Source organism: Tubulanus polymorphus, chromosome 3, assembly GCF_964204645.1.
Source record: "Tubulanus polymorphus chromosome 3, tnTubPoly1.2, whole genome shotgun sequence".
NCBI classification, from domain to species: Eukaryota; Metazoa; Nemertea; class Palaeonemertea; order Tubulaniformes; family Tubulanidae; genus Tubulanus; species Tubulanus polymorphus.
In genome coordinates, this window is record NC_134027.1 from 20,311,815 (window position 1) to 20,383,903 (window position 72,089).

At 37.1% G+C, this 72,089-nt stretch overlaps 5 protein-coding genes across 7 annotated transcripts in view; 2 read left to right on the forward strand and 3 right to left on the reverse strand.

The window, feature by feature from the left end:
- Positions 1-1,977: 1,977 nt before the first annotated feature.
- Positions 1,978-4,535, reverse strand: LOC141902153 (glutathione S-transferase theta-3-like). Its single transcript, XM_074789793.1, has 4 exons — positions 4,383-4,535; positions 4,032-4,162; positions 2,748-2,867; positions 1,978-2,335 (listed from the first exon to the last, which is right to left on the reverse strand). The coding sequence occupies exons 1-4, from the start codon at positions 4,533-4,535 to the stop codon at positions 1,978-1,980; spliced, it is 762 nt and encodes a 253-aa protein (XP_074645894.1).
- A 10,960-nt stretch (positions 4,536-15,495) lies between these two features.
- On the reverse strand, positions 15,496-24,005 carry LOC141902381 (acid phosphatase type 7-like). Of its 2 annotated transcripts, XM_074790081.1 has the most exons (10): positions 23,759-24,005; positions 23,034-23,245; positions 22,338-22,433; positions 21,589-21,738; positions 20,908-20,983; positions 20,622-20,739; positions 19,706-19,906; positions 18,751-18,944; positions 17,043-17,395; positions 15,496-15,651 (listed from the first exon to the last, which is right to left on the reverse strand). In XM_074790081.1, the coding sequence occupies exons 1-10, from the start codon at positions 23,835-23,837 to the stop codon at positions 15,646-15,648; spliced, it is 1,485 nt and encodes a 494-aa protein (XP_074646182.1). In that variant the 5' UTR covers positions 23,838-24,005; the 3' UTR covers positions 15,496-15,645. The 2 variants fall into 2 exon arrangements, with proteins under 2 accessions (XP_074646182.1, XP_074646181.1); XM_074790080.1 differs by lacking the exon at positions 15,496-15,651 and having other exon boundaries at positions 16,824-17,395.
- A 10,503-nt stretch (positions 24,006-34,508) lies between these two features.
- LOC141902154 (uncharacterized) lies at positions 34,509-37,741 on the reverse strand. The gene is made up of 2 exons (XM_074789794.1): positions 35,401-37,741; positions 34,509-35,329 (listed from the first exon to the last, which is right to left on the reverse strand). Exons 1-2 carry the CDS (start codon positions 37,739-37,741, stop codon positions 34,509-34,511), a joined length of 3,162 nt encoding a protein of 1,053 aa, XP_074645895.1.
- Positions 37,742-48,211: 10,470 nt separating this feature from the next.
- LOC141902156 (glycerophosphocholine cholinephosphodiesterase ENPP6-like) lies at positions 48,212-55,249 on the forward strand. Its single transcript, XM_074789796.1, has 7 exons — positions 48,212-48,491; positions 49,394-49,542; positions 50,766-50,934; positions 52,779-53,083; positions 53,358-53,507; positions 53,590-53,843; positions 54,892-55,249. The coding sequence occupies exons 1-7, from the start codon at positions 48,251-48,253 to the stop codon at positions 55,247-55,249; spliced, it is 1,626 nt and encodes a 541-aa protein (XP_074645897.1). The 5' UTR covers positions 48,212-48,250.
- A 12,916-nt stretch (positions 55,250-68,165) lies between these two features.
- The window catches only part of LOC141902538 (glycerophosphocholine cholinephosphodiesterase ENPP6-like), a 5,433-nt gene continuing 1,509 nt past the window's right edge, over positions 68,166-72,089 (forward strand). For both annotated transcript variants that reach the window (XM_074790314.1, XM_074790315.1), the window contains exons 1-4: positions 68,166-68,504; positions 70,098-70,234; positions 70,436-70,604; positions 71,498-71,802. In XM_074790314.1, the coding sequence (XP_074646415.1) occupies positions 68,264-68,504; positions 70,098-70,234; positions 70,436-70,604; positions 71,498-71,802 (852 nt within the window). In that variant the 5' untranslated portion in view covers positions 68,166-68,263. The remainder of the gene's footprint in view (positions 68,505-70,097; positions 70,235-70,435; positions 70,605-71,497; positions 71,803-72,089) is intronic.

The window sequence follows — 72,089 nt, forward strand, 5'->3', positions numbered from 1 at the left end:
ATTCCACCTCATAAAAAAGCGAGATTTTGCAAGAATTTCTCGTCCCCATCGAATATAGATGTAGAGATTAAGCGAGTAATAGCTCAATTGAAACAGAGAAAACATCGTTCAGTTCCACCACAGAGATAGGTATAAGCGGTAATTAATGGATTGACGTGTAAGCTGAAACTATTACGAGCATTATTTTTGTAGGTTTTGCTTTCGTTGTACGTTTTGCTTTCCGCAGTTTTCTTATCAGATGAAACCATTTTTGAGCTCTCAATGATTGAACTCTTACTTACTTACTTAAATTCGATGTTAATGAGGCGATAGAATAATATGTTGATAGGCCAGAGTTCAAGTTTCAAGTTTCAAGTTTGTTTATTCATTATAATCACATGACATGATCCTCAATGAACAGCGGATTAGAAGAAAACAATATAATACATATATACAATACTAGGATTACAAAAATATTTACAGGAAAGAGTGCATAGGACATAGCGTACTGTACAATATAAGTCAAGCATAAAATTAAACATAATATTCAAATCCCGATTGGATATACTTTCCCAAATTTACCAATTCTGATTGACTACCTATATCATTAAAAATTCTATTTATATCATTTACATCACCAATTTCCAAATCAAATTTCGTCCTGAGACAGTCGAATTTGCTACACGATAAGATGAAGTGCTGCTCAGTAACACGCGAAATATTGGTTGGAAAAATGCAACGATAAATTATTGTTGCAAATCATGCGAATCCTGGTGCGCATATATATCAAACAGGAAGGTGTGGCGGCTGATTCGTAAGACACATAGTAAATACTTAGATTCGACAACTGACTTCACCAACCAAGCGTACGTAGTTCTATCTCTAACGTGCAAGGGACCAAACAATCACCAATGATACGTTTGGGGTGGCGGGAGGAAGCTTCCAGACGTACCATGAGTGTAGGTATAACTGCAGTATAGGCACGATCAATTTGCACCCGAGTCGAGTTAATTGAGAATATTTACGTCACGATTATCTCAATAATGTCGAGGGTATATTCTATGATGGCCGATTTTAACACCTTGTTAAAACGAACGTTTTGTTTTAATATAGCATTAAAATAAAAAGTGTGTTTCAACATTAAAGGTTGTTTTAACAAGTCATTGAAATGGAAATAAGTTTCAACATGTCACTAGTACAAAACGGTTGCGCTAATTTATTTATTTGTCTCAATGTAATATTTATTTCAACAATAGTCCTACTTCCAGAAGATGTAATCTAAATTCAACTTATGTATGAAGTCATACAATAAATTCGTAGAAAATATGCCAAGCTAGATTTTATTAATGTACAATCACTTAAGAACATTTTTAATTTCATATTCAACATTATGAAGTAATCCTTGAGGTGTTAAACTTTTAAAATTTGTAATGTATCAATACCGTGATACGTCAATGTACTCCCCATCAAATAACAGGATTTTCGCTAAACGACTTAATATCACAGCCCAATCGCTCGGTGATACAGCTCAAGTTTCAGCCTTAACCTCCTAAAAAGAGGAAAACCAAAGTGTCATTCAACTGAGAGACCAAACCTCCTTCACATGGCAGCCTAAACTTCTTATAACTGGCAGCCCGAATCTCCTTCGAGTGAGAGCTAGGGAATCCTTCAACTGACAGCCCACACCTTCCACTAACAGTCCAAACCTCGTTCAACTGAGAACCCACACTTCCTTCAGTTAACAGCCGAAAATTCAACTGAGAGTGATAATCCCTTTCAAGATAAACAGCCAAAATCTCCTCAAACTGACAGCCCAAATATCCTTCGACTGGGAGCGCACAACTCCCTGAACTATTAACCAAAGTCTCTCTCCACTAACAGTTTAAACCCCCTTCGCTTCGAAACCCCCTTCGAATTTTTTTCGGGATAATTGGTACATATGAATTTACATCCGACCCATTTATTTTCCAAAACGCCAAAATGTTCCTTTTTTCGTTATCAATCGAATGCCGCAGACGTTTCCAGTTCTTTGACGAATTCTTTGTGAGCTTTGTGAACCTCGTCCCAGAAATCCTGCATTCTTACTCTCGCCAACCACTCTTCCACTTTCGGCCACATTCTGAACTTGAACGTCGTCCATTTTAACTGAATTAATATAGTAGCTACGTAACTGTCAGCGACGGTTAGTTCGCTACAACATAGATACTTTCTTTTCTCAAGGTATCGATTTTCGAGGACCTCTAGTAAACGAGAGAGTTCCCGGATGCCGGACTCGACCAGAGCCTCGTTTGCGGCATCCGACGGCAGACGATATCGGTCCAGGAATTGTGGGTAAGTATACCGGAAGCCAACGATTCTATTAATAAGAATGAGGAGATAATTGATTATCATTGTATCATGAAAAATACCAGGTAATTGTGTTTCACAGAAACTTTTAACATAATTATCATTAAACTTCCAACGGCTTAGTTATTACGGTGACAAACGAAACATCGGGTCTTCAAATCTTGAGATAAACGGAATCAAAAACACTCTAGCTATAAATCACTATACCTTAAGTGACTGTGAAGTTACATATTCATGCCTAACTCAAATATCTAATTCACATTTTACGACAGTGCACAACAAAGATTGTTATTTTCTCTATCCTATGATCCCAAAATATATTGAAACCCTATCTGACATTTAAGCGAATCATTTGGTCATGTAGTCGATCTAAAGATCGTCCCTTTCTGTATCAAAAGCAGTTGGGTACCATTGGTACAGACCTGTGCAGTTCTGAACATGCCCAACTGATTAACGATTCACATTTGTATCGTGTGACTTTATCCGGTCCGTAGCCATTGTAATTCGTGTACTCACATGCCAAATACCTCAAAATCGCCTGCCTGCAAAGGAATATGGGTATGCTCAAACAGGAATAACCGTTTCGAAAGTCCTAAATGCTTCGCGCATTATCCTATCTTTCTCAGCAACATCGAGTCTTCACATTGTTAATGTTTCAAAGCCAAAATCTACGGTTTTGTTTAAAAAAAAAAACAAAATTCCGCCCAACTATTATTTCAAATATCTAAATAAGAAAATGATATCCATTCATTTTACATTTTTCACTGTGAATACTGATATTCTTATGAACGAATATTCGTCTTAGTGGACAAATACATTTACGAAGGGATACGGGCTCAAGTATGAAATATGGAAAAGTAGTGGCCTTTTTACCTGACGTATCAATACGCACAATGCTGACCAAATATCTGCTAATCTTAACATTCCCGACATACCGACAATCCGACATACCGGCACTCCCGACATACCGGCACACCCGACATACCGGCACACCCGACATACCGACATTCCCGACATGCCGGCAATCCGACATACCGGCAATCCGACATTCCGACACTCCCGACAAACCGGCACTCCGGCAATGCAGCAAACCTACATACAGACATTCTAGGCATTATTTAACCAGGCCAGTTGTTTTGGGAATATATATTTGTAAGACTGGGGCATTAGGTTCCTAATAATCCCCTGTAGAGAAATACCGGGATCGTGGGGCGTTTGTATCCTAATATTCCCCTGTACAGAGTTGCTGGAATCGTGGGGCGTTCGGTTCCTAATATTCCCCTGTACAGAGGTGGTGGGATCGTGAGGCGTTTGATTCCTAATATTCCCCTGTACAGAGGTGCTGGGATCGTGGGGTGTTTGGTTCCTGATATTCCCCTGTACAGAGGTGCTGGGACCGTGGGGTGTTTGGTTCCTACTATTCCCCTTGGATCGGTGGGCGTTCGGTTCTTGATATTTCCCTGTATAGAGGTGCCGGGATCGTGGGGCGTTCGGTTCCTAATAATCCCCTGTAGAGAGGTGCTGGGATCGTGGTATGTCAAAAGTCGGGTCGGATTGTCGGTATGTCGGGAGTGTCGGAATGTCGGGATTGCCGATGTTATAATTCAAATACAGAATTATGTACCGAATCACTCATTCATTTTGTCTTAAGCTTCCGCAATGAGGGACTATATTACCATATCTTATACTTGATCCGGGATACGAACCCTTCAAACACGACTATATCGCCGTCAACCAAAAGCGGTACTTCTCTGTGTGGGTACTGGTTAATGAATTCCAGTGTGGTGCCTTCTTTTTCAGAAAAATCCACATCGACTATTTTATGCGGGATGTTGTGCTGAAATAAAAACGTTAGGCTATATAAATCCAACTGTGGAAAATGATTACACAAGAAGCACCCTGCTATATAAGTAACAAAAAAGGTTGAATGCTGGTATCGATTTATAATGCACTCAAATCTATTTCATTTCTTCATTAATTCAATTGATGTTGCATCGCTATTCACGGACATTAATTTCTTTCAAAATTTGGACCCTTAAGCAGGAAGGTTTTCTTACCTGTAGTAAATACAGCCAAACAGCTCTGCACGGTGGGTAAATCCGTACCACGTACAGAGTAACCGTCTCCTTCTCATTTTGCTCGCTTTCCTCCTCCTTAGTTCTCGTCTCTTCGGTACTGTTGGGGCGACATTTCGTGACAGCGTTTGCCATTTCGTGTGAAATGCATCCAAGTTTTCTGTTTCAGTATGTTATATCTGCGTTAATCCGTTAAGGAAATAAAAACCAGTTTTTGCAATTGAAACTCGTAAAAAGAAAATTCGCTCAAAGCTTTCTATGTAGAATATATGGCAAATCTATTGTCTCATTGTATAGTGGTAGTGTTAAGTTATGGATCCTGAAAATATTTCTGACAAAATGTCGATTCTCTAACAAAAGAAATATATATCAACTAAAGAGTAACTAACTTAAAGTACCAAAATGATAAAAAATGAAAAAGGCTTTTTACACAAAACAATGACAGCCGTTTTTGCTGATAATTCAAATTTCATATATATCTTTTCATATATATCTATCAACCCTTTTCAGCCACCACATTTAGTCAACGAAATGATGTCAACGAATCCAATTAGTGTATGCCAACCATTAGCCGGTATAATCCTATCCCGAACGAATTGAAAATGACCTGCCAGTCGCCATCGAAGTGAATGTAGGCGCATACGTACATACGTACCAATTGAAATATTCCACTCAATGTATACTTATATCCATTTTTGAATGGAACAGCACGCGCCAAATACGGTTATATTCTGAATGGGTTATTTACAGATAATTTCAGTATTCATTTCTCCACGGGGAAGTCAATATTTAGTGCGTGCCGGTGAGGTCTAATAGGCATGAAATATTCCAGCACAGCCCACTTATAGAATTTACAGTGCCAGTGGCCGGTCAAAGTTAATCAAAACCTGGTGTTTTACTTGTAGTTATGATTACGAATCAGAATTCTGATGAAGGGTCTACTTAATCGAATTTCGTGTTGGTAATTTGTATAACGTTTGCCAACGGGTCGCACATTTCGGAGGTTTTGTTAACGTACATATAACAAACCTCAGGAAAGATTTTTAAAATTAAAAATGATCCATTGGAGTATTTTTCTAGTTGGCAACTAGAAAAATACTCGAATCGATTATGTATCAGTGGAATGTCGAAACTTAATTCGATTAATGATACAAATTTGGTTTAAATTGAATATTTATCAGGCCTAAATCATATTTAGAAAATGCATTGCCCTAGTCTATAATAATATTTCGACTTAAATTTATTCGAAGCATTCGTAATACATAAATCACATTGATCAAAAATCTATGCACAAATCTACATCGACTTATTAAACGATTCGATTTTGAATTTTACCTGATTCCTTTTCTGCAATGATAAATGCTCAGCTCTTCACGGATTTCTTATAATGAAGGGTCGGTTCTAAGCCTCGCCGTCGGACCTTTTTTTTCTGCAGATTTTAACGACATTAAAAGTTTTTTTCAAGCGTTGATTGGCCGCCAGCAAACTGTGGCATTGTTTGGCATTGGCATTGTTGTGAACTGGTACATCAACCGAGTCATCACCCTAATATGTAAGGTGTCGCGTGTAATCAGCTGTAGAATATGAGTAATAGGGATAATAGGCTTTCATACCAAAGGTCGAACGGTCGAGCTCATAAAAAATGAAAAACATGAAAATAATAACAATTTCTACTTGAATTAGTCGCGAAACTCATAAAAAATGAAAAATAATTCTCACACACTCGAATTTATTTTTCATTTTTACTCGCTAGAAAAAAGTGTGAGTAAAGTGTGAGTGAAATAAATTCGAGTGTGTGAGAATTATTTTTCATTTTTTATGAGTTTCACTCCTAATTCAAGTAGAAATTGTTATTATTTTCATGTTTTTCATTTTTAATGAACTCGCCCCTTCAACCTTTGATATGAAAGCCTATTATCCCTATTACTCTTAAAATATTCATATACATGAATAAAATATATATGAATAACATATAAATTGATAGATTATTCAATATAAAAGTGTGAGTGAAATAATTCATATTTAAAACATTGAATATTTATATTTGAATGAGTTTTAATACAAATTTTGTTATAAAATGAAGAAAGAAGAAGAAGAACCCAACTTTAAAATCGAAATCAATGAAACCAATAAATAATTTTCACAGTTTTACATTAAAAATTATATTTCAGCAACAAATTTAGTGTCCGCAAGACATTATAAAATCGATAACATAACTATGATTAATCAAGTATTATCAAATGAAACTTATTTAATTACTGAACTAGTAGATACTTTTGATAATGGTGTTAAAAATCCTAAAGTATTCAATACAGTTTTAAATTTTAAAGGAACTTTAGATGAAAACATAATTAATATTCTTAAAACTCCTTTCAATGAAAGAAATAATGATATAATACTTTCAAAAGATTACAATGATTTGATTAACTTAAGAATTGAAAAAAGACAATTATATTATTTCAATTTTGATAATAAACAAATTATCTATAACGAAAATTCATCAAATATTGGAATTCAATGTGAATTAGATAATGAAAAATCATTTAAAGATATAGCAGTTCAATGTAATTTAGATGATGAATTTAGAAAATTCAATCCTAATGAAAAAATTCATTGTTATTGCGGAGGTAAATATTCAAAATCACATAAATCAAAGCATTATGAAACAATTAAACATAAAAACTTGCGTAAAGAGTAACAATTCTACATTATAATTATTGAATTGAGTTAAATGATTTAAATATCTAATAGACTGTTAAAATGATAAATTGTTTGACAGTTGAAATGATAAATTGTTTGACAGTTGAAATGATAAATTGTTTGACAATTGAAATGATAAATTGTTTGACAGTTGAAATGATAAATTGTTTGACAGTTGAAATGATAAATTGTTTGACTGTTGAAATGTTAAATTGTTTGACTGTTGAAATGATAAATTGTTTGACAGTTAAAATGATAAATTGTTTGACAGTTGAAATGATAAATTGCTTGACAGTTGAAATGATAAATTGTTTGCAAGTTGAAATGATATATTGTTTGACAGATGAAATGTTAAATTGTTTGACAGTTGAAATGATAAATTGTTTGACAGTTGAAATGATAAATTGTTTGACAGTTGAAATGATAAATTGTTTGACAGTTGAAATGATAAATTGTTTGACAGTTGAAATGATAAATTGTTTGACAGTTGAAATGATAAATTGTTTGACAGTTGAAATGATAAATTGTTTGACAGTTGAAATGATAAATTGTTTGACAGTTGAAATGATAAATTGTTTGCAAGTTGAAATGATATATTGTTTGACAGATGAAATGTTAAATTGTTTGACAGTTGAAATGATAAATTGTTTGACAGTTGAAATGATAAATTGTTTGACAGTTGAAATGATAAATTGTTTGACAGTTGAAATGATAAATTGTTTGACAGTTGAAATGATAAATTGTTTGACTGTTGAAATGTTAAATTGTTTGACTGTTGAAATGATAAATTGTTTGACAGTTGAAATGATAAATTGTTTGACAGCTGAAATGATAAATTGTTTGATAGTTGAAATGATAAATTGTTTGACAGTTGAAATGATAAATTGTTCGACTGTTGAAATGATAAGACAGTTGAAATGATAAATTGTTTGACAGTTGAAATGATAAATTGTTTGACAGTTGAAATGATAAATTGTTTGACAGTTGAAATGATAAATTGTTTGACAGTTGAAATGATAAATTGTTTGACAATTGAAATGATAAATTGTTCGACTGTTGAAATGATAAGACAGTTGAAATGATAAATTGTTTGACAGTTGAAATGATAAATTGTTTGACAGTTGAAATGATAAATTGTTTGACAGTTGAAATGATAAATTGTTTGACAGTTGAAATGATAAATTGTTTGACAATTGAAATGATAAATTGTTTGATAGTTGAAATGATAAATTGTTTGACAGTTGAAATGATAAATTGTTCGACTGTTGAAATGATAAGACAGTTGAAATGATAAATTGTTTGACAGTTGAAATGATAAATTGCTTGACAGTTGAAATGATAAATTGTTTGACAGTTGAAATGATAAATTGTTTGGCAGTTGAAATGATAAATTGTTTGACAGTTGAAATGATAAATTGTTTGGCAGTTGAAATGATAAATTGTTTTACAGTTGAAATGTTAAATTGTTTGGCTGTAAATTTAATTGTTATTTGATTTAATCATTTAAAAGTTTAATATTTAACAATGATGATAAAATATTTAATTAAAAACTAGCAAATATTTTATAAACTGTTTAATTTTTCTCTTAAATAAATGGATGGTTTCATCCAAACTGGGAAAAGTGATTTGAAACATTATTTAGTAGCAGGTGGATTAATATTGGCCGCGCTTTTCTTTTATTATGAAAATATCAGTAAGGATTTGATTAATGAAAATATAAAATTGAGCAAGAAATTAAAGAAGTTAAATGGAAACAATCACAGGAAGTATAACAATAAAAAATTTAACGATTTAAATGATTTGGAGGATTAAAACAGCATCTTTTAATTTAATTTATTCTATATATTTTGACTATAAAATGAGTGAAAATAAGGTATTAGAAATATTACATCTAATATATAAAAATCAACAGAATATTAAATCAATTATTATGCTTACAGGTTTATTTTCATTCTCAGTTTATACTATAAAACAGTTGTTAGAATTCTATGATTGCTGTAAAATTAGATACACTGAATTAATAGAAAATATGAATTATATTTCAGATAGATTGAATAATATTAAATGCTGTGAAATATGTAATAAAAGATATACAAATTTAAAGAGTTTAAAAACTCATAAATATGTTCATGAACTTGATGAAAAATTATATGATTCAAAATAAGAAATCGACTGTTAAATTAGCTGAAAATATAAAATATATTAGTTGAAATGTATGAAAATGAGTAAATTATATTTACGTTAAAAAAGGAGGGTTGAGGTGTCAATGTATTAAATACGTATTAAATACGTATCAAATACGTATTAATGGTATTAAATACGTATCAAATACGTATTAATGGTATTAAATACGTATTGATGGTATTAAATACATATTATGCTTTATTTCCGAAAATGAAGTAACAGAAGTAATTTATGTTTTAATTCATTCAAGTATGATATTGTAAATTCTTTACATTTGACTAGGATAATACAAGAGTGATATTAGTTAGTTGGCTTATTCAATAAGAGAAACAATGAAATAATACAAGAGTGATACTAACAGTTAAAGTTATTGAATTTCTTGTTAAATCTATTTGAATTCTAGTAAATTCTTGTTAACCAATAGCGCGACAACTGTCAAACAATTTATCATTTCAACTGTCAAACAATTTATCATTTCAACTGTCAAACAATTTATCATTTCAACTGTCAAACAATTTATCATTTCAACAGTCGAACGATTTATCATTTCAACTGTCAAACAATTTATCATTTCAACTGTCAAACAATTTATCATTTCAACTGTCAAACAATTTATCATTTCAACTGTCAAACAATTTATCATTTCAACTGTCTTATCATTTCAACTGTCAAACAATTTATCATTTCAACAGTTGAACAATTTATCATTTCAACTGTCAAACAATTTATCATTTCAACAGTCGACAATTTATCATTTCAACTGTCAAACAATTTATCATTTCAACAGTCGAACGATTTATCATTTCAACTGTCAAACAATTTATCATTTCAACTGTCAAACAATTTATCATTTCAACTGTCAAACAATTTATCATTTCAACTGTCAAACAATTTATCATTTCAACTGTCTTATCATTTCAACTGTCAAACAATTTATCATTTCAACAGTTGAACAATTTATCATTTCAACTGTCAAACAATTTATCATTTCAACAGTCGACAATTTATCATTTCAACTGTCAAACAATTTATCATTTCAACTGTCAAACAATTTATCATTTCAACTCTCAAACAATTTATCATTTCAACAGTCGAACAATTTATCATTTCAACTGTCAAACAATTTATCATTTCAACTGTCAAACAATTTATCATTTCAACTGTCAAACAATTTATCATTTCAACTGTCTTATCATTTCAACTGTCAAACAATTTATCATTTCAACAGTCGAACAATTTATCATTTCAACTGTCAAACAATTTATCATTTCAACAGTCGACAATTTATCATTTCAACTGTCAAACAATTTATCATTTCAACTGTCAAACAATTTATCATTTCAACTCTCAAACAATTTATCATTTCAACAGTCGAACAATTTATCATTTCAACTGTCAAACAATTTATCATTTCAACTGTCAAACAATTTATCATTTCAACTGTCAAACAATTTATCATTTCAACTGTCTTATCATTTCAACCGTCAAACAATTTATCATTTCAACAGTCGAACAATTTATCATTTCAACTGTCGAACAATTTATCATTTCAACAGTCGAACAATTTATCATTTCAACTGTCAAACAATTTATCATTTCAACTGTCAAACAATTTATCATTTCAACTGTCAAACAATTTATCATTTCAACAGTCGAACAATTTATCATTTCAACCGTCAAACAATTTATCATTTCAACAGTCGAACAATTTATCATTTCAACTGTCGAACAATTTATCATTTCAACAGTCGAACAATTTATCATTTCAACTGTCAAACAATTTATCATTTCAACTGTCAAACAATTTATCATTTCAACTGTCAAACAATTTATCATTTCAACAGTCGAACAATTTATCATTTCAACTGTCAAACAATTTATCATTTCAACTGTCAAACAATTTATCATTTTAACTGTCAAACAATTTATCATTTCAACAGTCAAACAATTTAACATTTCAACAGTCAAACAATTTATCATTTCAGCTGTCTTATCATTTCAACTGTCAAACAATTTAACATTTCAACTGTCAAACAATTTATCATTTCAACTGTCAAACAATTTATCATTTCAACTGTCAAACAATTTATCATTTCAACTGTCAAACAATTTATCATTTCAACTGTCAAACAATTTATCATTTCAACTGTCAAACAATTTATCATTTAAACTGTCAAACAATTTATCATTTCAACTGTCAAACAATTTATCATTTCAACTGTCAAACAATGTATCATTTCAACTTGCAAACAATTTATCATTTCAACTGTCAAACAATTTATCATTTCAACTGTCAAACAATTTATCATTTTAACTGTCAAACAATTTATCATTTCAACAGTCAAACAATTTAACATTTCAACAGTCAAACAATTTATCATTTCAACTGTCAAACAATTTATCATTTCAACTGTCAAACAATTTATCATTTCAACTGTCAAACAATTTATCATTTCAATTGTCAAACAATTTATCATTTCAACGGTCAAACAATTTATCATTTCAACTGTCAAACAATTTATCATTTTAACAGTCTATTAGATATTTAAATCATTTAACTCAATTCAATAATTATAATGTAGAATTGTTACTCTTTACGCCAGTTTTTATGTTTAATTGTTTCATAATGCTTTGATTTATGTGATTTTGAATATTTACCTCCGCAATAACAATGAATTTTTTCATTAGGATTGAATTTTCTAAATTCATCATCTAAATTACATTGAACTGCAATATCTTTAAATGATTTTTCATTATCCAATTCACATTGAATTCCAATATTTGATGAATTTTCGTTATAGATAATTTGTTTATTATCAAAATTGAAATAATATAATTGTCTTTTTTCAATTCTTAAGTTAATCAAATCATTGTAATCTTTTGAAAGTATTATATCATTATTTCTTTCATTGAAAGGAGTTTTAAGAATATTAATTATGTTTTCATCTAAAGTTCCTTTAAAATTTAAAACTGTATTGAATACTTTAGGATTTTTAACACCATTATCAAAAGTATCTACTAGTTCAGTAATTAAATAAGTTTCATTTGATAATACTTGATTAATCATAGTTATGTTATCGATTTTATAATGTCTTGCGGACACTAAATTTGTTGCTGAAATATAATTTTTAATGTAAAACTGTGAAAATTATTTATTGGTTTCATTGATTTCGATTATAAAGTTGGGTTCTTCTTCTTCTTTCTTCATTTTTATAACAAAATTTGTATTAAAACTCATTCAAATATAAATATTCAATGTTTTAAATATGAATTATTTCACTCACACTTTTATATTGAATAATCTATCAATTTATATGTTATTCATATATATTTTATTCATGTATATGAATATTTTAAGAGTAATAGGGATAATAGGCTTTCATATCAAAGGTTGAAGGGGCGAGTTCATTAAAAATGAAAAACATGAAAATAATAACAATTTCTACTTGAATTAGGAGTGAAACTCATAAAAAATGAAAAATAATTCTCACACACTCGAATTTATTTCACTCACACTTTACTCACACTTTTTTCTAGCGAGTAAAAATGAAAAATAAATTCGAGTGTGTGAGAATTATTTTTCATTTTTTATGAGTTTCGCGACTAATTCAAGTAGAAATTGTTATTATTTTCATGTTTTTCATTTTTTATGAGCTCGACCGTTCGACCTTTGGTATGAAAGCCTATTATCCCTATTACTAATATGGATCCCCAATCAAGGATCTATTTTCATGGAACTTCTTTTAGTTCCATATTATTACGTATTTATGTTTCAGCTCGCGCATTAATTCCTCAATTTACTCCAAACATATCTCTACACGTTGCACTATAATTCCGTATATCGGACTTGGGCCCACTAGGTAAATTTAATTGGGACTCAAAACGAACGAATGAAGTATTGTGACAACTTTCCCAACGATGAATTAAGGTTAACTATGTGAATGATGTTGTTTCTTATTCAGATATCAACCTGGGAGCGGACCGGTATGACGATAAATAGAAGTCAACAAAAGAGAGACAATGCTTGATTTACATATCTTTCAACACGATTGATCATATTTGATTGGCTTGATCAATACTGTATATATTATATGTAATGTGCACAGGCAATCAAAAGTCATAAGTCAGCACTTCAGCATCTTTTCCTGAATCCGAAGACGAGTTCCCGGCAATATATATTTGCAATTGTACTAAGCAAATTATTTTGAAAGAAACAACCACTTTTAAACTTGACTGGTAACTGAAAATACACAATTGACGGCAATAGAATGTGTCAGTAGAAATTTCCTGTGATGACAGGCTAGTGAGCCCTAAAAGTACACAACAGTAATAGAGGGATAATTTGCAAGGGAACGGATATTTTTCTTTTCGTGGAAACGAAATAATGCAACGTTTATCGAGGGAGCGAAGTGTGTTTCGTTCGAACGAAATAACGAAAAGTTACCCAAATTGCCAACATTTTGAAATGTCCAAATATGGGGATTGCAAAAAAGTATTCATTTTCACCATGTCACCTCCGGGGCTCCGTTTAAAGGCGTTTCACTTAAAATGAAATTCATGCGCGATGGTAGCGATGTACACTTCTGGGAAGCAATGTCAGAGAAAAATTTGTGTTTGACAATCCGATAATCAGAACAGAACCAATGTCGAGGAATAGTGGATCTTCCTTGCTGTGATTGCAGCTTTCATGAGTTTTCGTTACGATTCATTTAAACAATTCAGACATGTAAAGATACTGAGTAAGTACTTTTATGTACGCTGTATAGCTCTAATATTTGTTCCCGGAATAGCTAAACGTTGTATAACTCGTATCAACATTTTAGGCCTACTGCACAGATACATGAGGAGAGAATCCCACAATGATAATAAAAAGTCCGAAAATGAAACTTCGAGATAGTAGTTTATTTCAACGTTTCGACTATATCCTAATAGTCATCTTCAGGAATAATTACCCCTTAGTTTGCTTCCCTTTAATCTATTTTAGCGTGTAACTGTTTCTACGTTAATTTTCCTTTAGTTTGTATCATCTCTGATTACTTTAATTAGTCTCTTTGTCTCTGGATTGTATATATATATCTCATAATTTCTGTAGTATCTCATTATTCCTGAAGATGACTATTAGGATAAAGTCGAAACGTTGAAATAAATCGAAGTTTCATTTTCGGACTTTTTATTATCATTGTGGGATTCTCTCCTCATCGCGTCAACACGGATATAGTGTTCTACCAATCGTGCACAGATACAATTTCGACTAATTGATAAAAACGTCCTGGGGACATTGCAAAATTAAATTTTTTCAAAAATTTTATACTTTCTTTTTTGATTACTATCATGGATTTTCCAAGTACATGTGATGACCCTTGTTCCGGGATGCGTTGACTAGTACTTCTTTCAATTTTGGCTCGAAACACTTAAGGCTTGGAACTGATTCAACAAAGGTCGTTGTAGTGTTATCTTCTCTAAATCCTTTTATAGATCCAATCATTGTTAAATTGATGTAATGATAGATCTGCTCTTGCGCTTGGCAACGTACATCTACCCTAACACAAAAATCGAAACAAATATAGGTATGATTTTGATTATCCCCACATATCTACACACGTTTTAAGCGTGCGTCTCAAAATAACAACGCAAATCGAAACAGTCGCACCGACATTACTGTACCGCCGGTGGCTTGAATATATATTCAGTGTTCAGCATCTTCCAAAAATCGTTGACTGAAACACTTGTGAATAATATTAGTTATTGTCTGACATTTTGCAACCATTAATTTGGTCTCATTTATTTTCTGTAGAGTTAATCACATACAAATATTACGTATACGCTTCCTATAGCATCCACATTTCATAACCATTTCATTGTTGAATTGACGTGATGTTAGATCTGCTCTTGCGCTTGGCAACGCACATCCACCCCAACACACCAATCGAAACAAATATAGGTATGATTTTGACTATCCCCACCCTAAACCCTAATAGTCACAATAGGAGTTTCATGCAAAATCGGTCGGCCAGAAACCCTTGGCGCAATTCTCGAGATTATCAATACTCGGAAGTAAAATTAGTCAAAAAATTGTGAGTAAAACTTTTCTTTTCGCAAGTGTGTTTCCTTATTGAAAATGAAATAACCAAATGTTGTGCAAGTCATAGCTGATATTCTATATTGGATTTATTCAGACAACCATTTCCTATATAACAAATAACCACTTGTAAATATTCATCGTCCAATCTAACAAATTTTCATATACATAATCATAATTTCCTCAGACTTTTTGTCAGAAAAAGGTAAGAGCAGAATAGATAAATTAGATATTCATTCTTTCATATTCAGTGCGTCGAAGAACGCGCAGGTGACGTTGTTCTCAAAACTGTAAGGAAATGAAGAGAAAAAAATAGTCATGAACAAACAGACTAGGCAATTAGATGTCCATAAACATCAAATCAAGGAAACAATCGGTGTGTTATCTCATATCAGCATTAGAACCCCGGAAAGAGTGTTTCGTCAATGGTTAACCGACTAAATTACTCCATAATAGGCAGCTTCGTTCAGGGACGGTCGGTCTATGATCGAACCTGCAATTTCGTTAGGGTTACGTGATAGCTATTCAATTCTAGGCTGTCGTTAAGAACTGGAATTTATTCACAATGATAGAAACGTGGTGCAATTGAAAAATTCATGCTAAAATCCTGATTGGAAATATACAAGGGAGTCATATTAAATCCACGACTGTAGAACTCGGTTCTAGGTAAAATTGAACCAACAACACGGGAACTGGTTCAGAGTCAAATTATACTCACAACTACCGTGGAACTGAGTGCGCAAATAAGCAAGAGACCCACTAGAACTGGATCCATAGTCAAATCAAACCGACTCGACATCAGAGTTAATGAAGTCGTATTCAAGAATAAAATCTAGCTGGATTTAGGGGTGCTTACTTTGTTCCAATAAAAATTACATAGAAATTGGGGTCCAAGTGTAGAATCCAGTTGTAGTTCCAGGACAAATCACATAGTTATATTCATCCGTACTACGGAGTATATGCGCAGCTGACTGATTGACTGGACAACTGCGTAACTGGACGACTAGGCGTCCAGATGACTGGACGACTGAATGACTGGACGACTGGATGACTGGGCGATTGGATGACTGGCTGATTGGGCAACTCGCTCAGGTGTTGATGGTGGAGGTAGTGGCGATGATGATGGTGATGGAATTGACAGTCATGAGAATGAAAATGGTGGTGATGGTTCAGATTGGGATGATAGTCATGACGGTGATAGGTGATGGTGGAGAGGATGATAGTGATGCTGGAGAAGGTGATATGAAGATGTAGGTGATAGTGGTGATGTCGATGTCGAAGAAGGCGATGAAGGTGATACTGGCGAAGATAGCGATGATGGTGATACCGGAGAAGGATATGGTAATGATGGTGGTGATAGTGGTGATGTTGTCCAGTCATCCGGACATCCAGCCATCCAGTCGCCCAGTCATCCAGGCAACCAGTATATATACCGTGTCACTGTCTTCGTATCACGTCGAAATGAATAACCAAATCACTACCAAAGTATGGAATATTTTCAGACACCCTTACTATTACCCCGTATTCTACACTTTGGCCGGAAGGAGAGTTCAGTAATGATAACTTCCGTTATCTCTAAACGTTAGCCCGTTCTTTTCTATCAATCTATGTTTGCGGGGTTTTTCAAACAGACTCGTTTCATCGCCCAGATCATCGTCATCGCTATTGTCATCATCTACCTTTCCTTCGGCGATCAGCGGCTCGTACGTGTTGCGTTCCGTCTCGACCGGCACGGTGCCGCCTCGTCGGTAACAACTTTTGGTCAGAAGACAAACGCCGAGTGACATCACAATTATCGTGCAAACCGCGATCACAACGATGTACGTCTGCAACTCCAGACCGAACGTGTCGAACCACGGAATAAGGCGTTTCGGGAAAGGTCCGTGTTGGTACTGCACGATCCAAAATTCGTCGAGCGTGACGTTCGTGCTGAACGATTTCTGCACCCACTGTAAATGGGAGTCGTTGTGAGCTCGCATGATTCCGTAACTGCCATAAGCATCATCACCCAGCTGATAGGCGGACCACGGCGCTGAAATTAGAACGAAAGATCGAAATATTTCAAAATAATCAATATGAACCCTACGTACTACACACACATTCAGGAAAAGTCTTAAATTCATTGAAGACATGACTTGTAACGAGCATATATGTTCAGATTTTACAAGGACCATCTGGAGCACCCGTGGTGTTCAAATCTGCAGAGTGGCCCCATAACTCTTGACCCATATAGTACCTTCATAACAAGTTTCGTCATATCGGATAATAATTGTAGGACATGCTTGTAGCGATTTCAAGATTTTACAAGCGTGAACTGTACAGCGCCCCATAGAGTAGTAAATTGGGGAAACGGCTCAATAGATTTTTAGCCCATGGGAAATAATATCTATACACCAAATTTCGAGATATCGGATAATAAGTGAAGGACGAGTAGCGATTTCAAGATTTCACAAGCGCAACCTGTACAGCCCCCTAGAGATCAGTTTAGGAAAACGGCTCTTTAGATCTTTAGATATTGGCCCAATAGTATCGACATACCAAGTTTTGTTAAGATCGGATAATGGTTGTAGGACTAGTAGCGATTTAGAGATTTTACAAGCGCCACATGTGCAGCACCCCTGAATGTCAAATTGGAAAAAAAGCTTTATAACTTTTTAGCGCTTGTCCCATATCATTTCCATACCAAGTTTGGTAAAGATCAGAACAGAAATGTGACACAAGTAGCAAATTGAAGCAATAAAGTTGACGGACGGACAGATGGACTGTCGGCCAGATGTGCAGACAGATGACGACGGCGGATTATCCCCTTAGCCCATCATCTCCGCCAAAAATTCATTCGCAAATGAATAAACTTAACGGTTTGATGTTCCAGGTTTTAAAAAAGTGACGCTTTTTTATGCTAGAATGTAGAATATCATATAAATCATAATTTTGTAGTAAATTTGGTTACTACCTTTTACCATGTAAGAGCACCCATGGGCGACAAGTACCTCCAAAAATATCATGTTTTGTTTACGGCAGAAATGTACGATCGCTGATTCAGGCCATTCTAGAACGGGCCCATTTTTTGTTTGACTGCGCTAGAAAATTCATTTTGGTTTTTCGCGCAGTAATTCAAAAATTTGGGTTTTCTCACACGATAATTCACAAATTTGTGTTTTTTCTCCAGAGAAAACAAAAAATAGGCCGACGGATGTAAAATTTCTTTTTCGTTCCTCTAGCCGTACAGAAAAATTTTTAAGTATGGCCTAAGTCAGCCACAGAAATAAATTTCTTCGCATCCGGAATTGTCTTCGCCGCGGCTACGAGAAACGAAACATGTTTTTATGAAGGTAATTGTTGTCCATAGGCAGCAGGGGTGGTTCGCTCCTCCCCGGTAGTACTCACCAATTTTAGTCTTAAATGTGTCTAAGCCCTCGTTATTTCCGGCGGCTCCGTTGATGACGTGTACGGGTGCTTTAGGTGCTACGTACGACCTTTCGTAGACATGGCCTCTATACAGCGGCCACGTTCGTTCGTACGAATGCTCGTGAGCCTGCACCACAAGGTCGACGCCGTATTTATCAAAGATATCCTCTAACCTAGAACAACAGAATCATACAAATTGATATCTATCATAAAGCTAAATGATATTAGAATATCAACCATTTCTAATATTTTATCATACAATAGGGAGGTTATCGTTTGTTTGCAAAGACCATGCGCATGACGTCATAGTTTATGTGACTGCCAGAGTAACGGGAGGACAATAGGGATCTAGAAACTACTGGAATCAATATGAAACCATCAATATTGTGTCGTCATGTGGAAATTACATGGCTGCGCGACTTTGGAAGACAAACACGTGCTAATGAAATCGCGTTTACAGTGACATCATGCTCAGTGCGGTTTGATCGATATTTTTGCGCGAACATAATCTTTTTTGGGATTAGAAAACTACTCTGTCATGTCAGTCAGATATTGTATATACGAGATCAAAACGTCCATGGCAGCATGAATTTTGAAGTCCATAGGTCTTCTTGCAGGCATGCAGGCTTTTAAGGCTTGACTACGTCATTTTTTTTATAAACACAATACGTGATTTACATTGCACACCTTCGAAGTTTCTAATTCCCCTAATCATCCTTTGGTGTTACGTTTGAAAAGCCTGAAGCGCTGGTTGGAAAATATCATATATGAAATCTGCAAGACCTCTATAAGATGTTCTTTCAATTATATATCAATATCTAGGGAGCAGGTGTAGATTTTCCGTAATCTTTTATGATTCAGAAATTCGAAAATCGGTGAATGTATATGAATCAAGTGTGTTCGAACTTTAAATCGCCAAAAAGCTCTACCGTACCCTGCTCGTAATATCGTATCCCGCTTTTCGCAATCGGGGTAGTCCGTGTTCGAACAATACATCGGCCGGTGGCCAAACGCTACAATCCAAGGTCGTTCGACGCGACTGACATTAGCTCGTTCAAGATCATGAATTAGCCAGGTCTTCTGTAGTTGAATGTTGTGACGATGGTGACGGTCGAAGTAAACTTCTGTTGAATAACTGAAACAAAATTGCGATAATGATAATGATAACGATAATAATGATAATAATGATTATGTGCCAGTTCAGTTCGGTTTGGTTCCGAGAAAACGATATGTAACCTGTGTTCATATTGCGCCTGTTTGTAAAATTCAAGGTGCACGATTGCAAATAGATAATAAATCATGTTTATTTATCCCATACATATACTGACATTTATTTACATTGAATCACTAAAAATTCAAATTTGTAATTCATCACGTGGCACCTGTTACCAGTTATTCATCCACAGTTGACATATGATACACAACATAACCATGCATCCGTCTCAAGAGACGATGAGTTGAAAATCGGAGCTTCACGGTTTCACATATTGACGATTTAATTTGACTGTGAACAGTATTCAATTATCCATGAATCCATAGTAGACCTACAGTTTAAATTCCTTACTGTGGATACAGTTCCGTAGTTTCGAGCTTTATCTACCATGGAACCAATTCGGCAGTTGCAGATACTAAGCAAATATTGAGAAACTAAAACCTAATTAAATGAAAATCCCTGGGAAGGGGCTAAAATCAAATATTTTGGAAAGCTTTCTCAGGAGTCGAAGTAGTCGGGAAAATATTTACGCCTTAAGAATAACTAATACATAGCAAACAGTTTCCGAGATGGCATTTGAGAGACACGACAACCTTTCGTTATTTCCCCATTCTTTTAAAAGACATATTAAACGAACCTGATAAAATGTATCAGACCGACGTCAAAACTGTACCATAACTTTTCGACAGGCATCGGCCAGTCTGTATCAGGCATCGAAAATCTCATGCGATAGTGAACGTAATCTTCAAAGTGTTCTGCAAAATTGAGTTGCGTGAATTATACCTCTATTTTTTGAATAAAGGAATATGACAAATGATTTTAACGTTATTCTGTAATTAAAGTAAAAAAGAATACGACGATTTTTTTATAGTCAATTGCTTATCAAATAGTAAAAATTTGCATTTACATTGAGTTTTACTTACCATGGTCTCCTGGTGACGTCATATAGGGCACAGAAGCTGCCACGGGCTGAATTGTGTTCATAAACTCGTCTCCCCTCTGGAAAACAGTGTAAAAACGTACATATAGTGTAAGACTTAACATTCAGTTAAAGTATCATCGGTATTATGAATAGCCATGAGATGTACGTATCTGTCGGTGAAACGTGCCTCTAGCTGCTTTTATCCATATATCGGAATTGAACCAACATGGAACTGGAGCTAGAGTCATATCACACCAACAAGATGTAGGCCTAGGCTCCAGACTGGCTGTGGAAATACACTTGGAAGTGGAACCAGAGACCAATTAAACCCACAACTGTAAAACTGAATTCAGAGTCAAATTAAACCCACACATTTGTGCACCTGGACCCTGAGATTTGGAAGTAAAACTGTGAATATGAACCCAGGGTGAAATCAAAACTACGACTGTGAATAAATTTAAACCAGCTATATATACAATTCAAAAGATTTTTTGACTCTGTTAAAGTAATGTTTAAATCTTTTACATTCTGTACATAGTGGGTTTATTATCTCAGCGTGCGGTTATTCTACGACCGAGAACAGGATCCAGAAAATTCAACTCTCCACATTCAATTTGCATTAGAATTACTTGGTGTACAGATACCCTTCTTCCTCCATATTGCAGTGAGAAGTGATAATTACCTTCCCGCCGTCAGTGTGTAGATTAAATGCTAGATCACCATTGTGTATGACAGTTGAAAATTCGTCGGTTTCTGTAAGTTTCACTAAAGACTGCATGTAAGGCGAATAAGTACCTAGATCTCCATAGATCATAATCTTCGGTACCCATTCCTTAAAAAGAAATTGACCTGTTTAGTCGCATGGACTAAGGGCCTGTTTCACAGAATGACTAATCATAAAATTAAATATCATCAGTATGATGTATGGCCACCAAATATAACTTATGGTCGTTCGTTGGAACAAGGTTTGGCTTTCAGAGATTCGGAGTAAAATCAGTTCATTAATTAACATGCAGAATACGACCGGAAAAATATTAAGATTGACAATGTTGTGATCTTTAACCAGTCATTTCCAAATCCAGATGTATCAAATTGGACAGCCAACAAAAGGAAGCTGTAATCAATCGTTTACCCGGATCAGGCTATGGAATATTTTTTTTACATGTACAGGAACCGAAATTATGTACTTTGATTTTAAACAACAAATTCTGTAAATTCGACCGACAATCTCTGTATGTCGATTTAAAATTAAGAATCAAATCAAACCATTTACATAAGTAAGAGGGAAAATCATCCATATTTCAAGAGCAAGTTTACTGACCCTTAGTAGCAGTATGAATGTACAGTTCTTTTCAATATAGGAAACGAAGAAATGTTGGTTCCTATTCTAACATTCATAAATATGCAAATATATGTTGTAAATTTACATACCTTGTCACTATTCTTCAATGTATTGAAACTATTAATCTGCGAAGTCATATTACCGTCAACAACTTTATAGAAATACCTCCTGCCTTCCAATAAATTCTGGAAATAATCCACGGCCACTAGATGATAACATTTTTGAAAATCTGAAGTATAAGCAGGGGTCAGTAAGATAGACCAGTGTTGATTCTTACCCGGGGGTTTACTCAATTCAAGTTCAACGGAGTTTGCCCCGGGTTGAAATTGACACTGGTCTCTGCTTATAGAGCACTTAAATCAGTCTATAAAACCTGAGTTAAAAAAGGTTTTCGACCGGTAGCTCAAAGGATATGCAATGTTCTCCAGGGAAAAGATACCACGGTACTGAGCAGGTATCTTAATGGTCGTTTAAGGAAGTGATGTTAACCGTTATTGTAATGATTTGGGCTCCGGGCCTAGTCAAGCCGGTGACCTATCAATTCTTCGCACTCTAACCACAGGTTGCCATTAAACAACCGCATGACATCGAGGCCCTCGGCTTTAAACCAGTTTCACAATCAAGGTAAGGATTTGGAATCAATATTAAGATTGAATGCTACTTATCGACCTGTTCAACTGGGGCGTTGATTCAAATAATTTCTCTCGTTAGATTTTCACAAGAGGTAAGATAATGGTTTTTTCTTTTTTGGTACATCTTATCGTTTATCTATTTAAAGGTATTACCAATAGTTTTGCTCTGTGGTAATACTGGGTGCCCCTAGTGTTGTGCTGTTCAAAATGTGTGTTGGTGTACTTCGTTTCCGAGTCCAAATTCAAAAGATTCCGACCGTATTTCAAAACGCCATCTGCTGATGATTTTTTAGTCGTCCACATAACGACCATCTTAGACGAATCATCCCCATATGATATGTGAAATTGTTCCGGGATATTTTCAGCTGAAAGAAAAAACCGGAACAGTTCTAAAAAACATGGTAGAATTTGGAATAGAATCTTCGAATACATGGCCTTCCATTTCTCAAAATATCATAATTTTGAAATTTAAACAGCTTGGTAGGTAACGACCTTGGAAATGGAAGATTCATTTTCCTCAGTCCGATGGGTTTGATGCGACTCTGGGCCAAGTTCCACAGTTGTGAATTAACTCTGGCTGTGGATATACGTAATCCAACTGTGCGGATTCACTCTGGTTCTAGATCTAGTTCCATGAGGTGGATGTGATTTGGCTTTGGATCCAGTTTTAGACTGGGGGCCGAAACCATGGAACTTAAGTTCAATGCTATTTTCAACCAATGCAGTATGTCTACATTCAATTTGAATGTGGAAATTTATTAAAAAAATATATGAAATTGATTCACCAATTGAATAAAAACAAAGAACAAAAACTTACTTAGCCCCTAATCCAGAGATTTAACAGACCTAAAATCAAGAAGTAGATATGTAATACTTACCAAATACAAACCTACATAACATACACATAGTCAGAATGATATGTAAGAAATTCATTCGACGAGTGGTCATAGTCTCCATCCTAAAGCCCCTCCGTTCAGTTTACATCTTAATCACAAACTATGCGAATCAATTATTGATAAACGAGACTATTCAAATTGATTTTCATACACATTATCTTTCAAAAACACGATCTACACGGTTTCATTTCATATATCGCATGGGTATCATTTGAATATCCGTTCCCAATGCGTCTGTTTATTAAAATTATATTGCAATGAAGCATATGGCGTGGTGTCATTGATTTTCTCCCAACGAATATTTCGCGACAGATGGCCTTCGGAAAACAAATCACCACATTGCAAAAATGTCGTAGAAAAATTATGCATCTACTACTTCGGCAATTTTGAGTTTTCATCCGTGCCAAGCGAGGATCCGACTATAGTTGATCGGCTATCCGCGTTTCAATTTCCATGTCGAGGTAATTACAATCGTGCAATCTTTTGCAGCGATTTGATGAACAATGCAACTTCAACAAACACTGAGTAAAAAAGTCAATCTTTTTGGTAGCTCGCTCATCATATACCTGCATGCGGGAGAATAAAATCGACTGCAGCTCATAAGCCAGATTGTCTTTTTTGTCGTTTTTGAACTGTTATGAATCTACGACCGAGATTGAATTCACCAGCTTATTCAAAGACAGGGTTAGTGTACCTAACTATTCCATTAAACATTACCGGATCTGTTACTAGAAGGTGGTCACAGTTATGTCCATTCAAACTACCAATCATTGCCGCGTAATTCTAGTTAATGCGTTTGCTCTTAGTTCTTCTTTCGATTCTAGTCACACCGTCTAGTGTTGTGTCGGATTCGGTCTTATATTCATGTTGTCTTCTCGCGTTGTTGGTTTAACGTTGGGTAGTGTAGATCTCTGGAAATAGTGAATATAATGTCCTTCCTCTACGAGTACACACATTTTATTGCCAATGGAGCTAGTAACATTTTGGCATAAAGCCACGCAAAAAACCAGCCCGGCGGGTCAATTTAAGTAGTGTATCGTAACGATTTTCCTTAAAATCAGTGCCGAATAGCGCGAGGTCGGGATTCGAAATGACCAATTGTATTTATTAACTTGGACACTTGTTTCTTATAATAAGATAATCATTGTTTTTGAAGTTTTACTTTAAAATCAGAAAAAGTTGGTAGATGTAAGGTATGTAATTTATTTCTTGTTCATGCTGATGAAAATGATTATTGTCTTGGATTTTGAGAATAATGTATTTTCATTTACTTTTAAACTTTTATTTCACATAGCATTTAGTATTTTTTTTAGATGATCCTAAACTTCATGTGATTGAATCACAACTTTCCATTCTTATGGTGTTTCTTTGATATTTGAAAAATGATTGACGTACTCTCAAAATTGGTAAAAGCAGGATGGTACGTAGGAATGATCCGACATCTGGCAATCATACTAGTCCTACAGTCCTATTAGAATAGCATTTGGCAACAGTGGAAAAGCATATCCTGTACATTTGATTTCAAACATTTTCAGTGGAAACCGCTTTCAAATTATTTGAAATTATGTAAATTCTTAGTATTCTCGAAGATGATCGGTAGTCGAAACGTTGAATAAATCCAAGAAAATATTTCGCACTTGATTAAATATTTCATCCTCAGTATGGGATCTGTTAGGCTAATCGTCACAGCACGGACAGAGTGTTTGATCTTATGGTTTTATAATCTCGTAATAGAAAAGATAAGTTATCATCCAGAATCACAATATATTCAATACTTTGTTGGTGATCGCCATCAATCAAACGTAACATACCTCTTTATCTACTTGCCATCGATACTATAGTTGAGTTTGAAGAGAAGACGACGGACGAATGTTGAGTGTCGTTATCCGAGTTCGCTTCCGAGCTACGACACCAGCTCAAACAGTCGAACAAAACTAAAGCTAGGTAACAAGAATACAACAAGGGGAACATCGATATAAAAAAGAAAATAACGCCCATAAAAACGAGTATCATCTTGCCGGCTGTACAGTTTTCTGAATATTCCCGAGTTTAATCAGTTAATTGTCACTTCATTCGCTGTTGCATAGCAACGCGCATTAATCTAACTCGTTCACTTATTCACTCGACATACATCCTATTCGTTAAAACACGTGAATTTTCGATTATTTCTACTTTTAATGTATATATTAGACTTGCGTCATTTCTTGGGTACGAGGCAGGAGAATAGGGCCTATATAGTTCTCGTCTGAGCAACTGAAATAATCAGTTGCAATGACACAATGCACAGCAATGGTTCAGAATTTGTGCATTTGTCACCTTGCTTATGTTCGGGTCTCAAGTAAGTAACAATGTATTAATGATTCTATTTTCATATTCAGTTCAATATATTTTTTTGTTTAAAAGTAATATGGATCAAAATATCTTATAAGTCAAAGAAGTTAAGAATATTTGAACTTCTCTAAAATATTTCCTAGATTTTATCAAGTAACATTAAAAGGCTGGTTTATGTCGACCTGCGACTCGACGACCGACGCAACTGGGTTTATCGGCGACTAGCGGCAACTAGCGGCTTACGAAAGAGCGCCAGCTGACGACATAAGCCGGCCTACGGTAGGCCGACACTAATACTTTCCAGCGCAACTGACGGATAGTGTGGATAACTGCGAATAGTCCAAAAGGTGTAAAAAACGTCTTGTCTTATAATCTATGTTCTAATTGTTAACATAGATAAATTGAGTTTTTTAATCTCTGAAATTTGTTGTAGAGAGGATTTGACTTCATCATCAAAAATACTTTGTAACAAAACATTTGATAAGTATTAGGAAATTAAAGATAACATTCAATTAAAGTATAAGTGTAACAGCAGCTACATAGTATTTAAAACAATGGTTGAAACCTATCAACACTGAATTGTGGATGAACCCTTACTAGAATTATAACTATTTGAACTCGATACAATCTTAGTTTTGGGTTGTCAATTTTATAATTCATTGTTCTAATATCAGAACAGCGTTAGTTCTAGGTAACACCAGGATCAATTATTGCCTCTCAGAAACAGTATTAGGAAATTGATTATAATATTTGATTAGAGTAAAAGTGTAACAGCGGCTACATAGTATTTAAAACAATGGTTGAAACCTATCAACACTGAATTGTGGATGAACCCTTACTAGAATTATAACTATTTGAACTCGATACAATCTTAGTTTTGGGTTGCCAATTTTATAAGTCATTGTTCTAATATCAGAGCAGCATTAGTTCTAGGTAACACCAGGATCAATTATTGCTTCTCAGAAACAGGTTAAAATGAAAAAGTTATTCTTGGAAAAGGCAAGTTAAACGGGATGCTGTTGCCATAATAAGAATTAGGCTTTATACGCTCGCATGATGTGGCAGTTTTGCGAGTGGTTGATATAAGGAGGGTCCCCCAAATGAAGACACCGAGAGACTCAAGAGAGACACCGAGAGACACCGCGGAAATCCCATTTGGATTATGAAGGATTAAAAGGAAATAAATATGAATTCAGAACGTATTTACCAGATAGATTTCATAGATTATCAAGTGAAGGTATTGAAGAATTATGTTCTGGTGATTTCTATTTCATATATAAAGTTAAGAACGATAAAGGACACCATGATATATATATCGAATAAAAAAAAATCAATTTTGATAAAAGATTTGTTGTTAAAATGGAAGCGAGTAAGAAGTACTACTGACCAACATGTAAAATAAATATAGATAAACCTCAAAAAGCCAGACATAATAATCCAAAATCTCACTAAGAAAATGAATTGAAATTAGAATATACGCATGATATATTAGAAACTAAATTAGAAGAATTAAAGAATGAAAAAGAAATATATAAATGTGATACATGTAATCAATCATTCAGTAACAAAAAATATCATAAACAACATTTAAAATCTAAAAATCATATAAGAAATATTAATAATCATCTTTTCTTTTAATGTAGCATTTTATTTTCAAATAAAGATTTACAGTTTATAATTCGCCGAGGTACCGTAACAGTACATAATTAGCAAATTCATATGTATATAAAAGACATACTAGAAATATTGGCTACAAATGATTTTTAACAAAACTCAAAATATAAACTAAGGTAACGATAGAGATAATAGTGATATTAAGTATTAATGATAATAACAATAACAATACATATAATAATATATGAGTACAAAATACAGCTAATAAATAAACATGCGAACTAAAATAGGTATGGGTAATTAGAGCTGGTAAGACTTGCTGTAAGCGTTAATATTTCTATATTAGTTACCAGATTAAGGTCAGGACTACCAAAAAGTAAAATGTTGCATTTCTCAATTATGCTTTTATAATTGTTACAATGTAATTAGGAAAGATAGTTTAAGTCGCGGAGTAGTGTTTCGATTTTTTCACGGTGGGGTGAATACTGGCACTTTAAAAGGAAATGAACAGTGTCCAGCCTTTTATTACAGTATTCGTGCTCTATTAAATGCAATGTCTTCATTTCGATTTAGGTTGGGGATATATGTACAGTGGATATGATAGCCGGCGATTGTGTACTTTAGATTTATACAGGGAGAACGTTTGAATATTAATTCTAATATCTGGGCCGGTATTGTTCCAAATTGGTACCCATAATACACCCAGAATCAATAAGGGTAGCCTGGTAATGGAGACGTTCAAGTTTATTCAAATTAGTCTGATTTGCGATGTCGTACAGGATATCACAATACTCGAAATTGAGGTAAATAAAGGAATTATAAATCGCATTTAGATGTCTAGTTTTAATTTTGTATTTTAGTGACTTAAGAGGATTTAATGATTTTGTACCTTTTCCGAGATAAATCCAATATGCTTATGAAATCTTAAGTTGCTGTCAAGAATAAAGCCAAGATGCTTGTGAAATTGGATAATAGGAATTTGGGTACCGTTTAGAAATAAAGGATCATAATTTCTAATGCCACTTTTACTAAATGTAAGGTCATAGATAGCTCGTTAACAGTTTTAAAACACTTCCCCTTATGCCATATGCTTCCAATTTATGCAACGATAGCTTATGAGGGACGCTGTCAAATGCAGAGCTAATGTCCAAGAAAACGTTGGTCATGGTTCATTAGGAATTTATTGTGAATATGTGTAGTAATTGCTAACAGTTGATCGTATGTGCTGTGCCCTGGTAAAAAAACCCGATTACATGTGATATATTAAGTCATACCGCATAAAAGGTGTTGAAAAATAAAATCGTAAATGACACGTTCAAATAATTTGGATATGGTATTTAAAAGGGTTATGGGACGATAATTTTCTGGGTCATTTTTGACACCTTTCTTATAAACATGAGACACAATTCCTAGTTTCCAAAATTCTGGAAAGGTATCATTTTCAAGTAATTTATCTAAATAAGCTGGAAATTAATGGCGAGACCTGGTGTGCTGAGATTTTCAGCATTCTATTTGTAATGGCATCTGGACCACATGCCTTGTTTAAAGAAAGTTGATTAATAATTTTCAATATAGCAATCAGGCGAGGTTTAATTGATAGTGACATTATAAGGACAACGACTAGGGAAAAGAGGTAAATTATCCTGGTAATTCAAACCATTTCTAAATTTTCCTAAGCAATAGGTTGGCTTTGTCAAAACTTGAAACACATTCTTTATCCGATTCCTTATCAATTAAGGTTGGAATACCAGAAGTAAATTTGTTTCCCAGTAATTTCTTTATAATTCTCCAGTAATCACTATTTGAACTTGAGTTATTTTCAAGCCCATAAATTAAGTTATTTTCGTAATTAATTTTTCTTTCCTCTATAAGTATATTTACATGATGAGAATGTCTCTTAAATAAATCAAGGAAACGAAATTTGTCCTTTTAAATTTACGATATTATCTGTTTCTTTGATTTATTGCGCGTCTAATAGTTTAACTAAACCACGGCTTTGATGACGTTTTAACGGAAACAAGCCGGTTTGGAATTGAATTGAGATAAACATCAGATAATTTTTTTTTGTAAATTCAACTACCATATTATTAGGGTTTGCAATATGGAAAAGATCGTCCCATTCGACATTATCAAAGTTTTCAGTTAATACAGTTCGATTACACGAGTCATAATACCAGATACGCTTATCAAACGAAGTTTCGCTCTTTCTAGATAAATTCATAGACGTAAGTAAGGTGCCGTGGTCGGAATTACCTATAGGTTCTAAGACCTTTGTGCTACTTAGAAACCCAGGCGAGTCTGTAAATAACTGGTAAATACATGATTTACTATTGACGGTAATCCTGGTAGGCTCATTTATTAATTGTATAATATTACACTCGTCTCTGACGGCTTTTAGTTGCCTACCAGGAGTATCGGTTATATCATCTTTATACTATAATTCATGCTTACTATTAAAATCTCCAAAAACCATAATACCGGTGTTTAAAGGTGCATTAGATGTTTGAATAAATGCAATGGTATTTTTAAACTGTTCAAGAAAAGTATGTCTCTCATCAGTCGACTGAGACGGTGACCTATATTAAAAACCCCAAAATACATTTTTATAGTTAAGCTTTATCTTAATCCAAGAACAGAATGTGTCTGTATATTGATGACAATTATTACTGAGCTCACATATAATAGAATGATGAGCATACACGATAATACCACGGTTTTTACAGGCATAATCAATTATATCATAACCTGGAATTTCATATGATTGGATGTCATTGCTAATATCACCTACTTCACACAGGGCACCAACAAAAACCTCATTCTCGAATAGTTGGTCCTTGAAAAAATCAAAACGTGTTCCATTGTCAGCCGTAATGCTATTTATTTTGTTGAACAGTACATTAAACGGTTTGGGTGGACTAGGGTTGAGTTCAATATCATTACTCAGAAGAATTAATATTTCTTTTGTTTTTAAAAAGAAAATTAAATTGGATCAGCCTGGGACAAACAGTAGCATTAGTAACCCATAGCAACTAAAAAGAATTTTCCTTGTGCTGAAACAGAAAGAACACGTTCGATTTAGAAAAGCACACCAGCAATAAATTAAGAGAAGGGTTACCATGACATTAATAGAGTAGCAACTAAGACACACAGCAAAAATAATAATTTCAGTTAAGCCAGTATGAGACATCCCAGCCACTGGTAATATGGTTTTACCAACTACAGCAATGATTAGCAGAAGGACCAGCATTAATATGGAGTTACCAGCACACACCCGGTGCTGCAGATAGCAAACAGGCATTTCAACCAATGCCCGACCTCCACGAACTTGTGCTACAACATGTTAATAGGTTTTTATATACGGAAAAGTAAAAATAAAGATTGGTAAACAAAAATAATATGCACGTATTATAAATAATTAAATCACTTAATAAAACCAAGGCACTCAGATCATTACTAGCGATAAAAAATAGAAAAATAAAATCTGGTTGCAGTTTTACACATGACCACATGGATAATAAGTAGCAAGGTTCCAGGTAATGTTCAGTGTAGACACAAATGTAACATATATGAACGGGTAGATTATTGGCAGGACTATAAGTAAATTTTCTAATTAAACATACTGAGGTTATTCTAGGTATGAGATTACAGATCTAAACGAGCACAATTTCCAGATTTAGGGACTATTTTGGAAGCGGTTTATACAGTTCAATAACTTTCGTGTTACCATCTGGACCTATTCCAATGACACGGCCGGCAATCTTTGGGCAGAGGTCTATGCTGTCTAGGCTTTAGTGCCCTTGAGCGCAGAGCGTTTTTTGATGATGCGATCACGAAGACCACGACTCAAAAAACGAACGATTATTCCATTGTATCTTTTGGCCCATATCATCCAAGTATTGGCTCGCGACGTCGCACGCGATGAGCTACTTCGATGGGGATATCTTATCACTTAACTTATCATTTATTGATTTCACAACTAAATCAACATAGTTCTCAGTGTCGGCTTCTGGAATACCAAATATTCTTAAGTTTTGACGCCGAGAATATTGGTTATTTTCGATCGCGGCCTTACGGACTTCATTAAGATGATCACGCATTTCAGACATTTCTCGCTTAAGAACGTTAATATCCTTGTTGTGGATCTCTTTGAGGTCTCCAATTTTCTTATCCCGTTCTGTTTTGCCAGTCTCTAAGTCGTATAGGCGTTCCTCGGTGCGATGAATGAGGTTCTCTATCTGTAGCGTGTGCGCATGTAGGCGGACATAGGCATTGCCAATAGTTGCCCGGGTCCTCAATGTCACCATTTTGTTTGGAAAGTTTTAATGAATCCTTTTAACCATGCCTCCGGTATGATGCCTGTATCGAGGACGTTATTAAATAAACACATTTAAGTATTATATCTTCGGCGGATTTTAAGAATTCATTCGGGATGCCATCGATAGATACCACGAGCTTTGAAATTTCTTCAACCCTATTCAAAGTGGGTTTATCAGCATTCAGGACAATACGTTCGTTCATAGATTTGAAATGCTCAAAAAGATCAAAGTTTGAAACTTTACATGTGTTGTTACTTTCTTTCTTGAAATATTTCCAAAATTCATGGGGATTCGAATTTGACATTGATCCTATTTTTCTGTTGAATGCTTGCCTCTTTTCATTTTTCCACTTATCAATTGATTTTATATAATCGAAATGCAACATTAATTTCGAAATGGTTATTTCTAGTGGGAAGATGAGTATGTGCGTTTAGCACGTCGATAATCTGCCTTTTTTGTCTGACTGCCACATTGTCAGTGGCCTTAACCATTGAGCTAGGCCTAGCTTTGCGCCTAGTTAGCCGTCTCCCCATAACCCTCTTTGCGGTTGTTAACAATACCCCGCAAAGCCTCATATTGGCATCGTTTACGTTAAGGGTCCTGTTTGTAAGACATTCATTTATTTCGTTCATAACGGCCCTTTTATTTTCGAGAGCTTGAATAAATTGGCCCTTTTTATCTGCTTTCCATTTTACTCTCTCAATGGGCACATCGTCGGCTGTTCGAATATCACGGATACCGGATACCGGACACCTAAATACCGGATACCGGATACTCGAGATTGCGGAGTATATAGCGCGTCGGGTCTAAGGATTCGTTTCCGTGCTGTTGTAAGTAGTACTGCCGCGACACACAATTCATTTATGTCAAATTGTTACAGCGGCTACCCAACTTATTTGTCTTAATATACAGCCTGCTTTCACGTTTTTAGTGTCATCATCGATCTCAATATTATACATATTTCTTTCTGAATACTGTTTTTCTTTGGTTAGGTGAAGTTAAACGTTATATTCATTTTTTATTATCTTACTTCACCGGTGATGGATATGTATTGGTGGCCCTTTTTGGTTTTTCTGTAAAATCCTTTCATTAATAGGACTGAGTACTGCTAGGCCCTATATCTCAAGTTGGAAGGCCATAAGCGAGTCTGGCAGTTCTAAAGTTCCTTCTAATAAAGTTTGTTTTAAAGATCTGTACATTTTGTTGATTTACGATGGAATAGTTGAGCTGAACACCAATGAAATACAAGTATTTACAAACAAAGAATAAAAATTCGTTTTCTTATTTTATGGAGGAGAATATTCGGTATATTCTATTTATTGGACGATATGTCTACATTTCATTCTCAATCACGATGTCCCTAAAAATGAAATTGAGTCCATGGCGGTCGTCGAAAATCAACACCACTGGACACCAATTGTTTTGGTATAACCTTCAAAAATCAGTTCGTCGAATACCGGTTCCTACCATAGTTCGAAGTGACTATTTACCCTGATGTTAAATTTGATTCTAATGATCATGAAAATATAGATCGTCAATAACGCTTAACTTGATTAAAATGGCCTTCTTCGTGAAACTGAATGATAAAGATATTTTGTATTGTACAGTAGCTCTGCCCAAAACGGTAACGGTCTATTCGGTAATCCGTTCAAATTGGCAGAATGATAAAAAATATTTTCTGTCCACTGTGTGTTACCGTGTCTGTCGTATGTAATCGTGTTATTACTCGGAAGCAATAAATCGGTATTGAAATGTCTAAACCGGTAACATTTGTAACCGGTTTAGAAGCATAAACCGATGTATTATGAAATATGCTTAACAGTCCTCATAATACCAATTAGGCATTGTTCAATTATAACGGTACTCATGGCGAAGGAAACGTGTCTGTGTGAAACAAAGTCCATCCTTGCATTCATGTCAAATTTTTGGTCAGTTTTATCTACTCAATACAAAGCACAGCATTCATGTTCTTGTAACTGCATGTGTCAGTAGGCATATTTTGTGGGCTATGATTGCCACATTAAATGGTCCAGGTTTGAGTAAAATAAGCAAGACCGCCGGAGAGGTGAACAACGACCAATATGTTTGGTGTCTAAGTAAACTCTGATTTATTTATCTACTCGCTACAGCATAAGTTCAAGCGGGGCTTACATAGGCGGGGTTACATGAACTGAGGGGAGTGCGTTACTGGTAACTGACATATAACAATTCCCGACATTCTCCCGGGCGACAGAAAATTACTAGATAGATGTAATTAAGAAAAATGTTACTACAACTAAATAATATCGATATTCGAATAAATGATGCATATGTATTGTTATAAATTTATGATAGTCAGATAAGGAACTACTGACAACTAAAAATGATGTGTTTAATTCTAAAACTAAGATTATAAAGTCTATTACATTGCGTTGTGTTTGTTGTTTAGGTCTCCGAGTGACCTAGCGTTGACTTGAGCGGTTATCAATTAATTAACTACTACATGTATCAGACAGCACGTTAGCCCATCTACTGATGTTATTTCTAGCCTCGGCAGCTGCCTTTCTCGTCGAACGACGTGTGACGGGTGCAGAATTTACGTTTGAGTCCGGTTTGCACGTGTTCGAGGGATCTGCGGCGCGCACTTCAAGAGGGTAGAGTTTGCTAGTTGGTCGATTAGTCCTGCCATTCGAAATTTTGATCTTAGCGGTTCTAACTAAGCCGTCGTTCCCCGGAACGAGTTCCTCGACCAGTGCTAGTTTCCATTTCAGACGCGAATTATGATTGTCGTCGTGTACTAACACGACATCACCCTTTCTGATGGTATTTCCAGTTAATCCGCGATTTTTAAATTGGATGTGTCTTTCGCGTAGGGCTGTTACGTATTCCTCAGCCCAACGTTTCCACAGATGTTGTTTTAATGAACCGATTCGCACCGAACGTTTTTCAAATTCTGACGGCATATTTCCAAGCGTCGGGTCGGTCAGTTCATCGTAACTTACGAACAGATGCGGTAAACTCGTGAGAACGCGACCGTGAAGGAAATGTGACGGGGTTAAAGGTTCTGGGTCGTCCACATCAGATGAACAGTACGATATCGGGCGATTATTTACAGCTTGTTCAGTCTCTGATACGATCGTAATCAATTCCAGCAGGGATAGTCGCGCACGCCCCAGAACTTTTTTGATCGCGGTTTTTGTTATTCCAACTAGCCTTTCGTAAAATCCACCAAACCAGGGGCTCGACGAGTTATCATGACCCACTCTGATCGGTGTAGGCTGAAGTACTTTCGGGTTTCGATCGATTCGTATATCTTTTTGATAGCATTGTTACTCGCAATAAAGGTTGATTGGTTGTCCGATATTATTTTCTGTGGTAACGAACGTCTGGCAGCCATTCTCCTCAACGCGTGTAGGAATGTTGACGTAGTCATGTCCGTTACCACTTCCAGATGGATGGCACGCGTGTTCGCGCAAGTAAACAAGCATATATACGCGAGTGACTCCTCCCCGGATTTCGACCGAAGATGTAGTGCACCGGTGAAATCTAAACCACAGACGGTGAAGGGTGGAGCCTCTTTCAAACGCGAAGATTGTAACGGAGCGCAGTTTGGTAACGAGTACGGTTTACCGGTGATATATTTGCATATGACGCATTTTCTCAACAACTTCCGAGCCACTTGACGAACACGAGTAATCCAATACTTTTGTCGGACTACGGTTATAGTAGATTCTGTACCGAGGTGTTTGACCTTATTATGGGAATCCAGTACGATTAATTCACTATATCTACAATGAGGTAACAATATCGGAAACTTTGCATCGTATCCGATGGGCGCGTTATGGAGACGGCCTCCAACACGAATGATATCATCTTCTAAAAACAAACGAAGTTTCTTTACAAGTGATGGCCTTTTCTTAGATTTATGTTCTAAACTAACTTTCACGTCATTGAAGTAACTCGATTGAACACCTTTGTTCCATAGATCTTCGCATTCTGCTATTTCGTTAGCAGTTATTTCATCCGATTCATGGTTTTCGCGTCTTGACTTTTTAATAAATCGTCGAACTAGCGCGGTTACGCGTAATAGCCTTGTTAACGAAGTGAAATCGTTCTGATCTATTACGTTACATATTCCGACTTCGTTGTTTTCGCAGATTTTTTCGTCAGGCTGTTTGTCCTCGTCCATTTCGGTTATGAGCAAAACTGCTCGATCGATCGTGTCGCAGGTGGGATAATTACCGTTGCTAAGCCAGCTAGGGCCATTCCACCAGAGCGTGCATCGCGTAATTTGTTCGCACGATATTCCTCTGCTTAACATATCAGCCGGATTGTCACTCGTCGGACAATATTTATAGCGACCGATAGTTGTCACCGATTTAATTTGACGCACGCGATTAGCTACGAAGACGGGAAGCTTTTTCTCGGAGTTGATCCAGTGTAACACAATCTGGCTATCTGACCAGAGCACGCACTTTGTTATGACTATTTCAGTAATCAGACTGTTTCGAACGTAATCTGTTAATTTAGCACCAATCAACGCGGCCATTAATTCTAACTGCGGTATCGTATGTTTTTTAACAGGTGCCACACGCGATTTAGACATGACGAGTACCGTCTGATCTCCACGTTTTAGATAGACGCAAGCGCCGTATGCCAATTGGCTCGCATCGCAGAAAGTGTGCAATTCGTACTTAGCTTCCGATTTCGCTTCCGATTTCGAGTAGCGTCGATCAACGCGTATTTCGCTAATTTCACGCAATTCCGTTATCAACGAGATCCACGATTCGACTACGCGCTCGGGTAGGGTTTCGTCCCACTCATAACCTTCCGTCCACAACTGCTGTACGAACATCTTCGACTTAATATGGACAGGCGAGACGTATCCTAACGGGTCATAAAGGCTCGAGACAGCCTTAACGATTTCGCGTTTGGTAATCAAGTCAGGATTGGCGAACGCTTGTTTGTTTTTGAATGACAGCGTATCATTCACCGTATCCCATTGGAGTCCGAGCGCAGAAACAATAGTTTTCTCGTCCGATAAATTATCGGAATCTGCTTTGGCCTTTAGTAACGAAGAGTTAGAAGCATAAGACTGAAGTTTAAATCCGCCGTTTTTCATTATGCTATTGATATTCGTATAGTATTTCATGAGATCGCTCTCAGATTCACATCCACTAATCGCGTTGTCGACATATATATTTTTAACTAAGTCACGTGATACATGGTTATTATAATTATTTAGATGAAAACGAACAGTAGCATTCAATATAAAGGGTGAACTCACCACGCCGAACAATATAACCTTGAAGCGATAGGTTTTGAGTTCACTTTCTGGATTCTTAGGATCAGTCAACCATAGAAATTTCGTATACTCGCGATCATCATCGTGCAGACCAACTTGAAGAAACGCCTTTTCGATATCCGCCGACAATCCGAATTTATGCAACCTGAATCTGATCAGGATTGAACCGAGGTCATTCAGCAGCGTCGGACCGGTCTCCAAACAATCATTTAAACTAGGGTTTCCCGCGGTCGATAAAGACGCGTTATAGACGATACGGATAGGGGTTGTTGACGATTCCTTCTTGACCGCGCGATGCGGTAAATAATGACCTATGTTTCGGTCATCATCTGTGACTTCTTCGATGAAGTCTCGCGATAATTGATCCATGATAATGTTGTGGTAAACATTTCGAATTTGCGGCGATAGCCGACGAATCATCGATTGTGTTATGTTTCGAGTAACATAGTAATTTGTCGGAAGGGGGGCGTGTCCACTCTTCCACGGCAACTTCGCAGTATACCGTCCCGTGTCGGATGTCGTCAGGCTTGATTGACAGTAGTCGAGTAGATTGAATTCTTTTGAAGCCGCATCTGTTGCATCAGTTACGCCTATGGATTCGAGATCCCAGAATTTTTGGAGGTTGACTTCCTCCGAACGATGTGACGTAACATCCACGTTGTAAACTCGTGCAGTATTTATTGGATCGCAATCACTAAACGGTCCAGAGAGAAGATACCCTAATTTCGAAGATACTGCCGTGGGTCCATTTCCGCGGATTGTGTGGTTACCGACCACTGACCAATAGAAATCGGCACCGATTAAAATGTCGATTTCGAAGTGTGATTCGGTAGAAAACGGATGCGCTAATTTCAAACCTGTCAGATACGGTAAATCTTTGATAGATCTGCCGGTTTGGTTTCGCATTGTCGACGCAATTTGTGGAACAATTAACGCCGTTATCGGTATGTCGGTTTCATCAGAACATAGTGTAAAGTTCGCAACAATCAGTGACCGCGCACTTGATTGTTTCGCGCCAAATGTGTTGATCGATATAGTTTCGGTTTCTTCACTGTTTATATATAATCTTTCGGCTGTTCTTTGAGTAATAAAACTCCGCTGAGCGCCCTCGTCGAACAAGATGTTTACGTTAGTCGTTACGCCTTCGCGACTTTTTGCGTTCGCGATAGCTGTTTTTAATAACACTGTTCCATCGGCGGCGCCCAGATACTGATGTCAATCCCTGTCAGCTTTCTCATCGGTTGATTTTGCGGCCACAGGTGTGGTTGATTTTGCATCTAAATGAACTGATGTGTGATGCTTTTTGCCACAGTTTGTAACTCTGCATCTGTTTTTCGATAAGCATTTCGTCGATTTGTGACCGCTCGAGAGACAATTAAAGCATAAATTATCCCTAGCAACAATTTCTCTGCGTTTTTCAGCATCTGGAAACGTTTTACAGTCCACCGCAACGTGATTGATCTTTTTGCAGAACGCACATTTTCGATCGTTTTCCCGTGAAAAATTATGTCTGTTTTTCGCCGTAACTGCGAACGCTCCCACGGTCGGCGAATTGGCGGGAAAATCATCCTCTATCGTAAGGCTTTCGATACTAGCCTCGAAGGCCTCAATTTCTTTAAGGAGTGACTTTCTTAGATCAGTCAGGCTCCAAGCATTGTTACCGTGGTCTCTGGTAATCTGTTGTTTAGTTCCGCTCGGTAGTTTTTCCATTATGATGGGTACTAACAGATCTCCGTACGATTCTTCGGATTTTCCGAGTGAATTTAATCCACGAATATAAGATTCCAGAGAGTCATAGAAATTCCGTAGTGAGTTGTCGCGATCACTCGGTGGTGAAAGCTCCCACAACGCTTTCATGTATGCGGCCACAATTTTGTGTGGTGTCCCGTACCGGTTTAACAAAAGTTCCAAAGCTTGATTATAATTTTCGTTTGTTAAACTCAGGTTTTCGATCGTTTTTGCAGCGTCGCCCTTTAGCTGTGCGGACAGATATTGGAACTTTTGGATATTCGTTAAGTTCTCATCACTATCAACTGCCGAGAAAAATCCATCGAAGAACGTTTGCCATTTCAGAATATCGCCATCGAATGTTGGCAAAGATAACTTCGGCAACTGGATCGGTCTTTTCGCAGTTTTTTGATGCTCGGATTTCATGCGCGTTGTCGGTTCGATTTGATTCTTTTTCCGTTCGAGGTATCCGATGAAGGTTGATAGTTCGATGTTTATTTCGTTCATATAATCATCGGTTTCACATACGAGGTCTTCGAGTTTCCCTAACTCTGCGTTCGCAATCAGTTCCGAATCATATCCTGCGATAACTTCCAATTTTGTACGTATTCTAGTTATGACGCCAGACAATTTGTCTAGGCTTTCGTCACTTTCCGAATGAAGTAAATCCCTCGCCTGATCAAAAAGTTTCGTCATCTGTCGAATTTGCGCATTTCGCATTATCTCTTCTTTCGACGGCATCTTGGCTGAGTTTCTGAATTTACTGCTTGTATATCCTGGTCACGGCACCAAAATGTGGGCTATGATTGCCACATTAAATGGTCCAGGTTTGAGTAAAATAAGCAAGACCGCCGGAGAGGTGAACAACGACCAATATGTTTGGTGTCTAAGTAAACTCTGATTTATTTATCTACTCGCTACAGCATAAGTTCATGCGGGGCTTACATAGGCGGGGTTACATGAACTGAGGGGAGTGCGTTACTGGTAACTGACATATAACAATTCCCGACATATTTATCAGATTGCACATCCTTTTTTGTAAGTGGACATCTAGATGAAGGTGGACATTGTCCGGTCACATTCTGTAAACATGTACAAGAAAGAAAAATTAGGTTAATACATATCTGATCCAGGAAGAAAGCCACTAAATATTTGGATGGATATATGAAAGCTGTGCGTACTGGAGTGTGTAATGGGTAGTGTAGTGTGATCTGTGTGCATTTGTGGCCAGCACACAGATCACATTGTTCAATGGGGTTTGGTCCAGGACTCGCGAGATTTTCAACAACACGGAAGTAACGTGTAATAAATGATGACTTGAATTGCATGACTACCTACCACCCCTCATTATTGTTGGAAAACTAAACGTTCCGCACTGACTAAAAATTAGTAATAACATTTTAGAAACGGCCAGAATTTTAACTTAGGTTCTATCTCATTTTTATTTCACAATTGCGATTGGTATAATTTTTTTTTAAACGGCCGTTAAGGCTTCATGTTTCGTCTGCAATTCACTGCAAATAGTTACGCAACTACGCACATTTCAGTGTTTTTGGCAGCTGTACACTCAATCGGCACCGTTCGTGACTAGCTTCACTGCGGAATTATCATTAATTAACATCGCCATATCGCATCATCAACTTATATTGTGCCTTAAAACCCTAACAGCCGAAATAATTGAAATGCACACTTTCTATCATTGAAAATTGAGAGAGTGGCCATGTTTGTGTTCTGCTGCTTCGCGTAAATACCGCGCGGTGGCGCAACCGCGCGGAGTGGGGCCGATACGTCCAGTAATGCATACACAGTAAATACATAAACAGTTGGCCATAGTCTTTCCCTGTAAATAGTATTTTGATTACTAATTATGCAATTTTGCATAAGACATAAAGAGCCATAGGGACTTATGTGACCCACGCTGAATAAATAACACATCTGACTGGAACCATCCTCATCATCTATCACATTAAAAACGAGGCATTCGTGTGCTACTACAGATAACATCTAACAACAATATAGTGTCACTACTTACCTGGTCTATAATCTGTGGCTGGATGACTACACACATATTCGTGCACTCTTCATTTCCATGGGGGCCGCCATTTTGAATTCATTGTAAAGAAGGTTATCAAATCTGCTGCCAGATGTCAACATAGTATGCCCATATGTGTCCATGTGTCCCTATGGGCTTACTGAGTGACTTTTTAAATTGTTTCGTTGTACTGAAAATTTTCAGGGGGTCAAAGTTGCTGGGACAAATATGACCCCATGGATTCTCTTGGGATATAGTGTATCCTGAATTACTTAGGAACTGTTCGGCCCAGGATTCGTCCGTATCGTCGAGCTTTGTTTCGGTCAGGACTATGATGTCATGTGACTGTATCATGATGTGAAACTCGTAAATATATTCTTTACCCATTAGACCGCTTACTTTAACAAATAGTATAGATAGTTTTGAACATTCTGGCTCTCTGTCCTGCTATTCTGCAACAACAGATGTAGGATTATGATCGATGGGATTTTTAACAAAGGGATTTTGCATTTATCATTTGATCGGAGTCCATGTCTAACACTAAGCGCGCACTTTGTAGGGCTTCAACCACACTTGTGGTTTCATCGGATGGTGATACTCGCGGACGCTTCGAACAGGTTTAGATGATGCAACCTGATTATGATGAGTTTGTACTTCCGTCGGTGAAACTTCTACAGTATTTCCAGCGCCAAGATTTTACGTTGCAGTTACGGCAGCCTGCTCCTTGAATTCACTACCATCGCCTATTTATGCTTTAGAGTTAACGAACAAATCACCCTTCAAGAACTCTTTATGGCCAACTTCTATCGCAGCCTTTTTCAACGGTGGGTTTTTGCGGATTTTAAGAGCTGTTTCGCGGCTGTAATGCTCACTTATCGAAACCTCATAATTGCGAAGTTTGTATGCTCGGCGCCTGTCGTGTTCTCTGTCCGAATAGAGAAAGAACCGTGCTATTATACACCGTGACGCGTCGTTGGCTACCCTTCTATGCAATCTATGGACCCTCTGGAACTTGATGTTTTCTTAATCAGCCACTTCAAGCTTCTCACTGATGAAGTTAAACAGTTCTCGCTTGCATTTCCTGGGATCCCATTAAAATCAGATCTTCACGGCGCTGATAATTTTCCTGGTCGTTGATGCGCTCGGCGTTTCTTTCCGCCATTTTAGCGGTTTCGCTAATAGATTTTAAGGCACGGTTCAAATTCATTCTAATTTCGTCTTGCGCGTTGCTAGTATCAACGACTTGTTTGCCTTCAAATCGCGCTCGACGTTTGAAACACGCACGGATAGCCCAGGCAGAGAACTGGATAGATTGTCTACATTTTCATTCAAAGCTGGTAGAACATTGACTTTTAAGAACTTCCATCAGTAAAATTTCAATTTTGTGCAATTTCCGCTTTCCTTAGAGTGCTGGTTACCGAGATTGTTTGATTTTCCGGCGTTTGATTTGTTTCCGCCCTCGATAATTTGTATTTACACGAGTGAATGTGAAATTTGGACAGCTGTCAATGTCCGTAGTACAGAATTAAGTCCTGTAGTGTCAGTTACTAGGACTGCTGGAAATCAATTGATAATAGTTTTTCATAAGGAACCGCTCCTGCTCGAATCTTTGTTGTATACGAGTCCAAATACGCAGAGCTAGCTTTGACCACTTGATTGAATTGGATTTCTGGTTTATATAGGCTTGATATGCTGAATTTCGTATTACCGCAGAATCTGCCGTAGAAACCTTCACAAATGACACAGAAAGTTTGTTAGGATCAACACTTAAGAGACAGTTGGTGTCACCTCGGGTACTTATTTGATGGTTTTCACAGAGCTATGAAAAAACCACAGCTTTACCAGTCCGCCTTATCAAGCCCAAACCCAAAACAAGTTTTGACGTGATTACTGTACGTACAAGGTGATATGGTATGCTGGGCGACTAGAAGACCGGTCGACTGGATGACTGGTTGACTGGATGTCTTGACGACTGGTCGACCGAGTGACTGGATGACTGGGTGACTGGCCGACTGGATCACTGGATGACATTACCATCATGCCTATCTCCACTATCTTCACAATCACCTTGCTCGGCATCACCATTACCACTACCATCCCCATCACCTTCTCCAGCATCTCCGCCATCAACACTGTCGTCTCCACCATTTACACAATCACCTTCTGAAACATCACATAACAATTATCTATCACGACCATCACTATCATCATCTCCACCGTTTCCACCATATGCACCATCACAATCTCCACCATCTGCAACATCACCTTCTCCAATCGGCACCACAGCCGCGCCGCCACTGCCATCAACATCACAGTCATCGCCCTGTAGGGTGTCGCCTGTCATCGCTTGCTATAGAAGATGGATCCCCAATCAAGTATCTATTTTTGTTCATGGAATTTCGTTTAGTTCCATATAGCTACGCTTTTATATTTCAGCTTGCCCATTAATTCCCCGGAAATTGAATCTACACATTACACTATTCTCACTACGTGGCGCTGCGGACAGACGGAAGAATCAGGTTGGCTTTGGTTTTCCTCGCTGTCGTTCGTGCTTGTGCGGTTGTGGTGGTTCACAGCTTGGCTTTGTGCTGTGACCATGTACTTCTGTTGAACTGTGTGTCCTCTTTTGTGCAGTCTGTCGTCCGGGGTATTCCACTGTGTGTGGAATAAGGGGTAGTCCACTGTGTGTGGTCAGATCCAATGTGTTTGGATAGATTTTTGAAGCCCACTGTGCGCAGGCGTCGAATGTGTTTGGACCAAATTTCTAGCGATCCAATGTGTTTGGATAGATTTTGAAAGCCCACTTTGTGCGGGCGTCCAATGTGTTTGGACCAAATTTTTAGCGATCCAATGTGTTTGGATAGATTTTGAAAGCCCACTGTGTGCGGGCGTCGAATGTGTTTGGACCAAATTTCTAGCGATCCAATGTGTTTGGATAGATTTTGAAAGCCCACTTTGTGCGGGCGTCCAATGTGTTTGGACCAAATTTTTAGCGATCGAATGTGTTTGGAAGGATTTTGAAGCCCACTGTGTGCGGGCGTCCAATGTGTTTGGACAAACTTGCTGTAGCCACTGGGTGTGGATATGAAGCTGTGTGCGTCACAGGACTGTGCGTCTCTATGCCTGCTGGATGCGGGATGGAGGGCTTCCCCGGAGTGTGAGAGAAAAGAATGGAAGAATCGTTACGTTTATGAATAAAGAGTGATAATGAATAAATGAATTTTTAGGGCAGGGAAAACTCGAGAGGTCAGGGTTGTTGGTTCTCCATATTCTGAGTGTGTTTCGGTATATTACGTTGATCCCACTAATGTTAGATTTATCGGTCAGGGAGTTCGTCTATTATTTCGGTTTTCTGATCCGTCCTGGTAATTTTATTTAGCCCATTTTCGTTTGCGTGGAGAGTTTAGTCGCGCTCAACGCCTGATTTAGTTTGCTCCGTTCGTGTGGGACGTGTACACTTTTTACAACAACATTTAGGAATCCATAGGCACATAGATATTCTATCATTACTGCTAAACTATATTCATTCATGGAACTTTTCTAAGCTATGAATGTCATTTTTATGCATGTAGCTTGCATTTTGCTTGCCAAAAGTCACAGAATAAAAATATGTCTTTTTTGATGTAGCTTGCTTTCCATCCTGATCCAATGTCATTGAGTATCATATAGTCGGACAAAATGTCAAATAGAAGACGCGTATTTTCCGCAGCCGATGTAAATCGAATTGTTGCAGCAGGCGACGAGATTCCCGGTTCTCACGAGGAATCCGAGGAATGTGATCATGATCATAGAAATCAGATTTCACCTGTTATCTCATCGGAATCTGATTCGTCCGATAAAGGCAGTGATTCAAGACGATCCACCCGTAGATCCAGCCGTCGGAGGAGCGCGCGGTCGCGACCGGGCTCTAGGTAGAGGATGAGCAATCGACGATGTTCCAGCAAATTAGTCGGATATTTTGGAACGAGATCCAGGGCCGACCCCTTTGTGATATCGACCACCATGTCCGAGTGGTCCGGCAAACCTGGACGGAAGGAAAAACCGGAAGTTTAGGAAGATGTGGTTGTTTTGCTTATCCTGTATTAAAATAGAATTAGTTAAATTGTAGATAAAATAATTAGTATAAGTATTTCAAATAATTTAAGAATTGATAATCAATCACAATGTATTCCGAATCGTAGTTAATTATAATAATTAAAAAGAAACAATGAATTTGTACTGTAATTAGAAAAGAAAACAAAGTTTTGAAAAGATATTTAATTTGAGTAATCTAGATGTTGTTTAAGAACAAATTGTTTATAATCGCTAATGTTTTAGAAAAATTAATTTGTGTTAAATGTTAAAACTAGCTGTCTAAGGTTTCTGTTGTCTGTATGCGCTCGTTGGTAATTCACAGACAATAGCTGCTCTCTCAACAACGACTAGCAAGGAGTGAGTAAATCACAACGCGTCATGACAGGAGGGTTGGAAAGAAAAAGTTAGTTTAGCAAATCAGTTTTGAAAATAATTTTAGATCAGCGAATCATTAAGGCCAAATTCTATATGACCAAAACAGTCATGACAGTAAGGTTGCTGCTCCTTGCCAAAAGTCGAGTGGGAGAGTCGGTATTTTAAGAATGCCGATTCTTTCTATAAAAGGGACCCGCATCTTGAGAGAGCAGTCAATCGGGAGAATCTGTACCTTAGTAAGACGAGTGTCGACAGCAGGACAGGAGAAGCTTCGGAACGATAGGGATTCATATACAATAGGGATTAGGAAATTCATTCTTTGTTCAAGGTAAATAAAATATATTATCTTCAATATTATCATCCGGTATTTCAATTTATTCATTCGGATTTGTGCACGGACACGTTCTCTCGCCAGGGCCTTACTCAAGTATTTTATAGATAACGATTAAAGAGAGGATTGTGACCGGTGTATCAATAGGCTGGTACGTTTTGGACCATAATCGACATAATGTCCGGCGTTGATTTGCGTGACCAGTACAATAAGCACTACAAAACCTCGAGAAAGTCCATCAAATCGTAGAAAAAAGTGTTTTTCTGGCTTCTGGAATCGAGCGTTACTAATGCTTACATCCTCTAGAAGCTGAACAATGCTGACCAGCCTGGATCGAACCTCGCTACGATCAAAGAAATTTTACCACATAAAAAGATAAAGAATAGTGGCCCTCGTTCGTTCGTTCGTTCGTTCGTTCGTTCGTTCGTTCGTTCGTTCGTTCGTTCGTTCGTTCGTTCGTTCGTTCGTTCGTTCGTTCGTTCGTTCGTTCGTTCGTTCGTTCGTTCGTTCGTTCGTTCGTTCGTTCGTTCGTTCGTTCGTTCGTTCGTTCGTTCGTTCGTTCGTTCGTTCGTTCGTTCGTTCGTTCGTTCGTTCGTTCGTTCGTTCGTTCGTTCGTTCGTTCGTTCGTTCGTTCGTTCGTTCGTTCGTTCGTTCGATCGTTCGTTCGTTCGTTCGTTCGTTCGTTCGTTCGTTCGTTCGTTCGTTCGTACGCGCTTCCCCGTCCGGTCGGTCAGCAGTACTCTCGACCTGGTCCGGTTCAGGTTTCCCTGGGTGTCATCCACAAGTAACCACAAAAAATATATTTCTGGTTAAATAAGATACATTTTGTCGATATCAAAGACGGACGACGGGTGTCGAAGGACGTCCCTTCGATAAATACGTATATATGTGGATACTACAAAGTGTCTTCTTAACCGAATATGAAGTTTTCATTTTTCAAAGTCTTAACTAAGAATTGATTTAATTTCTTCATTAATTTAATGCTTTGGGCACAAATCTACAGGGTCCAGTTCCACAGTTCCGAGTTAAGATTTAACTCCGAGTTAACTCATCGAAAATGAACTAACTTTAACTCAGAGTTATCTCTAACTCACAACTGTGGAACTGGGTCCAGTACAATTTCAACATGATATAAAATTGAATTAAACGTTAAGGGTTAGGGACTTTCTTTCCAGTTTCATTGACAACATTTATCTTCTCTGTGTTCCTTAGTCATTGACAAATTGCAAGCGTTTTCGTTACACACCCTACGTCAATGAGGTTGTTTTCGAATCGGATTTCTTACTATATGAAAAATTTAATCAAGCTGTGACAGGCGTCCTCACTTAGATTTCATCTATTACATGTTATGTACTTTGGTTTTATAATGTATCAACTTTTGATTTACAAAGTACAAAGTATACACCGAGGTGGCGCTAGCGGATGGACGAGCAATAATCAATAAGCAACTGATAAGTAGCAAATGGCATTTGGCAACTAGCAATCGACAATCGGCATGTTCTTCCAGGAATTCCACAATGTCGTTTGCCCATGTCTCTGTTAGTTCGAAAAGAGGATTGCTCCGAAAATATTCACAATACCAAAAGTTGCGCTCGTCTCATTTTCTCCAACTTTGGTTCGAATCCTGCGCAATGAACTTTTTGATTGAAATCCTTTCAGGTCAGAAAAACCGTTATCGCTACTTTGCAGCTATATTTTGTTTATGCTTCTTTGATGGCAAACGTACCATTCATTACATAGCCCTGTCACGCATGACAAGCTATATAACCATTCGCCAAGTGGATTAGTTCTATCGGTCTGCTGGTTAGCGCGCTTGCTTGAGACCCGGGTTTGATCCCCGGCGAGTGTGCGTAATTTCAGTCACTTCTCAGTGGTTACATACTTCTAAGTGGTTACATCATCGTAGGATCCGAATTATTCCTGCAATAATAGTAATGATATAAATCGCCTGAGGATAGTAGAAATTAGAGAGGGCAGTGTTACGCATATTGGACTAGCTGTATGACCGCTGGCCACGCAGAATAGTTCTATTGGTCAATCTAGCACGCTTGCTTTCTACGTACGTACGAGACCCGGGTTCGATCCCGGTGAGTGCGCGTGATTTCACTGTCACTTCTCTTAATCGTTCCAGGCCTACTTTACAACAATACGTAGAGTCACATTTTTTTCTGAAATATATCATACAAATGTACGGTTGTCATTTGACCTCGCAATCTAACCCGCAATTAGTGACAGCAACTTAGTATCCAATTATAAGTAGACATATATTATGTAGATATCACGAATTGTCTGTAGTGATTGATAATATACAATTATCAAATGCTAACATTTTCAGTCATTCTGTGGGGATGGTTTCAATCTAGACTGGACCGGTACAACTTCAACAACGATGAGGCCCATGTTTGTGTCAACAGCTCTGATCTTTCAGCTAATTGCGCTGAGGGTAAAGATGGTGACTGGTCACAATAAACTGATGGTTATTCTTCTCGACGGTTTACGATCGGACTACGCAGATGCAATTGGCAACCTGAAAGGATTCGATTCGCTAAAAGGACGAGGAGTACAAGCTAGATACATGAACCCGACGTTTCCATCACTTTCATATCCGAATTACTACTCTATAATGACTGGTGCGTATTATGTCATAATTCATCACCATATTCTTTCGAAAATTGATAGAAATCTGTTTAAATCGAATCAATGGATTCAAAAGTCGCATTGATAGTCGGTCCCAAAAAGAAATTAGAAAGGGGGTTAGTCTTCTTTTGTTTGGTACAGGTTCTTGTACTGAAAATTGATTAAAATGTCTAGCGTTGGCTAGGGGAGATCCTGGCAGTATCCTTGCTTGTCCATCTTGGTGATAGAATTCTTAAATCATTTTTCTAAACATTTCTCTATTCAAATGCTTGCACATGTAGTATTGAATTGTTACAATACTACATGTCTTATGCAGAAATGAAAGAAACCAGCAAAACACGTGTGTCTTCTTGAAAAGCATAATCTTTTTTTTCAAAATCTTTAGAACATAGCTATGTTTTATCTCACTTATCTTTATCAAACAAAGACTAGTATGAAGCGTCCTGGGGACATATCTATTTAAAAAAATTTTTTCGAGGTTAATTCCGAGTTAGTAACTCGGAATAAACTAGTTATCTCAGTTAAATGCGATTATTTCAGGTTTATTCCGAGTTTGTAACTCGGAATGAATTATTATTTTTTCAGTTAAACCTCCAAAACCTCCAAAACCAGTAACCTCCAAAAATCGCATTTAACTGAGATAACTAGTTTATTCCGAGTTACAAACTCGGAATTAACCTTGAAAATCGCATTTAGCTGAGTAAACTAGTTTATTCCGAGTTACAAACTGGGAATTAACCTCCAAAAATCACATTTAACTAAGAAAACTAGTTTATTCCGAGTTACTAACTCGGAATTAACCTCAAAAGTTTTTCTTTTTCCCCAGGACGCTTCCGTAGAGTAGATTCTATCTAGTTTATCCAAGGCCTAAGAGATAGATGTAATACTATTCCAGGGCTGCATTCGGAATCGCACGGTATGATAGGTAACACGATGTACGACCACGTATATGGTACGATGTTCGAGGGCAGTTACAGCGATGCTCAACTGGAACCTTACTGGTGGAACGGAGGGGACCCAGTCTGGATAACTGCCACAAGACAGGCAAGAATACATGCAGGGAATGATGTAACTAAGTACGGCTTTATTGTAATTTGAATTGACGTTCAATTAGGTGCGTGCGTGCGTGCGTCAGTGTACATTTATGGGTGAACCAATTATTTCTCATTTAAGCAAATACGCTATAAAATAATTGTCAGTCCAATTGAATTTCAATGAGCGTAAAGGGTTTTCTGATATTTTTAAAAGAGAACTATTCTTATCATTATGAATCGGGATGTCGACGAATAACAGTCGAAATTAAGTGATCCAGAGCAAAAGGTTGTACTGCAGTGACGAATGGATATAGATATTAATGCGCCACATAACAGTGTGCAGGATATGCACTAATTATGTAGGTGCTGACATAAAGTGTGTCCGGTATAGGTGTGTCAGTTGGTTGAAACGAGTCCTGCGGTTGTCACCTATGTGCCAATATTCATATAAAAACTATACATGTAAAATGTTCTAGTAGAAAAAGCTAGAAGATTGATCTTTTTTGAGACACACCAACAAAAACCCTGGCCTCAGACCGTTCATACATCACCATTGTGCGTGAGAAAACCAAAAAGCCGAAACTGATAGCTTTTGACAAGAGCAAACTACGAAACTATTTGACTGTACACCAAGTATATGTTACGGAAATTTTTCTCAGAAAAAGAAATTATCCATCTTCGCATCCGTGACCTCCCGAGAGTCAGTGGAAGACAGTTCCCACCTCAGCCAGCGGTTCTAGCCAGAGGATGTGTGTATGGGCTATGTACCGTGTGTGAACCGCACTCTATTAGGCGGGGTCCAGATAACAAGCCGGTTTTAGGGTACGTCATACATTTCAAAGAATTCTGGCCGTTGCTTTCAGAGCGCTATATTTTCATCACATTGATTGGAGGGTTTATCACCGATTAGTAATCAAATCTGTGAGAGGATACATTTTATGTCGGAAAAAAGTGGATAAATAATAATCCAGAGGAATACAATAGGCCTATTGGGCTTTCTGACGACAACCCTAGTTATTATAAAGCCGTAATTAGTTGATTTTCGAGGTTGCAAATTTCATGTAAACACACTGCATACTACGTCCAAAACTCAGAGAACACTAGCCGTATTTGACATAAGACATATGCCAAAAACCTTTAAGGGGCTGTACTTTGAAAAAGTTCTTTTAAAAACCAGAAATTAAGTTTTCATGATGGACTCATAATAATGGTACAGTATCAACATGGTTACAGGGTCGTCGTTGTGCTATGTTTTATTGGCGCGGTTGTGAAGTTGAAATTCGCAATTTGAGACCAGCGTACTGCAGACGATACACCAAATTAACTACCGGCGAAGATTTCAGATGGTCAATAGACCAAGCGATCCAGGCGATGACTGGAAAAAATGCAGCCGACTTTACAGGTTTGTGACAGCTCCATATGGCAAATCATTCCAGTACTAATTGAATATGAGGGATTTTTCTCATTGTAAGCCATGGATTATGGATTATTTTAAAAATTCGACGAAGGGGACGGAAATTCTTTTTTTTGATTAGATATATTTTGGTGAAATTCCGGATCCATACTCTAGATAATTCAAAAAAGCCCAGAAAATTGCCATTGACATTCTTTCGTCATCAAAACATCGTCGAAATGCTTTGCATAAAGCAAGGGCAAGTTTAGCTTATGATGAATAAGAGCCATTAAAAATCCTTGACTATTCTCACTACGTGGCGCTGCGGACATACGGAAGAAATCAGTTTGGCTTTGGTTTTCCTTGCTGTCGGACGTGCTTGTGCGGTTGTGGTGGTTCACGGCTTGGCTGTGTGCTGTGACCATTGAACTGTGTGTCCGTTGTGCAGTTTGAAGTCTGTCGTCCGGGGTATTCCACTGTGTGTGGAATAGGGGGGTAGTCCACTGTGTGTGGTCAGATACAATGTGTTTGGATTGATTTTTGAAGCCCACTATGTGTGGGCGGACCAAAATTTTTAGCGATCCAATGTGTTTGGATAAATTTTGAAGCCCACTGTGTGCGGGCGTCCAATGTGTTTGGACAAAATTGCTGTATAGCCACTGTGTGTGGACAAAAGGCTGTGTGCATCATAGGAATGTGTGTCCTGTTGCCTGCTGGGTGCGGGATGGAGGGCTGTGTGCCCTGCCCGGAATCCGCTGGTGTGAGAAAAGAATGGAAGAATCGTTACGTTTTGAAATAAAGAGTAATTATGAATAAATGAATTTTAGGGCAGAGAAAACTCGAAGGGTCAGGGTTGTTGGTTCTCCATATTCTAAGTATGTCTCGATATACTACGTTAGTCCCAAGATTTATCGGTCAGGGAGTTCGTCTATTATTTCGGTTTTCTGATCTGTTTCGGCGATTTTAATTAGCGCATTTTCGTTTCCGTTGAGAGTTTAGTCGCGCACAGCGCTCGATTTATTTGCTCCGTTCGTGCGGGACGCTTGACAAATACCTTACATTTTGCAGTATTACGAGACCCTTTTGAATACTCAGATCTTAGCATTTTCATTGTTCTTGTTTATGGCTGGTCAGCTTCGTGTTGCGTTTGCCCTTGTATTCTACGGGTTGATTGTTTACGCTGGTAATGAAGTTAGATCGTCGATCAGTTTCAGTTAATTGTTTATTGCGTCCTGTTTTCAATTCTGTAGCCGCGGGCCTTTTAGTGTCCATTGTCATGGCTTCGGTCGTGTTGGCTTGGGGGTTGGTTTAGTATACTCATTTTAGTTGCTTTTGGGATACGGTACGATCTGTTTTGAGGGTGTGGATTCTATTTTCGACGATTGTGGTTACCGTTGGGAAAATATTGAGGGGTTGCTTTTCCTTCCCTCTGGTCATGTTAGCGCGGCTGATGATGCTTACAAACGTGTATATTCTTTCTTTGAGCGATAAGGGAATATTGCGATTATAGGCAATTATTGCTTCTTTCTCGCTGTTTTGATCTAATGTTTAACTCCCCTTTATGGTTTGGGTTTGGGTTTTGGGATATTATGTTTGGGGTTTTATGGCGTGTCTTTTCGGAGCGTTTGGTGCGTCGCTTGGGCAGTACCGGTTTTTACCAATATCTATATATTTCTGTAGTATGTCCGCACAGCAGGGAGTGAGAATATTATACTATAAGTTTCATTGAAATGTGAGATTAAGCCTTTTGAAAATTGACGGGTAGTCATCATCACGGTCAAATTTAGGCAATAAAATTGGACAGAACAAGACGTATGTATGAACGTATGATATTACTTAGTTTCTGTTTGCAGCGATTTACGTCGAAATATCTGATAAGGTCGGTCACAAATATGGCCCATTTTCAAAGCAGTTAAACGACACCGTTCGCGTGTTAGACGAGCATATCCAGTATCTGTTATCCCGCTTAGATACGACAGGTCTGTCTAAAACTACTAACGTAATTTTCGTCTCCGATCATGGTATGGCTGACATCAAAGATCAGACTAAGCACATACGAATGACAGACTTTGTGCCGAACATCGAAGATTTGATTCAGTACAGAATTAATCCCAATTCACATGTACTGATTATGCCAAAACCAGGCGCTACAGAGAAGGTACCAAACATTTAATCATTACCCAATAATTTCCTCAATTCGGACTTCCCATATGCGTCAATAGAAAGGCCAGTCTCCATCCTCAACAATTATTTTGAAGTATGCATTGGCTACTCAGAAGATTGTAAAATACTACCGTTTACCTCGGATGCTCTTAGAAGCGGATGAAATTTACCTCACCAAATCGTTGTTTTGAGCCTCACCCCCTTTAGTACTTCTGTTTCTTTCATCAAACTATCGAAGGAATTTACATGATGGGTGATGATCATTATAGATATACAATGGATTTAAGGGCAAAAGTCCGCATTTCGATATATACCGAAAACAAGAAATTCCAGAACAGTTGCACTTTAAAGAGAACGATCGGATACCGGAGTTAGTCATACTGGTTAAACCTGGCTATTCAGTTGTCGATGGATATGGGGTAAATTGTGACGTTCGTCTGAGAATATCTTTTGAAGCAACATAAAATACCTACAATAAACCATATGTTGTTTTAATTATAGAGCTCCCCTGGTATGTGGGGTTACAATGGTACTGGGCCAGCGCGTGGGAACCACGGATATCACCCGGCTGACGAATCAATGAAAGCCATATTCATGGCCACTGGACCAGGTAGTGTATGGCGAATTCTCAATACTACTGTGACGAATGGAGATTCCACTTGTAGCAAGGATACCCGCCAGGATCGCTGGCAGTATACTCAGAATTGCATATTTCACATTTTCCAAGTAAAAATGTCTTCCGAATTTATCCCGAGGTAATGTCTCGGAATAAATAACTACATTTTCATAGTTTCATGATCATCGCCAGATTTTAGATTTAATTGTCCAAATGTTATTCTATTGCAATTTTGCTCGTACGTTATGTGGTAGTTCAGAAGAGCGTTCGACCATGGGAAGTCAGGTCGTGGGTTCGAATCCCGTACATTATTACTGTAATGTCTTCGGGCAAGACACTCATCTTCATTACCTATCTCCACCCAGGAGTAAATGGGTACGTAGATGTCCTGGGAGATGACTCCTAAGCACTTTGTAGCTGCTCAGATGTTACTTCTCCCCGGGGGAGATGATTGATACATGGAATAGAGTTATAGGCTGGGGGTAATAACGACAAAATTTGGAGCGCATCTTAACTCACTCATGTTAGGATACCTGCGCTATACAAATGTAATTTATGACAATTACTATTAAGTGAAAGGGGGTCAAGTTATCGCGTAGTAGGAATGAAATGAAGAGAATAGAGAAGAACACATTGTCGTCATAAAACTGATTTACGACGACGGTTACAAAATAGCTTTCAAAATTTGATGAATATTTCATTGACACTCTAGCGAGTTACCTTAGATCCCACGAGTTTTCGCGGAGAACGCCTTGACCAAGCCACTTTCCCGGAAGATATATGTAGTATTCATCTAATGTGCTATTTATTTTCATTTCAAATCATTAAAGAAACACATTTTGATATGTACATACTTCAATTCTTGAAACCCCCGTTTTTATCGGAGAGAAGCCGCTCGATGTTTCACTTGTGTTGATGTCAATCCAATAAATCATCGGACGTAACGTCTGGTGAATTTTCCCTTCATGTCCTAAAACGTTTACATTGTCTTGTGTGATATTTAATTCAGAGGAACCCAAGACCTGATATAATATAGAACTGTTTCTGGATTTTAAAAAACCTAGGGGCAAGGACCCATATTCCCAGGACGCTTTCATAGGTTGTAGCCAACATGTATAACGTCTAGTATTAATTGTGGTTCTCCATTTTCTACTGAATATCATTATATTAACTCTTTTGTTTTCCAGTCAGCTTCAGTATACAATGATATATTTTGTAGATTTTGTCAAGGGAAAACTCGTGGAAAATATCGATAGCGTTGACGTCTACAATTTGATGTGCCATTTACTTAGCATTGCCTCGTCACCAAATAACGGCAGTTGGTCACCGATTAACCAAAGTCTCTTGGACGTAGTAGCAGACAAACCAAGAGAATCGCCATCACGTAAACACACGGTGAAACCTTTTTATGATTGGGTCGTCGAACCTCCACTTAAACGACGCCGTCAGACCACGAGCGCAGCTGTTTTACTAACGCCATCTATATTCAAGATCATCAGCTACGAATTCATGGCGTTTATATGCATCATTACATTTCATTATTGATTTTGTATTCGATAATAAGTAAATACTTCATATTTCCCGAATGTTATCATTCATGAAAATAAAGAAGTATATCATGTATTGTCTTTATACAATGGATATTCTAAGCAAAACGCCAAAGCGAACATTTTAGATAGGAAAAAAGGGTATGAACGCAGTCTCAAATGATTGTGACTTTCTCAAAATGTATCAAAAATTTAAGTAATTTTTAGTTCATAAGTCTTCAAATATTCATAAATGAACAGTTAAAAATTGTTGAAACATGTCGACTCAGCCGTAAAATCAACCCATTCACAGTCCCGAATGTGGGATAATGTCGGGCTTTAGAGAACATAATGCCCCCGAGGTCTTCACATTTACAGATAAGATTATGTAAGCGTGTCGCGCGTTACACCGGATAGGCACACAATAGAGATATGAGCCGCACGTTCATTGATCATCACCAATTAAGAGGACCGCTATTGTGAAAATTGACTGCGGGAGGAATATTCCTCCCAAAGTCAATCGATGGAAACTTGACCAAGGGGTCTGATATTCAAACAATTGACTTTGGGAGGAATATTCCCCCCAAGGTCAAACGAAGAGAATTTGACCTGCAGTTCTGATATTCAAAGTATCGACTTCGGGAGGAATATTCCTCCGACTGTCAAACGAAGGAAAATGGACCTAGGTCTGATATTCGAAATATTTACTTTGGGATGAATATTCGTCCAAACCTCTAACGCTAAAAACCTGAGCTTTTAGAATGATAGGTCTACATAAATGATATTGATGTAATTGTTTTTAATAAATAGTATACTATAGCGACGAAACCAGACATATTTAGGCAATTTGATTGTTAATATACACTGTATTTGAGGGTCTGCGACAAATAATTTTAGAAAGTTAAATAGCTGTAGTACAGGTTCTAATAATGAGCCTAATATAGTCTTCACATCGCAATCAGTTGTTAGAATGCATCTTCCTTTTTCTTGTTTTGATCTGAGACGACAGGTTAAATTTTTTTCTTGATTGATTCACGCTGGGAGGTCTACATCAAATTATATTGTTGATCAAATCAATTATGTTTCAACTGCGAATTCACATTTGATATTGATATTAATAATCAATATTACTCATCATTATATAGCGCACTGCTGCAAATTGTAACCAGTGTGCTTTTCATGGGTATAAAATTAACACAAGTTGAAGAAATCGAATTTGAAATACGTGGATAATAAAAAATAAGTTGAAGGTAGGGCGGAGAGATCTGACGAAAAGAAACAACAAACGATATGGGCGCCAAATTGACCCATGCCTAATTGCCCGACCAAATAGTTCGACCAGACCTGAGTCAAATTAAGCCGAGTCAAATTAGAGCGTGTTAATTTAAACTGGTTCTGGAAGTCAGTCACTTCGCTTTGCTTAAGTATGGACTCGTTTTAGAGTCTCTTCAAGCATTGTTTAGTATCGAATGAATGGGTTTGCATTTGAATGTGAAATAAATTTGAACATGAAAATCAGCGCGCTCTTTGGTAAGCCATGAAAACAATTAAAGTCGGACCCTGATTCGAGCCAATTTGTTTGCAAATTAGCCATTGTCCTAGTTTTAACTTCTGATTTGTACCCTGTATAGGCCGGTTTATATTTCTGTTTGTACTCTTTCATAGAAATTCGACAGATATCAAATGGCATCTTTGATTACAGACACTGTTGATCGGTACACACCAATATGTCCATCCATCCGACATACGAGCAATTATCTCATTAATGAGATAATTGCTCGTAGATTCGACAGCTACGTTTTACAACTAGAAGTGCATAAAATCAGATTCCTAATGATATTACATGTAGTACTATTAAGAATAAGCTATTAATTATGATTAAATTCAAAAAGAATTGAGAAAATATCTTGCTTTGAATGGCTTTTAATTAAATATTGGAAAGGGCGATTTTGAAGGGGGAATTTTATCTGCGGTGTCACTGCTAATCGAGTAATCAGTTTAGTTTAGTTTAGTTTATTGCTCCAAAAAAGATATACAATTTTTCCGAGCATAACAAAATAGTATGAATAGTATAAATATAAAAGCTGGCAAATTTATACATATTAATAGCCCTAGCTATAACAACCGTGTAGCAGTCGTAATGTATTTAGATAGACTGTAATACAGGTTTTCATTACTGAGCAATTGCTTGAATTTATAATGATTTGCGCCAATTCTATATCTGTTAGGTATATACAAAATTCTAAAAGCGTTGAAAAATTCGCACTTCAGTATGAAATGATATTCGTCCCCAATAGTATTCTCGTTACATTTATTACAAACTCGTTCGTTCCGTGGTTTGTTTTCATATCTACCAGTCTCTATTGGTAATTTATGGTTGGAACATCTAAATCTACATAGTGAGATTCTTAAACTTCGTGGTAGTGATGACAGATATTTTTCTTGTCCCCAATCAGTTTTAAATATTCTATACGTATCTAATTTAGAGGATAGTACCATCGATCCATGCCATGTCTGTTTAAATTGATCTTCTAATCTAAGTTTTACGAGTTCCCCAAGGTAGGGAATATTCGGAAAAGTTTGTTCCAACCATATATTACCAAGACCACAATTCTGTAAGATTGATTTGATACAGGATATCCATTTACTTTGCGAACCATTTAAATGACTATTATAAAGAATGCGGTACATTTTACCAGAGTATGTCTCTTCATGCAGGATCAAGTGTCCCCAAAATTTTACCATACGAACTTTGATACGAATTTCAAATGGAAACCTTCCTGTCTCACCGTATATCATCAAATTTGGTGTTGACCTCTTGAGGCTTAGCAGATATTTACAAAATGTTAAATGAATTTTTTCAATAACATCAAAATTTCCAAAGCCCCACACCTCACAACCAAATGTTAAAATCGATCCAACCATTGCGTCAAAGACTTGGAAAGCAGTATCAAAGTCAAGAGAAAAATGTTGAACTTTCTTAAGAACAAATATAAGCGCCTTCTTTGCGTGTTCACAAATCAGCTTTTTACATTTTGCAAAGTTTCCTGTATAATTAAAAAGCACACCTAAATATTTAAATTCAGATACAGTTTCGATTAATACTCCATCGATATTAAATACGGGTTGTCTAATAGACTTCCTTTTTTCGAATACAATGGCTTTAGTTTTACTAATATTGATTACTAATTTCCACCTTTTACAATAAGCGACCAACATATCGAGGTTTTTCTGAAGTGCACTTGCACTATCGGCCAATAAGATCGTATCATCTGCGTACAGCAGAACTAGTAGCTGAACCCATAGATCTTCGTTTTCGAAGGGAGATGAAATCCCTTGACAACCACTTTCAATTAATGCAGCCTCAAGGTCATTGACAAATATAGAAAAAAGCACTGGCGATAAATTTTCCCCTTGTCTCAATCCTATGTTACTAAGAAAACAACCTGAGGATTGACCCTGCACGTGAACCATGGATTTGATATGTTTATACATATTATGAATTACGTTTAGGATATTTCCGGTGATACCTGTTGAGATAAGTTTGTGCCACAGTGCCTTTCGCCATATTGTATCAAATGCCTTTTGGTAGTCAATAAAAATACAATAGAGCTTTCGCTTCTTACTAAAAATGGTGTCAATTACTGAGTGAAGGGTGAAAATGTGATCCAAAATGCTATGATTTTTTCGAAATCCGGCTTGATTTCTATTCAGGAGTTCATTTGATTCAAGAAATTCATGGAGACGATCGTTTAATATACTTGTGAATAACTTACTAATACAACTCAGTAATGTGATTCCCCGATAATTGTCCGGATCACGTGGCTCGCCTTTGTTCTTAAAAATAGGTGTAACTTTACCAATTTTCCAGTTCTCAGGGATAATCCCAGTTTCCAGGACCTTATTAAAGAGATTGACTAAAGTGGGCATTATTATATCTTCAGAGGTTTTAAGGAATTCGTTCAGTATCTCGTCACATCCAGGTGCCTTGTTATTCTTAAGTTTCTTTATACATTTAGAAATTTCTGCGCATGAAGATGGATTGGGAGCGTCGCCAGAGGTATTTAGGGAGCCTTCTGAGCGATCTCTTTTTTTGCGGTTTTCCTCAGTAGAAGGCTGCTCTGTTTCCGTCTGCTTACTAGCACTATCTTTAGGAGTTGCCACCGATTTACATTTCGAATTTTGTGACTTTTTTTTGGGTGCAGTATTTACTGTCGAATTGACTCCTCGTGGTTTAGGCCCCATTTTAGCGGTTTATAGTCAGTGTTGCAAGCTGTAAACGCAGTCAAGCGGAACGAGTGATTGTGTTGAATCTCTGTACTGAACGTTTATATATGGCCGTGTGGAAATAACCAAGTTCAAATTTGGAGGCTTTGAGAGTTTAAAGTTCTAATTACAGCATTAACGGATGAGATAGAAGCAGTATATTCTTACATGTTCGTTTCACTGAGCATCAATACTATCACTTACCAACGAGTAAGCAGGACGATTTTTCCGTTAAACGAGCTAAAACGTCAACTTTGTTGGAGAGATTTCCCTCGTGCGTTCTTGTATACAAACAGCGGAAGTGCAAGAAGCACAAACTCCCTAAGGTGATAAAGTGTTTTAAGCAGATCTTTTTCGATTGTGATCCCAATATATGAATTGCACATGGAACTATTATGTATAAATACCTCTCAAAATTTACGTATTGACTGAGTGGCGTCCTTTTGCACAAGCTATATTACACCATGATAAAAAGCCTTTTATAGTTTAGAGTTGGATTTCTCGATGTATAAATGCAAGGAGGGTCAGAAGCTTTATGCTCAATAGCATTAGGTTCCTATAAATGTTTGCATATACCCGCATAAATCGCAACTTAACCAAAATGACTTCACCCGCAGCGTTTATCATTGGCCTCTGCGCGGAGCACCCTTACTTTTGTGATTTTCGGTTCATTATTACATTATTCTTTGCAAATCACCAATTATTGTTCGGCTTTCAAAATATGGATATTTTTCAAAATAGCTGATTGCATTACAAGAATTTATATTTAGAGAGGACGCAGCACCGTCTGGTGAGGTTTAGGACGTCACATTTTGACATTTAAATTGCGAAAATTTACGCGCACACCTCAAAAATAAAACCGAGAAAACCGTACAAAAATAATTGTTCTCGATTGCTCGCTGTTTGACCAGTGATCATGAGGGCTAATGCGGCAACAATGATTGAACATACAGCAAGCACATCTCCATACTAGCCCGACATTACTTTGATTGCTTTCTTTGATTGCTTTGATAGCACTTTTAGGAACTATGTAACATGCACAAATGATTTTTCGTCAGGTACCCCTGTGATAGTAGCATTCATAGCCACAGATTAAAAGCCATTTGGCCTCATGATATATACGTTTTCTATTTACATCGTCTGAATGCAATATGTTCATGATTCATTTTTCATTCGTCCATTCATCAAACGAAAACTATATCATGTCATATTCCGTTTATTAGTATCAATATGATTCAAATGGGAGCAATCATCGATTTATTCATTATATACTTCTGTAAGTTGAAAGCCAGAGCTGTATTCATCAAATATATAGCGATGTCGCACCCGACAGCGCCAATGTTTTGAAAATGCGTAACCATTCAGTGCTTATCATGTTTCGCAGTTGAATCTTTCTCTCGCTCGGTGCGCATGCTACTGAAAATAATGGCGATTAGCTACGGCTCAAACGGAACGATGGAAAATTCTACCGTTGAAAAAACCGTCCATTCAAAAAGAATATCTTCAACGTCGCAATCGTGTATGCTTACTGTTTACCCGTGATTCAAACTACTGGATTTTTCCTCAATGTTTACACATACTTCATTCTGTATCGTTTTAAAACAGATTTAACTACATATTACATTCTCCGACTACTGACAATAGCGGATAACATGTTTATATTTGGTACGGCTATGGCGATATCCGGAAGATTTTTCGATGGAATGCTTAAGTTTAGTGTACACATATATTACTTTCAAGGCATGAGATTTATTCCAGCAAAATTGAAACGTTATACAGATGCGTTACAGGAAATGTTCAAGATGATTAGAAACCTACTTACGATGCTGGTCTGTTTGGAACTGTCGTTTTCTTTCCATTAAAATCTAAAATCATTTGCACGAAACGTGCATGTTACATTTTTTATTGTTTATAGTTATCATAACTTTGGGCACTCAAGGCTGGAACTATTTAACTACGGATATTAAACGAACGAAAGTTCGTTGTCCTATCAGACTTAACCCATCGGCCTTAGTGGATGCCGGTCCCCGAATTTCAAAAGTACAAAACCTGATACGCATCCTAGGCACATTAGTACCTAGGCATATCGGTATAGTTCTTGTAGATTTCGATCGCTTGCGTTCAACAGTTGCCCGCATCGGAGGCGCTGACGCCGCCCACGTCAAATTGCGTGATGAACGAAATAAAGTATACTAGCTCATGACTTCAAAGATTTTCATTCATTCACTGCCCATGAAGTAAGAAGGAGCATTTAGAATACACATGTACCTCTCGCCCATGTCATGGCTTACAGAACAGGTCAGATGAGAAACAATACATTTTTAGTCTAGCAGTAGTGTTAAACAATATACTCTAGTATACGCAGTTGTAAACATTTCCAAAAAAAGGAGATAAAGAAAAAGAAAGTTCATCATAACGATACCAACAGAATCACCTTCGCCAAGACGGACATGAGTCTAGATGCCGTGCAATGTAAATGGAGACCATAATAGGGAGCATCTCAACATTTCAATAGTTGTTTCAATTAGAATAACTGTCTTACAACATTTTTGTTTAACCTGAGAGACCACTGACAAAGTTCTCACGCGTGGATTTTTACCACAACTTTAATTTGAAAATAGAATAGAGAAAAATCACAAAACCTATCAAAACCTATTTAACTCTAATGAACTTCATAAACGCGCCCAAAAACCACCATTTTGGCCTAAACCCAAAATCATCCAGGAAGAAAGACACTCTAAATATTTGGATGGATATATGAAAGCTGTGGGTACTGGAGTGTGTAATGGGTAGTGTAGTGTGATCTGTGTGCATTTGTGGCCAGCACACAGATCACATTGTTCAATGGGGTTTGGTCCAGGACTCGCGAGATTTTCAACACGGAAGTAACGTGTAATAAATGATGACTTGAATTGCATGACTACCTACCACCCCTCATTATTGTTGGCAAACTGAACGTTCGGCACTGACTAAAAATTAGTAATAACATTTAAAAAATGGCCAGAATTTTAATTTAGGTTCTATCTCATTTTTATTTTACAATTGCGATTGGTATAATTTTTTTTAAACGGCCGTTAAGGCTTCATGTTTCGTCTGCAATTCACTGCAAATAGTTACGCAACCACGCACATTTCAGTGTTTTTGGCAGCTGTACACTCAATCGGCACCGTTCGTCACTAGCTTCACTGCGGAAGTATCACTAATTAACATCGCCATATCACATCATCAACTTATATTGTGCCTTAAAACCCTGACAGCCGAAATAATTGAAATGCACACACGATTTCTATCATTGAAAATTGAGAGAGTGGCCATGTTTGTGTTTGCTGCTTCGCGTAAATCCCGCGCGGTGGCGCCACCGCGCGGAGTGGGGCCGATACGTCTAGTGGCGCTATATTCGTTCCCCGGATCTTAAACTTATAATTTTACACTATAGGGGGAGCTTTTTAAGTGGTCAAGATTTTGGGTCCATATGTTTGACCAATGGAAAGTTATTGAACATTCAAAATGTCCTCTTCTAAACCCCCAAATCCACATAAGTCTTATGCTACTTAATTCCAAATGCCGAAAACGCATATATATTGTCTCCAAGGACCAAACTAATCCTCAAAATAAACAATGACCTCTTCGTTGACCTAAAAACACGTGCCTGAATATAACATGCCCAAATGCATGGGTAAGCTAGTCAGGGCTCGGGTTCCCTACTATCCGCACGTTTGACATGTGCCAAGTTATATATTTGCTTTTAGGCAAGCATTCATAGAGGTACATTGTATTTGGGCACGTCTACATTACCCTATCCCTGGCCCTATAATTTTTTTTCACACGTTCTACTTAAGTACTCAATTGTCCTTTATGGGTATGTTTTATTGGCTGCTTTTCATTTTTTTGTGTCTCTTCTAGGGGTTCAGATATTGCCTTATCTAATCATAGGACGATGTTTAAATGTCATTTAAATAGAGAATAAAAAACAATGACTATTTTCAATGACTGTCAACTGTTGATCCCTTTATAAACTAGGTGTTGACTATATTTTTCTTTAACAAGAGAATATCGCCTATAACTATGAATATTTCAAGGAAACTTTTAAACAAAGACTGAATGATAAGTGTTGATAAACAGTCCTGGCTGATGTATCCACTCAGTAAGATAACCACACTCAAACGTGGTGAACGGATCTGACGATGATAGGGTGAGATCGAAACGTCGTGTTTATTATATACTTTAGATTGTTCGAATAAATAAATTCTTGATTTTAAACTCTTTTAATCTGTAGATAGTGGATTTTTATCTCTTTATTCACTCAGGATCAATAGACTACGTTTCTTTCAAAGGGAGTTTGTACTTGAAAATTAATTTTCTGGATCTTTCTCCTGTACAGGACAGGGCAAAATTGAAATGTTCAGTTTGTAATAGAACCGGTGATGAATATCACTTATCAATCGATTCCAAAGCATGATACTAAACAAATTGTAAATACATCTGAATGTTTAAGTGCCATTGTTGTCAAAGCATCAACGATGGTTGGAAGCACTCACGTGCGTTCAGGACTTCAGAAATGTCTTGAAAGGCTAGATCTATATTGTAAAAAATGGAAACTTGAAATCAATACTGATAAGAGCAAAGTAGTAGTGTTCAGTAAAAAAGGAAATATACCTATCAATTTGAACTTTTCACTTGGAAACTCATACCTCGAGTTGGTCAAAGAATACAAATACCTTGGCCTTATATTTTCATCGAATGGTAAATTCCAGAAAGCCAAAGAGAACCTTTTCGCATCTCCCAACAGGGCAATGTTGTCAATCCAGAAAATGATCGGGGTACAAAACTGTAAGCCAAACACGGCATTATACCTATTTGACACTCTTGTCAGCCCAATCTTATCATACGGTTGCGAGATATGGCTGCCCTCTACAGCACTTGCCAAAAGAATAGCAAAAAACAACCAGTTCTGCCTAGAATCAACCCTCATGAAAGAAACACATCTTCGCAAATTGCTTACCAAGTTTTGTAAATTCATTTTAGGGGTAAATAGGAAAGCCACTAATATGGCAGTTTTAGGGGAAATGGGGAAGTACCCGCTTTATATCGAAGCCTGTATTATAATTATCAACTTCTGGCAACATATTAAGGGCTCAAATGGTACTTTAGTAAATGCAATAAACCATTTTACAGTTGCTAGCCGCCATTTTGTTAGGGTACTTTTGTCCCGTATTGTTGGGTCATTTTTTCTCTTCTTTAAAAACTATCCGTGATGTGTGTTGTATCATATTTCATCTGTCCATGGATGGATTTTGACAGTTTCAGCAACATTCAAACCGCATAAATCTCTAGTTTTCAGTTATGTAAAAATCATTTTTTAAATTTGCAACAATGCAACATGAGAGCGATATAAAAATATGCGGTCAGTTTTTTCCGTGCGCATAGAAATCAAGGGTACTGAACTTTGAAGTTCGTTATTTTCAGAAATAATTTTCTAAAAAAATCCAAGCATTTCAAGAACTGTGCGCATAAATGCCCTCTTTCAGGTGAACTTTGAAATTTTAAGATATCTTGCCTAGTTTTTTTCCTATGGCTCTTTAACTGCAGCGCGTGTATTGTCATTCCGAGATTCGGCGCTGTTTTCTTTGCGTGTATTTCAGTATATGGGTGTTATTTTTCATTTTTACTACACTTGTCTGGTTTTAATGGAAATGGAAAAGTGTTTTAATTGCTGGTACGAGTATCAGGTTTTAATATTACGTCATTTATGCAATAATAGATCGAAGACATTAGAGATGTCGGAGTTTAAGGGATTTTTTTACCAGTTTTAGCAGTGAGACTGAGCAGCATTTTGATCACGTATTCGAAGTTGCGCGTGGGAAGAGAATATATAGGCCTATATCGAGATGGAAGAAGAAAAGAAATATAACACTCAAAATCGAGTATGATGACCATTTAAATCAGTAGTCTATCAATTAATTTACATAAAAATCTACTGAAATTAGATGGATGGAGAAGTGGTCAAAAAGCTGGACAAATGGGGTCGGGCAAATTTTCAGCTACTTTCTATGAATACTTTCTATTAAGTACACACAAGATTGATTAGCTCGGGAAGAAAATATAGGAAAACGTTTCCTTGCATTGGTGGTGAAATATCAAGTATCAAGTCCTAATGTCAGACACAGGTGATTAAAAGTAAAAAGTGACATCTACCATCACAAAAACGCAAGAAGTGTGTGGATTGCATTTACAACAAAAGAGGGATAGTTTGGGTTTTCTTGGGTGCATGTACGTAAGCCTCTGCCTGCTGTAAAAGCGGCTACCAATACAGCCATTACGAACTAGCTCCGGAGAACGGAATACAGTATTAATGCCGTTATATTCAAACCTGATACTAGTACCAACAATTAAAACCATTTTCCGTAGAGACAAGTGTAGTAAAAATGAAAAAAATAACACCCATATACTGAAATACGCGCTAAGAAAACAGCGCCGAATCTCGGAATGACAATACATGCGCTGCAGGTAAAGTGCCATAGGAAAAAAACTAGGCAAGATATCTTAACATTTCAAAGTTCACCTGAAAGAGGGCATTTATGCGCACAGTTCTTGAAATGCTTGGATTTTTTAGAAAATTATTTCTGAAAATAACGAACTTCAAAGTTCAGTACCTTTGATTTCTATGCGCACAGAAAAAAACTGACCGCATATTTTTATATCGCTCTCATGTCGCATTGTTGCAAATTTGAAAAATGATTTTTACATAACTGAAAACTAGAGATTTATGCGGTTTGAATGTTGCTGAAACTGTCAAAATCCATCCATGGACAGATGAAATATGATACAACACACATCACGGATAGTTTTTAAAAAGAGAAAAAAACGACCCAACAATACGGGACAAAAGTACCCTAACAAAATGGCGGCTAGCAACTGTAAAATGGTTTATTTACGAAAGTGTTAAGAAACTGCCATGGAAACAAGTAGAATGGAATCACTTTATATATATTTTACTCTCACGTATTAGCCAAGAATCGTTGCACATAGAAAACTCTGACATCTCTAAATCAACAATAATAAGGTTAAGGCACATAATGGAGGAGAGGTTTAAAATATACTGGAATCATCTGATAGGAAATTCGAACAAATTAGAGGTGTTTAGATTGGTAAAAACAGGATTCCAAATGGAACCATACCTACTACTCGACATGCACAGGAATGGCCCTTACGCGTCTCAGGCTTAGTGCCCACCCACTAATGATAGAAAGGGGGAGACATTTTAACATCCCGCGTGTCGACAGGAAGTGTTCCCTATGTGATACAGTAGAAACTGAGGTACATTTTGTGATGGAGTGCCCAAAGTATTCAGCTCTAAGGGCCCCCCTTGTAGAAAAATTTACAAAACTATTCCCAGACTATTGTACTCGAAATACTAATGTACAGTTTACTCAGATTCTCACGTCAACTAAGCTAGCTAAAGACCTAGGTCGTTTCTGCTATGCGGGTTTCATCCAGGCGACATTATAATTCCATCGATCATCTATTGTATTAATTACCTTTTACCTCTTATACAAGTGGAATTTGTAAATATAAGTGCTATTAGAAGTTTTGTTATAACAGTTATGTATATATATATATATTCTATTTTCTTCCTCATCCTGTTAATATTCTTGTCACTTATGGTCATGTAATATTGATTTAAAAGACAATAAACATTAATTGAATTGAATTATTAACTTCAGAAGGCAAGTCACCCCCAGTTTATTATAATTGTCTACGGAGCTCGGTGCGACAGTTTTTCTACGTCAGCTTCACGTGTTGCCCTGTGGTTGGTGGTTATTGCGACTAATTAGAGGGTTTTCTGGGTCAACGTGTCCATGCAATTTTCCTCACTTCAAATGTCCCTAACTAATAAACATTTTGTACAGTGTTGAAAATTCCAGGTTGACGCGCGGCGTAGTTCGCGGGTTATTTGCAGTTTGGCGTCAGGTTGAGATCAACTGCCCTCGCGTCGGTAATAACGATTTTTAAAGGCTGTTTTTGAACGCGGATAGACAGCGTGTGTCGTGTCCGTTACGTAAATCATGGTCAAATTGTCTAACGATTCTAAAATACATGTTAGAAATAGGAATAGAATAGTGCGTGACTAATTTCAAATAAAAACTAAAAGCGATATCAATGGATATATCATACCTCCGCAAATCAGCTTCGATTATTTGTCAAATGAAACGCATCTTATCCTCTCGTTACAATTACAATATACACAGCTTTTTTGTCCCCAGTTTTACAAAATTCAGACTAATCATAAAAATGGTTGAAATTGATCAATGAGAAAACTTTTAATTCATCATATTCCATTTAAGATTATTCATATGACAAGTCCTTCCCGGACCAGGAGGTGGTTTCCACTTACTTCCAATATTTAAAAGTTGTTTACATATTCGCTGCGTAGCACGAATAATTACGGAATCAACTAAGATCCGATATTATTTTTCTAATTCCTTGACGATTTTTTTTTGTAGCACGCGTGTCATTCTTTCCGTAGCCCTACAATACGGAGAGTCACATTTATCTAAAATCTATGACACAAAGTATAGTTGTCATTGACCTCGCAACCTAACCAGCAATTAACGACAGCAAGTATCCAATTATATGTACACATATATATCATACGTAGATATCACAAATTGTCTGTATGTGGTTGGTAATGTACAGTTATTGAATAATACGGTAATTCTGTTGGGATGGTTTTGAACTAAACTGGAACGGAACAACTTTTGCAACGATGAGGTCCATGTTTGTGTCAACGGCTCTGATCCTTCAGTTAATTGTGCTGACGATTGAGTTGGTGACTGGCCACAATAAGTTGATGATTATTCTTCTCGACGGTTTTCGATCGGACTACGCAGATACCATTGGCAACCTGAAAGGATTCGATGCGCTGAAAAGACGAGGAGTACAAGCTAGATACATGAACCCGACGTTTCCATCAATGTCATATCCGAATTACTACTCTATAATGACGGGTGCGTATACTATTTCATGATTCATAAGACTTCATACTACTATGGAAAATTGATAGAAATCAGTGTTGTTTGAATTGTCAGTTCCAACGGTTTACCTCGAAAATGGCATTGATTTTCAGTCGGGGTAGTCTTATTTCTTAGGCCAGGTTACATTGAATGACTTTGTATACGGTAGCTGGTGCATTCTGAGGTTGTAGCTGTATCGTCAGTTTAACGTCGTCAAGTGTTGAACTGGACTTTAGGACTTCTGAATCCCAAACAATTCTAAAATAGACGTATTATCATTTTGTTGGATGTTTAACGCGGCGTGCGGTACAGTTCCCTCACACTGAAAATCCATTGGCCAGGGTGGATCCTGGCACTATCCTCGTTACGGGTCCTGCTAAAGTACGAAACGAAGAATCTCATTTTTGCGAGTAGTGCTTAAGTACGAAACGCTATGGTCGTATTTCTAACACGACCATAACTATAGTCAATCCTCGGTATAACGCCACGGGACTCTCACAATTTTGGCGGTACATGTAGATGATCTTTTGAAAGTATTCAAAAATTTGTTTTCATATACTGGTGGATTTTAAGAACACCCCACAATTAATAGAAACAATAGTAGGATGTTCTCAAAACCAAATAATGAATACACTGTCCCATTTGCCATTTCCATGCACGAACGCAGACGCGGTAAAGCATAGTGAAACGATCCACATCCTACATCTTGGTCGCTTTACAGCTAAACAACGTAGTGACAAGCCATTTGAAAAAAATTCTGGCCGTGAATTCTCTTTACGAATACTCATCCCTTGCAAAATCCAGATTAAGACATCAGTGAATCTCAATTGAAGAAGGGCAAAAATCTTAGCTTATTTCATTTTGATAATAGAAAATAAATCATACAGCGCAATACTGCCGTCCACATAATTGACGGTATAACGAAAATTTTTTTCTGAATCGGTCCCTTCAAGTTGTGATACATGTATGAGCATGCGCAGATCATTCTTCCCGGCAGGGATTCGAACCTGATGATATCGCTTTAACTCAGCCACGGCACGGAACCCTGCCACATTAGACCGGGTGCGCATGTTTAAGCCAGTTCTACTAGTCCGCTAGCTGCCATCAAGCGACAAAAATGACAAAATCAGGACCCGCGAAAGAATGACCATTTCGTTTCGTTCTTTAGCATTACGTAATTTCGTTTCATATACTTGTTTCACGTTCGTAGTTTCGTCGTTTTCGTACTTTAAAAAAGGACCCCACATCGCCACATATACATGCGGCAACGGGGATACTGCCAGGACCCACCCCAGCCAATGCTAGCGGTTCCAGTTCCCCATTCTCGCTCTATGATTGTATTCTTATTCTTTTATTGAAAAGTACTTCGTTATTTTAATTATTGCTCCCTTAAGAGGGATTCTTTTTGAGTCACGTCTACGAGTCTTATGCAAAATGCAGCAGCAATGTGTCTTCTAGAGATGTATACGTGTTCAAAACCTAGAACACAACTTAGGGGGGACATAGCTATATACGTATATCCTCTCAATCAAACCTTGAGAAGATTCAATCTAGTTTATTCAAGGTCTATGAGGTTTGTTACTTCAGGGCTGTATTCGGAATCGCACGGTATGGTAGGTAACACGATGTACGACCACGTATATGGCACGAAGTTCGACGGCGAGGCTCTGGAACCGTACTGGTGGAACGGAGGGGACCCAGTCTGGATAACTGCCACAAGACAGGCAAGAATGATATATGATTTGGAATGATCTAAAACGGGATACCTGCTGCGTTACTTTCTAATAACAAAACTGACAATATAACTATCTACGTACAAACTGACAAATATCCACGTATACATATACTTGATATAAGTTATTTTAGTCAGAAAAATGTTTCCATGTTGAAGCCATACTAATAATATATTATCAACTTGGTTACAGGGTCGTCGCTGTGCTATGTTTTATTGGTGCGGTTGTGAAGTTGAAATTCGCAATTTGAGACCAGCGTACTGCAGACGATACACCAAATTAACTGCCAGTGAAGATTTCAGATGGTCAATAGACAAAGCGATCCAGACAATGACAGGCAAAAATGCAGCCGATTTTACAGGTTTGAGCCAGCTCCATATTGCAAATCATTCCACAGCACTTATTCCTTAGAAAGGATTGTTCTCATCAGAGGCCTTGGAAAATGGAGTTTTTCAAAAAAAAGATGAAGGGGCATATGGAAATAACAAAAAGTGAAATAATTATATTACGAACGTTTAAATTGGAAATGAACTGGGAAAAATGACATATCTATCTACTTTTCGAATATTCTCCACATAAAATCTTAAGGACAAATTCTTTTTTAAAAGAGCAAAGAATTTGTTGCATTGAAGGAGCAAAGAAACATAACTTTTCTGCAATTCATTAGATTGAGGATTGAGACGAACATATCAGGAACATTCTTCTTTTATTGGTTTTTTGAAATATAATGGCGAAGGGGACAAAAAATCTTTTTCAAATATGATCTTTCTGGTGAATTCTAGATCCATACCTTAGATAATTATGAACAGTCTAAGAAGCTGTTCTATTAGCCATGGCTCCAAAGTGCATCTGGATCATGTAACAATTTAAATCATTCCACTGAAGGAAAAATACCTCTCGCCATGGCATTCTTTCATCGTCAAAAAAATCATCGGAATGCATTACATAAAATAAAGTCAATTCAAGATATAATGGTAACCTAGAGTCATTAAAAAGAACTTTGAATTGTAATTCATCACAAATGCAAATTTTCTGCCTTTTCTTGAAAATTGACTGGAACTCATTATCACGAATAATTTGGGCCATGAATTTTGCAGAACAGGACTTACGTTACGTAGCTTTAGGATTCCTCCTTCAAAGAATTATCATTGAATACGTTTAATACATAATTCTATCCGTCCATTTATTTGAAACATTAAAAAATGATGAAAGTGAGCTTTTTTATATATGTTAATACTTACGTTCTGTTTGCAGCGATTTACGTCGAAATGACTGATAACGTTGGTCACCAATTTGGACCATTTTCAAAGCAGTTAAACGACACCGTTCGCGTGATAGACGAGCATATCCAGTATTTGTTATCCCGCTTAGATACGACAGGTCTGTCTAAAACAACGAACGTTATTTTTGTCTCCGATCATGGTATGGCTGACATCAGAGACCAGACTAAGTACATACGAATGACAGACTTTGTGCCGAACATCGAAGATTTGATTCAGTACAGAATTAATCCCAATTCACATGTACTGATTATGCCAAAACCAGGCGCTACAGAGAAGGTAACAAAAAGCTTAATTATTTCCTCAGTTTGAACTACTCATAGGCGTCGATAGAGAGGCCAGTCTCCAGGCCCTTACGCAACACTTATTTTGATGTATGCATTGGCTACTTAGAAGTTTTTTTCAATACTACCGTTTATCACAGAGATGCTCTTAGAAGCGCACGAAATTGCCCTCCCCTTGTTGTATCGAGCCTCACACCTTCAAAAGGTCTGGTTCTACCATCGAACTTTAAAGAATTTCTGTCACCAATTACATGGTTGATGACTATGATGATGATGATGATG

Bases quoted from the DNA above. Each gene is read 5' to 3' on its own strand.
- LOC141902153 (XM_074789793.1), bottom strand. From the start codon at position 4,535: ATGGCAAACGCTGTCACGAAATGTCGCCCCAACAGTACCGAAGAGACG. The intron at 2,868-4,031 runs GTTCGTATCCCG...ATTCCTTTGCAG, and splicing joins GATATAGTCGTGTTTGAAGG to GCAGGCGATTTTGAGGTATT. The intron at 2,336-2,747 runs GTCTGTACCAAT...TCTTATTAATAG, and splicing joins GCATGTTCAGAACTGCACAG to AATCGTTGGCTTCCGGTATA.
- LOC141902381 (XM_074790080.1), bottom strand. From the start codon at position 23,837: ATGGAGACTATGACCACTCGTCGAATGAATTTCTTACATATCATTCTG. The intron at 23,246-23,758 runs GTAAGTATTACA...TTTTTCTTTCAG, and splicing joins GTTATGTAGGTTTGTATTTG to CTGAAAATATCCCGGAACAA. The intron at 20,740-20,907 runs GTAAGTAAAACT...TCAATTTTGCAG, and splicing joins GACGTCACCAGGAGACCATG to AACACTTTGAAGATTACGTT.
- LOC141902154 (XM_074789794.1), bottom strand. From the start codon at position 37,741: ATGATTCGTCGGCTATCGCCGCAAATTCGAAATGTTTACCACAACATT. The intron at 35,330-35,400 runs GTTCGTTACCAC...GCTATCAAAAAG, and splicing joins GAGGAGAATGGCTGCCAGAC to ATATACGAATCGATCGAAAC.
- LOC141902156 (XM_074789796.1), top strand. From the start codon at position 48,251: ATGAGGCCCATGTTTGTGTCAACAGCTCTGATCTTTCAGCTAATTGCG. The intron at 50,935-52,778 runs GTTTGTGACAGC...TTCTGTTTGCAG, and splicing joins AAATGCAGCCGACTTTACAG to CGATTTACGTCGAAATATCT. The intron at 53,084-53,357 runs GTACCAAACATT...TGATCATTATAG, and splicing joins AACCAGGCGCTACAGAGAAG to ATATACAATGGATTTAAGGG.